Source organism: Coenobita brevimanus, chromosome 80 (assembly GCF_032717465.1).
Source record: "Coenobita brevimanus isolate Jiangsu-jjx chromosome 80, ASM3271746v2, whole genome shotgun sequence".
NCBI classification, from domain to species: Eukaryota; Metazoa; Arthropoda; class Malacostraca; order Decapoda; family Coenobitidae; genus Coenobita; species Coenobita brevimanus.
The window spans coordinates 42,464,925-42,537,013 of record NC_137033.1 but is presented as its reverse complement, the minus strand read 5'-3'; positions in this window follow the sequence as shown (position 1 = coordinate 42,537,013).

Genomic DNA, 72,089 nt, shown 5'->3' with positions numbered 1-72,089 from the left:
AATACGCAGAAACACGCACAGGCAAATAAATGCATACACATAAACAAACATACCCGCAAAGAAACACACAAGGACACAGACAAACGTACACATGTACATACACAAACACAACAACACATACAAACACACAACCACACACTAACATACATACGAACACTAGCAAACACACAAAAAACACATATGATCACGACAAACACAAACAGAACACAAACATTTAAGGAAAAGCACAGACACACACACATAAAAACACACAACCATACACACATACATTCACGTAGGCATGCACACATTGCAAACACACATGCACACGCACACACACACACACACAGACACACACACACTCATACACACACACACACAAACGTACACACGCGGGTGTGCAAACTAACACAACCACAAAAACACGTACACGCACACACACACACACACACACACACACACACACACACACACACACACACACACACACACACACACACTCGTATACAAACGCATTCACGCATGCAAGCACAGACACGCACGCACGCACTTTTACTCACACACACACACACACACACACACACACACAGACGCACACACACAACACACAATCATAAACTGGAGACAAAAACGCACGCACATGCCCATGTATGCACACACAAAAAGTAAAGTGCACGCATACACGCACACACAAATACTAATGCGCACACAAAACATGAACTCAAAACACATATGCACACAAACAAACGCACACACACACACACACACACACACACACACACACACACACACACACACACACACACACACACACATGCATCCACGCACAAACACATAGACACACACGCACGCACACACGCAAACACACACACACACACACACACACACACACACACACACACACACACACACACACAAACACACACACACACACGCACACACACACAGACGCTACTACTACTATTTGTCTATCTACTGCCAGACGCCTTAATCCCGTAAGGGGTGGCCATAAAGAAATCACCTCCATGTCGCCCTGTCCCCCGCCATTTCACTGCCCTGCTCCCAGCTGACACCTCCTCTCTCATATACCTCTCTACTCCATCCCTCCATCTCATACTTGGTCTCCCCTTCCCTCTCCCCCCCTCCAACTCACTCACATACACACTCCTCATTAGTCTCTCACTGTCCATCATCTCCACATGGCCAAACCACCTAAGTGCGTTTTTCCTAACGCTTCCTATCACATCCACATCCACACAACGATCCTTCACTTCCTCATTTGTCAATCTGTCTCTACACGTGACTCCAAATGCTCCTCTCAAATAAGTCATTTCCACAGCTCTCACTCTTGACTTCTGCCCCTCCAACAAGGTCCAAGTTTCACTTCCATACGTTACAGTTGGTATCACAATACTGTCATGTAGTAGCTTTTTCACTTCCATGTTTCTTATCACTGCTTTCAAGGAACCTGCAATCTTTCTTCCTTGTTGTACCCTTCCAAGCACTTCACCCTCTAAACTTCCATCCTTATTCATCACACTACCCAGGTACTGAAACGCACTCACATTTTCCATTTCCTCCTCATCTAACCTCACCGTAAATTCACTGACTTCACCTCTCTCGAAGACCTTACCTTTACTCTTCCTTACATTCACTGTTTCTTACATACTCTCCCAGACTGATCCACCAAGCGTTGCAGCTCCCCTTCGTCTTCACTTAACAACACAGTATCATCTGCAAATAACAGTGCAGGAAATTTCCACACACACACACACACACACACACACACACACAAACAAGCACAAATATAACAACACAGTAACACAATAACACACCCAAACATACACAAAATGCACAAAAGCACACACACACACACACACACACTGCTCGCTGGCGCAGTGGTAACGTTCTCGCTTGCCATCTGGTAGACGGGAGTTCGCGCCTCGCTCAGGTTGCGAAAAGTTTCACTGACGAAGTGGGTGGTTACTGTCCCCCTTGAGCAAGGGGACGGGTGTGTGGGTGTGTGAAGGTCACAGCCTTGCCCTTAGATCGGACTATATGAGCTCTCAGCTCCCTTCCGGGAGGGTAAAATGCTGACGATCACGACCATCAAGTCATCCTGACCGACCCGGTGAATTACACACACACACACACACACACACAGAAACACACCCTAACACCGAAAGAAAGATACAAACATGCACTCACACAAACACAGATATAAACAAACACGCACACACAGACAAACAAACATATTCAGATAGGAACAAACACACCTAAACACAAAAACATGGACACAAACACATAAACACGCAAATAAACCCTACCACAAGTACAAACAAAAACATACACAAACATACAGAAGAAACACACACAACAAACAAGCACTCATATAAGTGTGCAAACACTCAGACACGCACGCACGCAAACACACACACACACACACACACACACACACACACACATAAATAAAAACATGCATATAGACACACAAACTCAAATACATACATATAGACGCAGAAATCCAAACATACACACATTCAGTGCCACAGACTCAGACTCAAAGAAACACACATATATAAACACTAACATATACAGTTATACACAATCACAAAAAGACACGAGCACTCACAAACTAACAAACAGAAAAACACACAAATACACGAACACACAAACAAAACACATTAAAGAATTACAGAGTCAAACATTCGCAAACTCAAATACACACACAAACAAATACACAAACATGCATACACAAACACACTCACACACGAACATACAAACACGAACACACGCACACACAAACACAAACACACACACACACACACATGCACACAAAAACACGCACACAGAAACACACAGACACACAGGCAGAAACATGCAAACAAAAATACAAACACAATAACATACAAACACACAAATACACACAGAAACGCACAGTCAAACACCTCAGAAAAAAACACAAACCACATCACTTAAAAATACAACACACCCAGAAACACATGCCCACACAAACACAACAAACGAAAACACAACAAACGAAAACACAACAAACGAAAACACAACACTCTGAAATACACACACTAACTCATACAAAAACATAACACAGGGAAACACACACATATGCAAACACAGAAACACACACAAACACAAACATATACACACAAACACAGGCACGCAAATACACACAGAAACACACGCAAGCACAAATACACACAGAAACACACGCAAGCACAAATACACAACACACACACACACACACACACACACACACACACTCACATATAAATACACACAAACACAAACATATACACACAAAACACACATACACACAAAACTCACAAACACACATACAGACAGAACACACATATATAAACACATACACACAAATGCACAAACAAAAACAAACAATTACACACACACACAGACACACACACACACACACACAAGGCACCAAGGAGAGCAGACGCGGGCCGACAGCGCTCCACACCGAGCCAGCACGGCCAGTGGCATTACCTAAATTAGTATCTTCTTATGAGTCAAGCTCTGTACCAGGTTAGACTAAATGGTTTTTTTATTATTAAAAAAAAAATAAGAAGTTTAAACAAGACTTGTTCAAACAGAAAAGAGAACAAAGTAGCGAAAGAATGCGCTCAATCAGCTGATTGTTTGTTTAGACTACAACTGCCCCAGGGAATGTAAGTACTCTGTGCTTTTAGTATTGCAAAATGGCCACATACTTTAGTAAAGCAAATTTGAAAGGGAAAAGGGATAGAGGCAGAAAGCAGGATGATGATTTCTACCAAGAACTGGTTGAAATGGAGACTCACAATAAACTGGTAGAGCGTGTACACAGACTGGAGATGGCTTTCCAGAATGAGACTGATGAAATAAAGAAGCAGATGCACTTGCAAAAGGAAGAAATAGAAAAACTAGGAAGGGAGGTCAACAAGAAAGACATATGTGAACTAACAGTGGAAGTGAGTACACTTAGGAGGAAAATGAGTGAAATGGCAAGTACAGTAGTCAACCACGAGAGTATTATGGAAGAGTTCAAAAATGATACAGAGACAATTAGGCAAGTAAACAGTCTGATAGACCAGAGCAGTGAATTGAGGAGAAGATAACACAGGTGAATGAAGCTGTGCAAAGCTACAAAAATGATGTGGAAACCACGTATGCTGAAATGGTGAAAGTAAAGAAAGACTTAGAAACAAGAGTGGAAGAAAAAAGCATTAAAAGGGAAGTGAAGAGAATAATCCAAAACAATCCAAAGTTAGTCAGAGATTCAGTAAATATCAACAAACCTATAGTAATCACTGGTATAGAAGAGGAAGAAGTAAAAAACAAGATCTCAAGAGACAAAAAGGAGATGGCAAATGTAATGAGCTTATTGAAAGAAGTACCGTATCAGAGGAAATCTGTAGTAAAGACATAGAGGAACACAAAAGGTTAGGGAAATATGAGAAAAGCAAGTCAAGACCTCTAAAGGTAACTTTCCAGAGTGTAAACACCGTGGAGGAGATACTAAAAAATGCAAAGAATCTTATGGAAAAAGAGGAGTTCAAATGTAATGACAAGAATTTTATCCCACTGGCTGACACCAGTGTAATGCTATGAATTTTAATCCCACCGGTATTCACCAGTGTAATGATAGTGATATTTATATTCTTACCTGTTGTGGGTACTGATCAACTCATCCATGGATATACAAGTGGTACTCGACTTAGTATAACAGTTTATAGTAAATATTTATGGAATATTATGGTAGCGTTTGTAGTTTTTGGCCGAGCTTAGATTTAGTCGGTACCACAGGTGGTTGTCGTCCCCTCAGCGAAGGAATCTTGAATTGGAAGGGGAGTGAATTTGACTTGAGGACATAATTTCCTTGATTAGGTATACTAATAAAGAAAAGAAAATTATATATACTTTACTTTACTTTAATAATTCTGTTAATTTCCACAAAAAACATTTTTTTTTTTTCCTAATTACATGACCCATTTTAGTATGAGAGAAGATTGTAAATGTTACCAAGGTTTTTGGGTGATCATTCCTCTAACACTATTACCAGACTAAACAATTTGATACACACGAGGTATGGAGTTGTTGTACTTTACTTTCTTTTAGGCCTACTCTTGGGCTCAACAATGGCCTCAAGACAGGGACAATTTTACGGGTATGAATCGTCTGTTCGGGCTGGCATAGCCTCGAACCAATAAGAATGATTATTTGTGTTCATCTTTCACCCATACAATATTCTCCTCATGTAATTTTCTCGATTCCCACCCCAAGTCAGTATTATTTACAGTTCATCATCAACCATGTTATATAGTCACTAGAAATACATAATCTCTCGGGCTTGCCTAGCCTCGAGGAATAATTAAAAAAAAAAGAAATATAATCACCAGGAACACCCAATCACTCGGGCTTGTTTAGCCTCGAGGTACAACTCAAATATCACATTATTGCTCACAATCAGTAAGTTCCCTTCCACGCTCCTGATTATTTTTTTTCTAATAAATTAATTTTAAAGTAAGAGAACAGTTAATGAATTTGAATTTTTCCTTTCCGTTACAGATCATATCACTTTTATATTTCTATTCCTTATCTACAAAAAAAGTTCACTTGATAGGATCAATAATAACATATCAACTTCTTTCGGTTTGTAAATTAATTCGTGGGCAGTGTACGTGTGTATGTAAAAGTCTACGGGCAATACTATGGGAATAACGCCGTGCTCACACGGACGTCGCCGGTGTCTGGGGAACTAAACAAACGTCCATTAGATACGATGACTGGAGCTCGAGTGACTACGTTAAACTCTCAACAATATTACTTCATATAGTCCATAATAAGTAAGGATTAAACAAAGAAAAAGAGGGGGAGGAAGAAGAAATGTGGACGACTCACCTAAACGAACGTCCATTAGATACGATGACTGGAGCTCGAGTGACTCCGTTGGGCAGCTAGCGACGCCACTGCTCAAGTCAAATGAGGTGGTATTTTTGAAATATGGTGGGTTTCAATTCTCTTTACAATTTATTTAGCAGTGTACCCATGACGCCAGGACTTTTGATTGAATTGGGGAAAATTTGGGATTTATTCCTTACTTAATTTAGATACTGATTCTATCACTATCTCAATTTGAATCTGAGAGCAACTCATGCCATCTAGTGACGGCCAAAATAAACGGGACTTTAAATCCTCACAAATGACATTATTTAGGCCTTTTGGACTGCTAATCTTACATACTTGTGTTCTAGCAGCTTCATTAGCAAACATTTCACAACTAGGTAACGGAACGAATTGTATATTTCATCATTATTCTGTTTAAGGTTTAAACTCGGCGCCCAACAACGACAAGAAAAGTTGCGTGGATCTGTTATTCATTACTCGGCCAGATGGGGAATTCCCATAGCTCAACATCCACAATTACATCACCCACTGCATAGATACAGAGATACATACATGTAAAAATAGAGTTAGCCCTACGTTAATCATTAATATATGAATTACTACTTAGAGTAGGAACTTATAAACTAATATTCAGGTTACACCCTATCTAACTTAAAAATACAATACTACTAAACACATACATTCATTCATTCATCATTCATTGCCAGACGCCATGTATCCCAAACGGGGTGGCCAAGGGCTTAGAGTTAATTGTTTTAAAGGGAGGGGCACTAATCCTCCACCAACCCCACTTGACACGTAGGGAGAACGTTATGCCAACAGCATCTGGTGTTCCCTGGCGGTCATCCATCCAAGTACTAACCAGACCCATATATATATATAATTTGCTTCTTTCACAGAAGCGCCAGCTCTACCAAAAAGTAATATGCTAGCGCTCGTCACACGTTCAACACTTGCGACTGGAAAAAAAAAATGATATCATTCATTTACAAGCTTTTATTTATACAAGGGTTACTCCCTGCAATGTACGAATCTCAGCAGTAACGTGGTTTTCCTGGAGGTATACTGTTCATATGTTACATGACTAAGGTGTAATTAAGTAACGAATGTAGATGTGTCAGATAAAAAGTTGACGATCTAAGTTAAAAGGTATTATGACGTTTTTGCCCACTATATTCCTCAACTTCGAAGATACTTATGTCAAAGGATGGAATAATAAACAGCGTACATTAAAAAAAAAAAAAATAATGTTGCTGGTAACGGCACGAGGGTAATAACGTGGTGATGGGATAATGGTGGAGATAACAGCGGAATACTCGTAACAATAGACCTCAGAGCCTCCAGTACAGCTTATGACCCCAAATATATAGATATTGACACCCTCATCATTGTAATGCACGACTGTGTTATTATTACTACCTCTTGACAAATATACTTATTTTGTGAGACATTTTTCAAGCTGGAGGGATTTGATACAATCTACACATAATCCCCTCATTACGAGATCCATTCTAGTTTTAATTAAAGCCTTAAGAAGAAAGAAGAAACTACACTAATATTCCTTACGATGAACTCTATATTCTTTTATTATTCTTACCTCCAGTTGTAGGGGTATGATACAGCCTTCCAAAAGTATGAAAGGGTTATCCTAAGCAAAGCATGCAGTAACAGTTTCATGGTGGCCAAGGTATTGAAGAGAAGGTGACCTGGTATTAAGGAGTTGAACATCTATATAGGGCCAATGAACGATGGCTAACGATTAATACAAAATAATTTCTGACGATATCCTACAGATTTTAGCACTTTTTTCAATGGATATGCTAGAGTCCTTAATGACAATTGAGAATTCACTTGGTATTCTGATGATAGTTCTCCTGCCTCTGGGTTTGACTTTCCTAATTTTGAGTCCTACACACCCTGCATGTGAGTGGGAAGCAGGATTATATGGATGATTATGCTGAGAATGGTTGTAATGTGGTGGTGTGGTGGTAACTGTCGTGGTTATAGTGGCAGCATAATATTCGTAATTTTGGTACTGTGGTAGCCGTAATTGTAATGGCTGTGGTAATAAAGTGTTGGTGGTAACTAGTGGCTATAGTGGCAGAGTTGTGGTGGTAATTATCGGCCGCCTTTAGAAGGTGGAGCCATAATGTTTTTGCCTGCCTCTCTCTGTCTCTCTCTCTCTCTCTCTCTCTCTTTCTGTGTGTGTGTGTGTGTGTGTGTGTGTGTGTGTGTGTGTGTGTTCCCATTATATCTCTTGAACAGCTTGAGCTATCAACATGAAACCTTCAGTGTATCAAGATATGGCCAAAATCTTGGCCGGGTTCGAAAAAGGACACCCAGGGTCAACATCAAAGTCACCAAAATGACTGCCAAACGTCAATTAGTTTTTATCGCCTGCCATTATCACCATTATATCTCATGAACGGCTTGAGCTATCAACAGGAAACCTTCAGGATATCAAGATATCGCCAGAATCTTGGACGAGGTCGAAAATGGGCACTCGGGGTCTATCATTTCTCCTTTCTCTGAAATCTCCATTTTAGGAGATATCAATGTTCACCACCATATTTGGCTCTCTTCTCCTTTCACTGATCCACCTGGTGAACAAGCCTACATTTTTTCTATCCTTATTGACCTAGAGCAGTAGCACTCCTGTAATCTGACCTCTGGAGAGAGCCCAACATACGTGACCTCTTTCTTACAACTAATTTCTTGCTTATCGTTAATCTTTCCTCTCGTTGGCTCTCCTGATCACAACCTTATTACCTTGACCTGTCTTATTGTCTTCAGGTACCTGGGACCTCCAAAGAAACGTCGACTGCGGCACTTTGGAGCTCCTAAGTGCCGCAGTCAACGTTTCTTTGGAGGGTCCACAGGCCGTACTGGAGCAATAAGACAGGTCAAGGTAATAAGGTTGTGATCGGAGGAGCCCAACGGAGAGGAAAGATTAACAGTGTAAGCAGAAGGATTAGTTGTAAGAAAGAGGTCACGTATGTTGGAGCTCTCTCCAAGGAGGTCAGGGATACGAGTAGGGTGCTGTACAAGCTGCTCTAGGTCAATAAGGATAGAAAAAATGTAGGCTTGTTCACCAGGTGGATCAGTGAAAGCACATACATGAATATCAAATGTGTGGCACTACACAAAAATGTATGGATAAAAAGATGCCTAACACAAGAGGAACTGGACTTACTGAAAGAGAAGAAGGAGGAAGCAAAAACAAAAAATGAGGGAAGATCAGAAGAGGAGAAGAACACATTTTGTTACAAAGTAATAGGATTGCAGTTACGAAAGTGGTACATAAACAGGAGGGAATAAAATGGAGGAAGGTAGTAGAACCATGTCATGACAAGTATATAAACAAGATGGTTAAGTTGATGTACTCAAATGTGGATGGAATGGTATCTAAATTATTAGAGATGAATGATTATGTCAGAGAAAATGAACCACATATAATATGCCTAACTGAAATAAAGTTAACACCAAGGATATCAAATGACCTACTAAACTTAAAGGAATATAACATATGGAGAAGAGATAGAAACTTAAAAAAAGGAGGAGGAATTATAATATTAACTGAGAAAAATCTAAAAGTCAATGAAATAAAACTAGATATACCCTCACAATTAGAACTGATTGCAGTAGAGATCAACACATCTGAAGGGAAAGTAATTGTAGCCAATTTGTACATGCCACCCAGATCAAACACATGGGAAAGAGACGAATATGAGGACCTGGCAGAGAGTTCAATTCAGAGTTTGAGAGCATTACTACATAAAATGGAAGAGAAATCAGAAAGAATTATACTAACTGGAGATTTTAATACAAATATAAATTGTAATACTCTAGATATAATAAGCCAAGAAAGCTCTTGGGACCAAAAGCTCTTGGATCTCGTGCAAGAGTTTTTCCTAATGCAACATGTGAGGGAAACCACCAGAAAAAGAGGACTCGATGTACCTTCATTGCTAGATCTCATATTTACTAGGCAAGAAAATGATATTGACAGTTTAATATATCACCCTCCACTCGGCAAAAGCGACCATGCAGTACTAACTTGCAACTTCAGGATAGCATATGACACAGTTAACAGAAATGAAAGTTACAAAAAGAGCCTAAACTATAAAAAGGGAAATTATCATGACCTAAAGAATTATTTCTTAGAAGTTGATTGGGAAAATGAGCTTAGGGGACAAGATTTAAATGCTGTATATAAAAAATTCTGTGAATTTTATGAAATAGGAGTCCAGAAGAACATCCCACAGCACAAAGAAGCAGAAAAGAAAATAAAGAAATGGTTCAATACAGAATGTAAAAAATCAAAACAAAGAAGAGATTTGTTGTGGAATAGATACAGAACACACAATAGTGAAAGGGCATATAATTATTACAAACAGGCAAGAAACGATTATACAAGAATAATGAGGGAAGCCCAAAAACAGTTTGAGTTGGATATCATAAATAAAAGTAGTGATCAACCGAAGCTATTTTACAGCTATATCAGAAGCAAAACCAAAGTAAAAGATAATATACAATCCATTACGTACGAGGGAATCACCTATACACAAGAGAAAGATATTTGTGAAGCACTAAACAAGAATTTCCAATCAGTTTTTACAGAATAAAAAAAAAAAAAATGAGAGGGACTATGTGGAACATGCATGCCCACACATACTACCAGATATACAAATATCAGAAAACATAATACAGGAGGAGTTAAGTAAATTAGACAGAGGAAAAGCAAATGGTCCTGATGAAATTTCATGTTGGGTGATACGAGAATGTGCAAAGGAGCTAAGTAAACCATTATTTTTAATTTTCAAGAAATCCTTGAGTCAAGGCAAACTACCTGATATTTGGAAGAAAGCAAATATTGTCCCCTTATTCAAGAAAGGGAATAGACAAAATCCACTCAGCTAGCGACCAGTATCACTGACCAGTGTTGTAAGCAAGGTATTAGAAAAGCTTATAAGAAAAGCTTGGGTAACTCATCAAGAACACAATATGATAACAGAAAGACAGTTTGGTTTCAGAAAAGGAAAATCATGTGTTACTAATCTGTTGAGCTACTATGACAGAGTAACAGACACAATACAGGAAAGAGAAGAATGGGTGGACAGTATCTATTTATATTTCAAGAAAGCATTTGACACAGTACCACACCAAAGACTTTTATGGAAACTGTTCCATCAAGTAGGAATTCGAGGCAAGCTGTTTTGTTGGATGAAAGATTTTCTCATAAAAAGAGAAATGAGAACAGTACTAAGGGGAAACTACTCATCATGGAAAGAAGTGACTAGTGGAGTACCACAGGGCTCTGTGCTGGCACCAATCATGTTTTTAGTGTATGTAAATGATATAGACAGTAACACTGGAAATGAAAGCAATCTAAATATGTTTGCTGATGATGCAAAAATACAAAGGAGAATTACTACCACAGACTTTTGTAAAGAGCTACAAGAAGAATTAAATAAGTTTCATGGATGGAGTAATACATGGCAAATGGAATTCAGTGTGGACAAATGTCATGCAATCAAGTTTGGTAAAAGTGGGAAAAGACCTGATTGGGATTATACGTTAGGAAATAAAGCCCTACACACATCAGAAAGAGAGAAGGACCTAGGTGTGATTATCAATAACAGACTATCTACGGCTGACCACATCAGTGAGAAGGTACGGAACATGAATACACTGCTTGCAGATATAAGCATAGCATTCACATACATAAATGAAGACATGCTAAGAAGGATAATAACATCAGTCATCAGACCAACCCTGGAGTATGCATCAGTAGTCTGGAGTCCTCATCTCAAAAAACACATAGACAAGATTGAAAAAGTTCAAAGGGCCGCCACAAGATGGATACCAAGCTTAAGGGATCTAAGCTACGAAGAAAGACTAAATAAACTGAATCTACCAACACTACAGGAGAGAAGGAAAAGAGGTGACATGATAATGATATATAAATGCATATCAGGGAAAGAGAAAATAGACATAAATGATTACTTAACATATGCGGAAGCATCAGCAAGAGGACACTGCAAAAAGTCCTCTGCAAAAAACTGCATAAGAAGAGAGGTGATAAAGACGTGAGGAAATTCAGTTTCCCAAACAGAGCAATTGATCAGTGGAATGCACTACCGAATGAAATAGTGTGTGCCAAAACAATTCACAAATTTAAGGATATGTACGATAAATATGGTTTAAGACACGGGACAGTACGAGAATGACTCATTCCTGTAAAGATACAATTAGGTAAGTGCAATTAGGTAAGTACACACACACACACTCACATATAAATACACACAAACACAAACACATATACACACAAAACACACATACACATAAAACTCACAAACACCAATACAGACAGAACACACATACATAAACACATACACACAAACGCACAAACAATTACACACACACACACACACACACACACACACACACACACACACACACACACACACACACAACTATCACGGTTCGAATAATACCGCATCATACATTCTTGTCACAAAACACACATACACATAAACTCACAAACACCAATACAGACAGAACACACATACATAAACACATACACACAAACGCACAAACAATTACACACACACACACACACAACTATCACGGTTCGAATAATACCGCATCATACATTCTTGTCACGGAGCGAATTACATTTTATTTTTTGCCTTAAAATTATAGTTCAGTATTGTTTCCAGAGTTAAAATACTTCTGAGAACCTTCAGAAACAGCAAAAAATAAAAACAATAATGATATACTACTTGGTACACAGTCCTTCACAATTACAAGAAATGGTAGGCTTGCCCAAATCTCTCTCTCTCTCTCTCTCTCTCTCTCTCTTGAAGCGTGCGCGCGCGCGTTCGTGTGTGTGTGTGTGTGTGTGTGTGTGTGTGTGTGTGTGTGTGTGTGTGTGTGTGTGAAAGGATAACTGTGTAAAACAGATGTGAGAGAGGGTGCAAGTCATGGTGGAGTTAACGGCAATAAATATTAAATGTTTCATATTTATTCAAAAATACGTTTTTCCGTCAGATCTTCTCCTTGACAATGAGTTAATATGCAATCGAACTGGCATTGGCGTTTTCGTAGCACTTCTTCCTTACCAATTTATTTTGCATATTAACACCGTTTACAGTCTATTGCATGTTAATAATCGCGTTTGAAAATCGACAAAGTTTGCATCACGAACCCAAAAGATAAATTTAGGTGTTTAGGGAAAATATCTCGCTGAGAAAGAGGCGTTACTATTCCTTAAAAAAAAAAAAAAAAAAAAAAAGGCCAAAAATAATACTCACAAATGAATAGATGGCCACTGCGAAGCTACCCCTCCTGACGGACCTCCAGCAGCAGCAGGAGTTGAGTATAGCCATGTTGCCTTGTATCCGAGTCCACCGGCAGGAACACTCACCAAAATGGATTAAAGTTACCCATGACAACTACCAAAGCGTCAATACCGTACTCACGATGGCGGGTTGATGGTAGTTTGACAAGGAATTTGGTAGTTTCACTTATGAAAATATGTTCAAGTTACCAATGATGATCACAGGTTTCGATCACTTACGGTGTTTCTTGATGGGAGTTCTGTCACGTCTCAATAATGTACTCAAGTTACCCACGTTGACTATCAAGGGACGAATAGTGATGGTGGGATCAGGAGGGATTGGCTGACATGATTATGTTAGGGGAGAGCATGGTGAATTGCCCTGTACCCTTTCTGATTAAGTATGTAATTCTAATAGTCAGTCTTTTTTTTTTTTCTCTATTTATTTTCCTCGAATGACAGAAACGACTGTACAAAAATGTTTTTCATTTATTATTAGGGTTAAAAAAGCACTTATTTTACTCTTACGACACAAGTACTTTCCCATGTTCAACAGAAATTCTATATCAAATTCTTGCCACATAACACACGCAGTTTTACACAGATTAGTTTTTCGCTCAGAGAGCTGTATTTGTCACTCTTTTAATGTTCCTCTTGTAACAGAGGTATTTTCAGTGCAACAAAGTTTTCCGTTGATCATTAGAATTTTTACCTTCTTGCTTAAGTCTCTGATAGCAGGATTTCTCAGTCCCACAATTTGACCAGATCAAACACTTATGTTCACTGCCAAATAGTTTTCAGTATTTTGATCTAATAACACAATCCTTATAAATGGTTAAATTTTACCCAGATTAATCAAGTTTTCTATTAATATTCCAGCCAAATGATGCAAGTACTTTAACGCAGTGGTTTCTTTTTAGTCCGATTTTTCAGTTTTGATTTTACTCAATTAGCACTTTGAAGCCGCTGAGCTTTTCCTGTATTTAGTAGAACTTTTTCCCTACTTTGCTTTCCTAATAACACTGGTACTTTTATACAATTTAGTTTCCATCGATCAGCAATGTTTCTACCTCTGTCTTAGCGTGATAATACTAATAGTTTGACAACATGTCCGCTGTTTTTTTTTTTTTTTACTTTTCTTTTGCACAGACTATATCTCTATATCAGATGCTTGTAGCTGAACGAGAAGAAACTGACCAAAACATTATCCTCCATGGCTTTGTTCGTCTTAATACTGTACTGACGTTTTGTTATCTTTGTTGTGGTTTATTACTATATCTCCTAAACGTACAAAATATCCCCTTCAGATGCTTTTAGAGACTTCGTGTCTATAAAGCTCTTAGACAATGTCCAGTACCACAAAACACATCACCAAGATAAATTTAACATTTACTTGTAAAATGATACGGCTGCAGATGTTTATCTTCAGTGTTTACTAACTCACAATGATTTACTCACCATGATTATTTTTCTGAACAAACTGATGCAACACTTTTGAATATTGCCTCAAATTTAATATTTTCTGTGTACATAAGGAGCCTGAGAAAATTCGTTTTCACTGTTTACTCCGGTCACTTCATTCGCAGGTTCTGTGCTCCTGCATCTGTACCTGCAATGAAAAAATATATATGAATAATTGCAATCTTGACTACAGTACATTTGAATATGTTTTGTTCATTATAAATAGGCATAAAATTTGCACCTCTGCATCTAAATGCTGAGTTATAGCAAGAGATTAAAACTAGAATATACCGCTACTTAGAAGAGGTGTTACGAAAGTAGCCTACTGAGGCATTTGTAATAATTCTTGTTCTGCCACTTACCGAGAAATATGCTACAAGAGGACAAAAATCTCCACCTAGTTAAATTTGATTATTTAAAGCAGCTAGTAATCCCAAACCTCCATTTACTAAATATTGATCAAGGAACAGGAAATGGAAGGCTGTAGGGGAACTGCGTAGTCATGTGCCATAGCTTCTGCTCAGCCTCCACTCCCGTTCCTGAGTGAAGAAAAATCGTAACCAGGGATTCATATAGATTAACCTGCTGTTGGTAGCTCGAGGCATCTCTGGACTGCACGAGCACTAGTGTCATTGCAAAATATTCCTCGTGCAGTCTAACAAAACCTGAAACTATCCCTTTAACACAGGACAATGGGTCTTCATTTGATGTGAAGCCCAAATATATCAGTCAATGGATGATAGAGGATGTAAGTGCCTAATGCATACAAGCACACAATAAGAATAATGCTCTTTCATAAGTAAACTAGAATCGCCTGCTGGTGAGAAGAATATCCTACAGAATATAGAAAACCCTGTGGTTGAAGGTGTTAGTGAAATCACGAGTAACGAGTTCGAGAATATAGGCAGACATCCTTCCAGCAATACCCATTACTCCCAACAGGTTTTAGTTCAACATCCATGATAATCTAGTGCAATTATATACAGAGATCATTTCTGTTATGTGCATCTCATTGCTGTCAGCAAACTACACCCAGTCCCTATCGACCCTTCCCATGTTTACACACAAGATCATTATCCAGGAAAATAATACATCATAGAATTTCCCGACCCAATTGTTGGCCGTGGAAGCTAAATATTGGTAATTCTGAACTAGGCCTTTGTGTTTAAATAATCATATTGCAACTTTGTGTATGTCTGTGGGAAGTCAATATTGTTGGAATAATATATATGTCAACTCTTACCGTATTTAAATAATCATCTTGCAACTTTGTGTATGTCTTTGGGAAGTCAATACTGTTGGAATAATATATGTGTCAACTCTTACCATATACTTTTTGCATACATACAATAATAATTATAAATATAATAACTAGTTACCTATTCATATTATGTAGCCACAGTACGGAAGCTTTGCCATATAGTTTGTTTGTTTGTTTGTTGGGGTTTAATAACCATCACCCACTAGGAGGGATATTGGGCGAAACAAAACAGTGAACAAAAATAAAGGAAAAAGAAAAACCGGACAGGAGGAAAGACTGCAGATCTATGGAGCCAAACGAGTCGGGAGCATAAAGTAAAAAGCACGGTCAGCAAGGCTGATTGTCACACCCGACAACCAGCTTAGATGGAATGCCCACACCCAGGTTGTCTACCCAGAGAAGATTGTTCAGGGTCTTATAGCACGACTCATCGAACTGATAAGACCGGGTGAGGGTGCCAAGAGCCAGAAGGTGGTGGTATATAGATACCTCCATCTGACAGTCACTGGCCTTGAGCAGAGGGCGAGATGGGTTGCCCTTTGCAGCTGAAGGAGGGGAGGACTCAGCGAATTCCACCCCAACCAAGGAGCCAGTCGATGCATCCTCAGCCATAGAAACAGAGTCAGTAGGATAGTCCTACCCCTCGTCATGTGCCAGTGATTGGTGATGGTCGCCAGGAGGTTATACAGCTGTGTCCATGGTCTAGTCCGGAGCAGGGTGAGTGATCAATGACGGGCAGTTTTGCCGATCGAAAGGGGCATCAAGCCACAGCAACTTCCGAAGTGTCTTGCAGGAAGAAATAGGCTGTAGCTGACAAACTTTCTGTTCTTGATGACAAGAGGAGGCAGGATGCACGTCATGGGTGAAGCATTGGGGATGATGAGGTGAGGAAACCCATTTTCACCAAAGATCTTGGGGAGAAGAATGTGCAGTGCCCCTTTGTTATCCCCACAAAAAGCTTTTGCTGTTGCAACACACATTTAGATGAAGGTGCTAACATCTTCATGACTCACAGGGACCTATTCTGATGTTCCCAGTCTAAGCGGCGCTGGTGTGCAGGAGTGGAACCCTCCATGACTGCACCCCCCTGGCCCAGTAACATCCATGGCCTCAGGACCCTTAGTAGTCCCAAAGATAGCGAACTCCACCACTTCGCCATCCCTGAGAGATCAGTGCCATGGAATTGGTACAACTACAGCCTGGCTGTGCACAAATACACCAGCGTCAGTGTCCTGGTGCTTGATGAGCCCGTAACCCCCCTTTCAGTTGAACAAAACCACAGTCCCTTGGATCAGCGATGTAGGTATGGTTGGTTTATGAATAGCCCCCTTCACAAGTTGTAAGCTAGAGCAGGAGAGCACTGGGAATGATGCATACTTCAGGACTGCTGAGCTCGAACTCCTCTCTCTCCTCTCTCTACCTCTCTGGAACAGGTTAATGCAGAGAGAACTTCACACCAAATAGTACATTATGACATGTGTAATACAGAGAAGATCTGAAGACCCTAAGGTAACCTCTTGTATAACATCAACAAGGGATCTGAAGACAAAGATGGTGACGAACGCATGTGTAAAATTTACGTTTGTCTCAATAAGTGGCTAACTGTATGTTTAACTGTAACCTTATTCCTTCAGATCGTAAAAGGGACCATGGCTATACTGTATACCGTACAGAAAAGTTACAGCTTTAAAGCTTTTGTGGTTTTTCTCTTAAACATGTTGCAAGGAAAAAAAAAACATGTTTGACCTTGGTGCTTTCCACTAAGCTAAATTGCAAACTATTAAGCAAAAATTTTTTAGCAAACATTTTTCCATATGACCTTCAACCAAATAGCTGTATCTCATTTAGTTTCTGAGATATTCAAATTCAGTTACGCAATTTTTAAAATAATAATGAGTACATCATCTTGAAAAATAGGTCAGGGTCACTTAAATTTGGGACAAGGACTTGGGTTACCCTAGAATACCTTCATGCTTAATATCATGAAGATCGAAAAAAAAAGTGGAAACAAAAAAATAATACTGACAAAAACAATATGCTTCGCCATTTATATGATGAAGCTTAACCCATGGAATGCACAATTACCTTTTATTATCCCACCCCATGATGTGCACAAAATGAAGAATGTTTTTTTAGTTTTATATATAAACTTGAAGATAAATATCCAGGGCATCATCTGGTGAAAAAAAAAAAAAAAAATCTCCATCTTTGCATAGGGCCATGAGTATATTCACGTAAGGGAGTAGTGAAAAAATGAATAAAAAAAAAAAGGTTTTTATTTATTATAAACTTCAATATAAAGATCCAGGGCATCATCTGGTGAAAAGAAGAAATCTCTCTCTCTCCGTCTTTGCGTAGCGCCATGCGTAAGTTTGCTTAGGGGTAGACTAGTTAGCGGTGATGACGGCCACCACAGCCTGAGCTGTGGCTCGCAATCCATGAGTTAATAATAATTTGGTCTTCTGTTTCTTAAGCCCTACACCGCGGGCTTGTTTACCAATGACTTGCGTGTGCCGCGGGGTTATTTGGGCTCCGACAGACTCTCAAAAAATATTTGCCAAAAATCAGTTATTAGTCCTAGAATAATAAAATTACATATGCTTATGGCACATACCTTCAGCTTTCTCCTGGAATGATTGTTGAGCCTTCATCGGTTACCGTAGGACTTGTGGAGACCTCTGAAGTAGGGTAACGAAGTCTCCACTTTACACTTCCCGACAACCCGATACAAACACTATAAACACTATTCTACAATTTTCAAGTAGTTTGGGATCCATACTCAAAAAAAAAAAACACTGTGAAAGCAATGGAAATTACGAGCGCGTCTGATCGTCGCACTGTCACTAGTTCGCTCTTGGTACTCTGTCATTTATTATTCATAAAACCCCTCACACTTTATATTTCTATTACTATATAACACTTATATATATCTACAGTCTTTATCCATAAGTTTCCTTCAGTAGTATTAGTTTATTATCACTGTAGGGATTCAATTTCTTTCAATAAAATACGTAGCATTCACTTTCTCGTCTTGTATACTGGCATTGAGAGTGAATGTCACTTTCATCTTCACTCTCATAACTCATAGCATTCAGACATGCTAGAGTGAAACTTTCACTTTCATTACTCCTAGGGTATATACTCGTATTCTTATAATACTACTCATTTACATTTCTATTTACGTTCTCTATTTTATTTACGTTATTTACATTTCTATTTTATTTACACTGTGTTGTGCACTGTCACTTGAAATAACTTATAAAACTATTTTCCATTGTTCACGTATATTTACATTCATTACTTTGACTTGCTGTTTACACATTATTTACACATTATTTACAATTCCACTTGCACTGTTTTACTCAATAGAAAGATCGTAGTCACTCTTTTATCAATTGTCAGCCCTTTACCTCTTTCCACACGAGGTTTAGTAGGGGGTAAAGGTCACAGGGCCACTTGCATGGGGGTGAAAAAAGGCCTTGAAGTCAGCAAGAAGAAACATACGTACCCTCGCTTCGGAAGATGAGAGTAAACTGATAACGGAGGGCCAGCGTGGAGGCCTGCTTAGGGGTTATTCAGAGTTACCAATATTAATTCTTGAAACAGCTAAGTCTAGCACTGATATGATTGGCAGGAAATCTAGACAATACATTATAAATTTGGTAGTTCCAGGTGAATGTAAATATCACTTAGGCTTCTCCCTTCCCTCCTTACATGTATATTTATTACGAAAATAGATTAGAGGCCTACTTAGGAGATATATATTCAGAGCTACCAATGTTAGATCTTGAAACAGCTTTGTCTAGCACTGATATGACTGGTAGGAAATCTAGACAATACATTATAAATTAGGTAGTTCCAGGTGAATGTAAATATCACTTAGGCTTCTCCCTTCCCTCCTTACATGTATATTTATTACGAAAATAGATTATACGGCATATTTCAAGGGGAAAAAAACAGCGAAAATTAGCGAACGAGTGCACGTGAGGTGTTGTCAGGTGATAATTAGCCAAATCCAGGTGTATGGCACTCTCACTTACCTTATTTCTTTCTTGTATATATTATTTGGTATAAGAATAGGACATAGGGCTTATTTCAATGGATGAAATCAGTGAAAAATTCCAGGGAAGATTTACTTAGCGTAGCACGGCCGGGCAGGCGAGAGGATAGGGTAATGGAGGTGGGGTAGGGAGGGGAGTCAAGAACGGGGAGAAATGGCTAAATTGTCAACAATGGATGGGAGTACAGATGAGATTAGGAGTGCTGACTAGTGTTGGACATTGGCAGTACTGATAGATGATACACTTGGAAGCCCGGGTGAATTCAAAATAACACAGAATCACAAAAGCGACGCCCCGCGGTATGATTCCTTGCTCCGAAGCATCACGAAAGTGACGCCCCGTGGTTAAGGGGTTAAAAGAGCCAGTTTTTCCAACCTTGCATTCTCTAGAACTCACCACACGTTCAACACTTTTACAGCTACAAGTAATATAACTATTATAACATTCTTATACAAGATTGGTCAACATGTAGGGAATTTCGGAAAGTTACAACAAACTCTTTCACTTGCAGTTTCTTTGTGTCTACGTTTCTTGCTTCACATTTGTCAAAAATTATTGTAAACTCTATTGTGTTTTGAAACGGTATGATTTAGCTCCTCTCATGGTCTGCACAATTTTATTATTTTTAATGCACTTCCTTTTCATAATTATCACCTTCGTGAAGCAAGAACGGATATTATGTTTTTTATAGGTGTGTGTGTGTGTGTGTGTGTGTGTGTGTGTGTGTGTGTGTGTGTCGGCCTATTGGTGTCTGCTTGACTGTCTCCCTCTGTTAACAGGGTAATTCAAACGATTTTCATATTATTTTCACCAGTCATGAGGGAAGGCTTCAAGGTTAACCAATGAAGTCACTGGGTTAGGTGAAAGTCTGACCTAGCAAAATCAACTAAAGAAGTTTTTATCCAGTTCACACCAAATTTACTGGAAGAGTTAAGGCTATGGCAAGAATGAGGTGATTCACTTTTGAAAACAATCGATCAGAGGTTAAGCTCTCAGGACAGAGGTCTAAATTTGACCCGGGTGCGAGAGTGTTAAATGATCATCTAGGTGGAAGAGTAAATGAAGGTTGAATCAGACTTTACCTGAATTTAAGTACTGTAGTTCAGAGATAGCGATAATAAGACATAAAAGATTCCCTCATTAGTGAACAATTAAAAACAAAATATAAAAAGAAACAAGAAGCACTCAGAGACTGCAACATCCATACCCAACGACTGTTCTAAGGGCAGAATATTTGACTTTCTCTATGACCTTGGCCTTCCATAGATTATTCTTGAAAGCCAATCGCTTCATTCTTGCCTAACCCTTAACCAATTTACCACTCTTTGCTCAGATTACACTATGTAATAAAATTAAACCAGTTTTTTGTTTATGTTGATTTTTATGCTATTTCTGATCAATGTCAATGCGTAGATTCCGAATATACTATTTGTTTTTGTCTAAAGTTACAGAAACTGTGCAGCAACATATGTATCGTACAAGGACAGGAACTGCAACTTGTTACCACTTCGAGAATGTTGAGAATGTTAAAGAATTTATATATTTCCGGGTGTATATTATGAACATAACTACTAGAGTAACATCACAAGGAATGCAGGCCAGCTAGTGTCTAGAAATGCACTTTTGATCATGACTTTCTTATGTACGGTATCTGTGATAACAATTGCGCAACAATCCCCAAATATAATCGCCCATCATCGCCTCACTCTGCCTACCCTGATATCGTTCCTGGTGGAACGGCTCGCTATGCTCCTTGCTAACTGCACCCAGGCTGCTTTTGAAGAAATCAAGGTGGGAATGCAGATAGTGCAGATTGATTGACATTCTGCATCCAAGCCGGTGAAATGTGCTGATCAGGTCATCAACGAGCTGTGCAGAATCTGGTCTCCTCTGGTTGCCAAGAAAGCCTTCCACAACCACTCAGAGAGCATTCCAAGTGCACTCTTCATCATTGGTCACTTTACCCTGCAGTACACGACTTGCAAGCATTCTTTGAACTTGCGGCCTGGTGAATATGCCAGCAGTCACCTCTGCCACACTCAGCCTGGGAAATATTGCTCTGATATGCAGAAATGCTTCGCCATCCTTGTCGATGGCTTTCACATATTGTTTCACAAGACCAAGTTTTATGTGTGGGGGCGGTAGCAATACCTTCTCTCTGGAGAACAGTGGAGCCTTGAGAATGTTGCAAGAGCCTGGTGTGAGACTCTCTCTGAGAGGCCAGTCTTTCCTCATTGAAAATGTTCTGCATCACTCCGGCTGTCCCACAAGCATAAAAAAACAAGAGTACTTCGTATAACCGCCTTGCATTCCAAGTAGGAACGAAACCATTTTGAAATCCTCACAAACCTCCCTGATGCAATCTGAGTACTTGATCTTTGTCAGACAAGTCTCGACATTCTCATAGCCTTCTTTCATTTCCACAGAATGTGCAAGTGAAATTGATGGGAGTTCACTGCTGTTATGCAAAAGTACAGCTTTTAGGCTTTTCACAGAACTGTCTATGAAGAGTAGTCATTCTGAGGCCATGTAATCCACTCCCATGGCTTGGAACAAACCCTTAACATCAAAACGATAACACAACGAGGTATCATTAAAAAATCTGAAGAAGGATGGAAACTTGCCGAAGCATTTCCTATAACTCAACTTGCAACTGTGATCCATTCACTTAGGCATGATGCCAGCAACTGAGCATGTGACTTCATGAGTCCTAAATCTCGGACCAAGTCATCCAGTTCTTGTTGACCGGGAAAGTGTGAAGTGTTTCCAGAACATTCTCCAACATACGATTCATAATCACTTTCCCGTTCATCATAGACATGGTCAGAGACAACTTCCGTGTCCACAGGAGGGACAGGAATCACCAGCTCATTGTTGTGAGTCACCAGGGAGATCAAAGAACTCAAATTTGGATATACAGTGTTCTTTCTGCCCTTAATGCTCTTCGCACCACTTATATCAACCATGCAAAAATAACAATTGTCATCGTGATTCGAAGGCTCTTGCCATACTCTTGGAATTGCGAAAAGCATCTTCTTTCTCGCTTCTCGTAGCCAAGCTTCAAGTGCAGAGCAACAGCTACCACAAGTGTAGTGTGGAGCCCAATCCTTATCTTGATCGCCCATTGCCATGCCAAAATATGCTTTGTATGCACGAGCAAATTTGGTAACAAGGTGAAGTTTGTGTTTGATCATCTTCGGTCCAATGTATTCTTGACATACATAACAAAATGTATCGGTTGATAGCTTACAAGAACGTCTACTGGTCATTCTCATCACTAGAAACACCCTTAGGAACAGTCAAAAACATGCTGACCAGCCAAACTAGCAACATGAGACTAGCTCATCAAATGAACTAATTTGATCCACACTGCATGACGCAATAATGGTCATATCAGCCATCTACATGGACACAGATGGTGTGTGTGTGTGTGTGTGTGTGTGTGTGTGTGTGTGTGTGTCGGTGTAAGCGATACGTCAGCCATTACATTGGCGCGCAGTAACAAAACTGGAAATAATCAATTGTCAATTGTTGACAAAAACCTGTATATAGACAAACAAAACATACACCATTGGAATCAGCGTGGAAAACTGAGCTTAACAAGACCAAAATTAATTCTTTGTTACAAAGTGTTGTATAAGAACTATTTGAGTAAATGTTGCCCAGTGACCTGCCCAGTGACTTTGACCTTTGACCTTTCCCAGTGACCTTGAATTTTGACTGATTGTTTTCATCCTGAACTTATCAAGAAAGATTTGTTTACGTGAGATAACAGCATTAAGTTGACAGTGTCATGTGATTTTGACCTTGAATCTATTGGTCTATAAAACTGCAGGTTACCCTCTAGGAGTCTAGAGAGATTCTTAACTCATCTATCAAGGTTTATCGAAACATGATCAAAATTGTTAATTACATTGTTTACACACATGCACACCAGTCGTACTATGACCTTTCCCTATGACCTTGACCTTTGGCTGATTGTTCTCGCAAATGGGTCTTAACCCATTTACAAAATTTAGTTCAAAAAATTGAAAACGTTTAGTTGGCATAGCCCTGTGACCTTGGCCTTTGACCTTTCTCTTTGATCCTGACCTTTGACTGATTGTTTTCAAAAACAGAGTCAGTTTAATCTTGCAATATCATCAACACTTCCACAAAACTTGGTTTCAGTAAGATGAAAACTGTTAAAAGTTACCTTGTTCCATGACTTTGACCTTTGATCCATCATTCTCAAAAACAATAGATTTACTCCTTGGCTGACACCCAACCCTTCCACCAAGTTTGTTGAAAACTGGACCAAAACTGTTTATTTTGATAATTGTATTCCTCTTACCAAGTTCTGATGGTACAGCAACTCATTAGAGTGTCTCATTAGACCTTCCCTGTTACTTCCATTAAACGTCTAACACAAACAACCTCTCGCAGTGAATAAAAATAGTCTCTGCCAAAGTTTAATATATAAAATAAGGTTCTGTGAAGACTAAATAACATGATTTTATGATTGGCTGATTAACCCTCTTAACGTCCTGCCAAGCAAACTCTCAAGTGAGCAAAATAGTTTGGTTTAACTTCAATATAATTCCTTGGTATACCAACAGAGACAAAGGGGATATTTGACTTAGTTTGTAAGTTTTGTTTGCCAGGAATGATCTTAGAGGAAGACATTCATTTTATAATAGTTTGATGAAAACTGTAGTTGCAACCCTAGAATCATCTGATCGTGAACTTCAGCAGTCCACAATCCTCCTGTCAGGGGACAGGGAGGAGACTAAGAGGCGTATAACTGTATAACCGGTCAGCTCAACCACCTGGTCATACTGTTCCCGTCAGCTGAAGGCGTTCGTCTTCAGTATCATGATACTGAAATGCACTGCTCACCATGATACTGAAATCAGCTAGGCGCAAAGAGATACAGTAGTTAAAGTAAAAAAAATGTTATCTTCACCATATTCCTCTTCATCAAACTTAACCTGGTCGAAAATTGCCATTTCAGTATGTTGATAGATGAGCTGTAACAAGATAACACTAGAACTCCATGCTAAACATCAAGAAATGCTATGGAAAGGATGCCAGAGAGGGGCACTGTCTTCTGCCAGTGACTAACGTGAGAAAACCTATAAGTGGACAAGCATCTGGGCCAAGCTAGAGGGGAAAAAAACTAAATCAGGTACTCTCCTAAGCCGAGCAAAATGTCTTGTATCGGCAAGAATATGAGAGAGAGAGAGAGAGAGAGAGAGAGAGAGAGAGAGAGAGAGAGAAGAGTAAAATAAAAAAAAATCACAGGAAAGCAGTTAATCACTCAATACAATAAAAAAGCAGCGAAAGCCTCCAGTGTTCTTTAGGAAAAGCAATCACAAGCACTTCCTTCCACAATCAAACACTTTTAACCCTCCGTGTGCTGGCTATTTTTAGCCCTATGGATCACCCCAGTGCCGGCCATTTTTTAACCTTTTTATTTGACTAAAATGATAGATTTTGATGTGGAAACAACGAGTTTCGCCATTAAAATGCTCACCGAGGCTCAGAAACGGGTTTTATTGAGTCCTGCATGCTCGTGTATGGGTATAGCCGCTCTTCCAAGCTCACCACGTACGTGAGAGAAAGCCGTTTTGTGTATGGTATACTCAGGTATTTATGCTAGGAAGGTATAGCAATGTTCAGTACACTTTTCTGATAACTTATTGCTTCAGCATCTATCACAATTTGCATGTCTTTCTCACTGTGAATGCATTATCTTACACTTACTTGAAGATAGGTACAACCCAGCTCCATTATGTACAGTCCTGGCACTTACAAGAAGGTATTTACAACTTGACTTCACTATATAGTCCTTACATTTACAAGAAAAAATTTACAACTTACACCTACATGAAAATATTTACAAAATGCCTTCACTATGTATAGCACTGGCTGAGGCACACAGGCAGAGTGAGGCAGAGTGAGTGTGAGGGGGGAAGCGAGTGAGTGTATGGCCTTGACAGCCTGGGGGATGGTAGAGGAACAGTTACCTTACATCCCTGCCAATTTTTATCAGCGAATCTTGAAAAATGTGGTCATAGTGAAGTTTTATATTTTAAACCATTTTAAAACGGCACTGACACTGGCTGCGGAAATATGTCAGACCGTTTGAAACGGCACTGGCACGCGGCAGGTTAAAAACTGGAATGTGCACTGAAAGAGTTATGAATGCTGTACAGTGCAATATCGGGTTTGTGTCCAGGTCATTTGAACTAGGCGTGACATGTCCACACTTCAGTCTCTCGGGAGTAGTGAGAGAGAGAGAGAGAGAGAGAGAGCACAAACAAAACAAAACAACACACACACACACACACACACACTGTTGCACCAGCCCAATAGGGCAGTGCTCCCAAAGTGGATGAATCTGTTGATGGGGAGAGCTGAAGCCCCTGTTTCATCAGCCCTCAGGACTAGACTTCTGACCTTCCCGCTCTGCAGAACGTTTCCAGTGTTAAAGCAATACAGAGTATACAAGCATACACTGCTATACAATTTCCCTCAACTGTCAAAATCAAACTACATGCACATTACACGCCACATTTCATTTTTTTTTTTTTTTAAGAATAAATATAATTCAGGACACCGAGGCTAGAAAGTCCCCATGAAGGGGAATCATAAAGGCTCTCATCATCCTCTCCTCTCCCGGTGACGGACAAGAGAGGTGTTTAGAACCACTCTCTGACTCACTTCATTTTTGCATCATTTGCGGCCTTTCCTCTACTTCCCTGTCTGTTGAACACCACTCTTCTTCCTCTATACCTCACCTTCTGTTGGTTACTGAGATTCACAGTCGTATGCTTAAAGGTAATGTATTGCCTTTCCAAAGGACTTTATATCAAAACGGTATACTAATTGATTAAGTAGGGAAAGACTTCCCTCAACTGTTTTAAATTTTTTTAAAGGATAATCACGCTCTGGCTTTTGCAAAGCCTATAGTTAATAATTATTCGTAACAAAGTAACTCTGTACCCCCAGAAAACATACACTAATATATATATATATATATATATATATATATATATATATATATATATATATATATTGTTCCGTCCCAGTCCCCACACTGCCACAGGCTCCAACAACAGTAGTACAGTACAGGAAGGACGTTGCCCAGCGAGTTGTTCTTCCTATGGTCAGCCTTTAGGTGTGCAGTACACAAAATCAGCTGAAGCAAAATAAACACTGGCTCCTTAATGTTCGCTGTCTTTTTTTCCAAGTAATTTCACTTAATGCTTTTCAGTTTCACTGTTCTCACAAGCACTGGAGATATACACACTTTACTGATTGCAGTTACACTTAATGTTTGTAAAGCAGCTCTCCACAAACTTCACTAACAGCACTGCACTGCACTGTCACTGCACCAAACTCAAACTGAACCAAAACTGACTACTTCACTCAGACTGACTTGACACCCCACTAAACTTGTAATAGTCTCTACACCATCTTATATAAACTTGCATTACTCTCGAAACTTCTACATTTTACGAGAACAACAGTTGCCAACTCAGATATCAAAATATGTAAAGAGTTTTCTTATATTACATAACACTCTAAATCATTTACCATACGAACTTAAATTACATAATTTAACAAGCAATCACTTAAATAAAACATTATTGAGAAAAAGCACATTAAATTAATGCATAACTTACGAAATAACTACGCTCACAAACAGCAGGCTAACTGGCAACTCTGACTCGTACAGGAACTTACGGTACCAGATACGTCTCGAAGGTATGAGACTACCTAACTGGCAAATCCCCCTTCATAACACTACCCCCTCCCTAGTTCTTTGTTGTCTTGACAAAACAGCACAATATTATACAGACACAAACCTTAATCCTACTGAAACCTCTGACTATACACAAAATAATCCTTCAACATGTCATGTCTTCTATGCCGCTTCTGACGATGTCCTTGCTCCTCCACACAGTCCACTTCTCCTGGAAGATCTTGGTCCTCTTCTTGACACAGCACACATCACAGGTCCGACACCTCTCTTCATCATCCTGACGCATTCCAATCCAGTAGAACTTGTGTCGCAGCCGGCTTAGAATTGTCTTCACTCTCAGGTGCCCACTAGTGATCTGATTATGGGACTCATCCAAGATCTCAGATCTCATCTTCTTCAGAACCACCAGTTGTCAATACTTGCTGGGGCCATTGGGCATCTCCCATTGATGATCCAGTAGTCCGTTCCATCAAAGGTCCCACTGACTCCAGCAGCTCCTGGTCACAGAGCCCAACCTGGAAACTCCTCCCCATGATGGTCACACCGCACTCCGCTGCAGCCACTCAAGCACCGGTTGCAAATCTGCACCCTCCATCTGCATTCTCCCCAGGTCTTCTCCATCCGACACCGGCTCCTTCACTACAGTACAGCAACGTTTCTTCTTGCGGTTCCCATTCCTACTATGCTGCATGTCGTCTGTCCTTCTGTCTTCTCACACACTATTCATCAAGGTTCTCTTGCATTTCTTCAGTGGTGGGTCTTCTGCAGCCTTCTTCTTATCATCCTAACCATTCTGATCCGCAAATAACTCAAACTGTGCAATGTAAGCTTCCCAAGATACTCTACCATCACTTTGTTGAGGTTTCTCATTAATTGGGTTCCCATTATAGCCATGCACTTCACTGGTTTGGGGCCTAAAAACTAGGGCATCATAATTACGATCAGGACTTAAATCTCCTACATTCTGATTATTCAACTCTGCAATGCCACCTTTAGATGCTTGGGATCTGTCAAGATTCACCATACACTGTCCATTCCTTTCATATGTTCCATGTACACTAACCTTTGGCTCAGCAGTGCAATATTTCTCTACAGCCTCAATTTCCTCACTGATTATCTTCACTGGTCAACTACATGCTTCAACTGGTTATCTACATGCTGTCTGCACTCCGTCACTGTTCCCTCACCAATCTTCAGCTGGTTGTCCACATGCTGTGTGCACTCTGTCACTATTCCCTCGCTAATCTTCAGCTGGTTTTTCACATGCTGTTTGCACTCTGTCACTATTTCCTCACTAACTGTCTTCAGCTGTTCGTCTACATGCTGTTTACACTCTGTCACATTATTTCTTACCTCATACTTCTGCTGCCGTAGCTCAGCATATACCTCCTCCTTCAATTGTTCCTGCTCTTCCTTCATTTCCCCCATGAAAGCATCTAGCTGTTCTTGCACCCTCAATTGCAATTCCCTCTGTTGCTCCTGTAATGCCTCCTGAAGCTGTTCATATCGTTATTGCTGTTCTTCGTCTGTGCCTGCAATTGTTCTTTGATTTCTTGTTTTTGTGCCTGCAATTGTTCTTTTTGTTCTTCACGTTGGGCCTGTAACTGTGTTTGGAGTTGCTTCTGTCCTTCACTCTGTGCCTCTAGTTTTTCACCATGTGCCTCTAGTTTTTCACTCTGTGCCTTTATATGTGCTTGTAGTGCTTGTAATAGTTTCATAATTCCACCCAGTGATGCTTCTTCCTGCCTAGCTTGGCGTCTTGTCTAGACACCTTCTTGCTCCATGTTTAAGATTAGACTCACTGCAGCCCTGAAATTATAATCCCACTCCTGACACCAGTGTTACGTCCCAGTCCCCACACTGCCACAGGCTCCAACAGCAGTACTACAGTACAGGAAGGACGTTGCCCAGTGAGTTGTTCTTCCTATGGTCAGCCTTTAGATGTGCAGTACACAAGATCAGCTGAGGCGAAATAAACACTGGCTCCTTAACCCACCTCGTCCCGACCACTTTTCCACCAATGACACCCCCCAATCCCGATCATTTTTGGACCAAAATTTTTTTGGCTCAAACTTCCGCTTTTGGTGAGAAACAATGGCCAATCACAAAGAAAGTGTTCACCGGGGTCCATAAGTGGTCTGAATGGGTATACCTTCGTTTCACTTGGTATCGTGTTCTATGGAAGTGGTCTGTGGCTCTCACGTTTTCTATGGTATTATAAGTCTGGGAAACCAATAAAAGTAGATTTCAACTCGCATTCTCTTTTTTCAGCCTACATAATACTTTTCCAATAACATTATACCCTTTTCCACTTTAGAGAACTGTTTTGAGATAGTTTCAGGCCTTATGATAATATTTAGCGTAATAATAGCGCATAATAACACAGCGGGTGAAGTCGCTATGACTATTGTTTCAATTTACAACCTATTTTTCTACTTATATAATACTTCTCCACTAACATTACACATGTTTCCACTTTATATCATTGCTATCACATATTTGGAGACCTTACTATTCTACTGAGCATCATATTATCGCATATTTACACAGTGAGTGTAATCGTGATGTCATTTGTTTCAGCTTACACTATTTTTCAACTTATAAATTACTTTCCCACTAACATTACACCCGTTTCCACTTTATATCATTGCTATCATATATTTACAGACTCGACTGTTCTACTGAGCGTCATTTTATCGCAGAGTTACACAGTGGGTGTACTCGTGATATCACTTGTTTCAACTTACACTATTTTTCAACTTATACATTACTTTCCTACTAACATTACACCCGTTTCCACTTTATATCATTGCTATCACATATTTACAGACCCGACTGTTATACTGAGCGTCATATTTTCACAGATTTACACAGTGGGTGTACTTGTGATATCACTTCTTTCTACTTACACTATTTCCCAACTTATATAATATTTTACCACTAACATTACCCACGTTTCAACTTTATATAATTCTTATCACATACTTACTGGCCTTACCATTATACTGAGCATCATATCGCCATCCCACACAGTATCAGTAGTGTAGGTAGTTATGATATTCTTAGAAACAGGGCTGAAGGCACAACGCAACATTGCACTCTGCACACTCGTACCTTGTGTCTTTTCTCTGAGTGGCTGGTCTTACTGTCGAGTGCTTGCATACATGGCAGCGGCACTGGGGTTTACGACGGTTTGGTTGGGAAGGGATAGTGCTCGGGTAGTGGCGTCCTGCAAGGCGTAGGGGAGTCTGGGCAGCCATGGGGGTGCGGGTGCGGTGTGTGGGTCTGTCCTGTGCGTACCTGGCGATAATTTCACGAGACAGCTCCCTCACAAACCCCTCAAAGGTCTCAGAGATTCCCATTGTCATGGCATGGAGGTAGTGTGCGTTAAGGACCGTGATGTCGAGCAAGTGGAAAAAGAGCATTTTGTACCACTTCATCGTGGTTCTGGCACAGTCCACACTGGAAATCATGAAGTCTGACTGATCCACGTGCCTCATGTTGAGATTATAGTCCAGTACCGACTCAGGTTTCCAGACGTGGCGCCTCCTCTCGCTGCGGTGATCAACGGAGTCTGTGCGGTGCATCAGGGGGCTGTGTACAGTCGACAGGAGGCAAACTTCCCTGTTGTGGTTCCACAGGGTGGCAAGGATGTTATTTGCCTGGAAGAAAACCATTATCAATATCCAGGTACATTAGTATATGTTGACGACTACATACAGGAACATTTGCAAAGCAATCGATTCTGTAGTTTTTGCTGAGCAGGAGCAAAGAAAATGGAAAAAAAAAAATTACACGGCGCTAGTGCTAGGAAAAATTAAATGTGCCCAAAGAAGCCGGCAATCAAGAGATATCACTCCTGAAACTTTCAAGTCTCTATCACCTATGGTCTTGGAATGCCAGCCTTCTAAAGGTTTATAAAAAAAAATAATATCAAGAATATAAATAGGAACTTCACAGAATGAGGATTTCATAACTAGAAGACTAACTGTCAGAGACAGTTATTGATCCCCACCTATGAGAAAAATCTTTTGGTAATAACTGAAAAACCTTTGGTCAAACCGCCAGCAAAAAATATATAGACCTGATCCAGGACCAGGCAAAGCTTCGAGGGCCATGAAGTGGCTCATTTATGTTTTACTTTTTCCTGTATGGCAAAGTAATTGAAAACTAGGGCGTCCGAAGTATCATAATGTCACGCATGAATGACCTTCAAATTTTTTCCATACAAACATTTGGGAAGTAATTTTATTTCGGGAATTCCTTCCATGTTCATGTATCTATATTAATTTTGGAGTGGGCTGATGTTGAAAATTTGTGAATTTTGGACATTTTTGGACAAATGGCCATGCAAACGTAGGTCAAGGTCACTGAAACTAGATCAGTATAATACAATAAGTATGATGAAAATCAGAAACCAAAAGGTCATGGAATAATAATAATAATAGTACCGGTAATAATAATAATAATAATAATAATAATAATAATAATAATAATAAAACTAATGGCAGAAAAAAGATCGCCACTTACGGTAATAGGTAGAGAGCAATAATGGTATTAAGTCTACGAAAACAAAACTAAAGCAGGAAAAGAAGTGCTGCAACTCCAGCGAGGTGAGAATATTCCCCACCCGTCCACCCAAATACAGGCTTTACTACAGTGGGAGCAATTGAAATTAATGCACGCTATAAATATATGATCATAAAACAAATACAACTAGAATATAGGATTCCAGTATTCTGTACAAATATTTTTCAAAATTCACAACACGATACAGGCAGCGAAATATTATATGCGTGAGGGAGAGAAAATGGCAATGAGTTTTCATTTGTCATGTGTAATTTTCGATCGCGTGCATGAAAAAACTCCACTCCGATGGTATGTTTTTCATAGTTCATCAGTCAAACTACCAACGAGCAATATTATTCAATCATTTCATTTACCGTAACTGCAGTAATAATGGGATTTAGTTTGTTCAACGACTTTGTTCACCTGTAATTGTGATGGAAGTAAAGCTATATTAAAAAGTCTCTCCTAAGCCGAATAAATGCGTCTGAAGGTAGCATGTGGAAACTAAATAAATAATCATCGGACAGTAGGGGCTAAATGATAACAGGGAAAACAAGCACTTATTTTTACTACTGATATCCGTGGAACGACTTCGGTTATTAAATGTGGTCATCATGCATCCCATATTTGTCAGTTCAGTCAGCAGTGACGTGCAGAGGCCAGATCATTCCGTTCTCATCACGTTCATCATTAAATTTATTATAATTTTTCTTTTATCTTTTTCGCTTTCCATTCCTACTCCTTCACTGATTACATTTTAGACTCTTCATATCAATGACGTACTTATTTCATTCATGCTGTTTACAGAAACATTTTTTTTTCTAATGAAAGGGTCAGATATACACATTATATTCTTATTACTTACAAACCATTTAATTCAGCCTCAGAGATTTTTCGAACTGGATAGGTTAGGGACAAATTCCAGTAACTTCTTTATTATCAGATCACGTTTTTAGGTTGAGTAAAATCAAGTGAGGCTGGCACGATCTTTAAAAAAAATATGCGGTCAGAGTGAGGAGGTTAAGCTATCGTCATTTAACCCTTGAATTTACCGACAATCATATTTTTACAATCAGTTTTGCCACCGCCCGGGGATTTTATTCAACATAACAGAGGTTCAGAATAGTGCAGGGGTTAATAAAGGCTATGTCTAACCTTTTTGGTTCGAAGTCCCTCCAAAGCTGACCGACATCTTTGGTCATTAAGAACATACTACCTAGTGATATCCCTGGGCTGACCGGGTTATTGTCCAAAAGCAGCAGCCTTCACAAGCCAAAAAAACACGTCTGCTGATAACAGTACTCTGATGGATTACTAGGCAGGTCATTATCTGCACCCAGATTCAATGCTAAAGTGGCGATTCACTGCGTCAATGATGCCGTTGCTGCAGATACATGACCCACGTACTGTAGTACAATGACCGGACTTGGATAACATACTGCAAAAAATTTATGACTGTTTCTTGCAAATCCAGGTGAGCCTTGGACAATAATAACTAACAGTTCTTGATATTATTAATAGTAGAGTGAAAACCCAGATAGTCAAAACAAGGACTTGAAAAGTTTGTACACCGACGCTCGCAAAGAGAAAGTGGGTGTTATATTTTGGTGTGTGTGTGTGTGTGTGTGTGTGTGTCACATCTCTACCTCCATCCTCTTCTTGTTCTCCCTTTCCTTTCCCCACCATAAGTATCAATCTAGCATACTTTCCTGGTCAGTTTCTCACTCTCCATTTGCCCAACAAGGCCAACCACCCCAGTTTTTCTTTTTACTTCATCTATAACAACCTATACACCACGTTGTTCACGAACGCTTTCATTTGTTCATCTATCCATCCATGTTGCTCCACAGCTACTTCTGATGTGACTTGTTTTAGCCTCACCTACTCGTCATTCCTGGTCCTCAAGCATAATCTTAGTTTTACTACAGCATGTTGGTCGTGCAACTAATATGCCTTCATTGCACTGCTTTCTTTTCTCACAACCATAGTCCAGGTTTCACTACTAAGCTTTGGTGTTCGAACAATTATTTTGACACTGCAGTGCCTTCTTTATTCCCTCTCAAAAACTCCAGGTCCTCGTCATTATTTTTGGCGTGCTCGCCAACTTCCTTCCATATTGAATCGTGTCCTTATCGTTCAAATTACCGTCTTTCTCAGAACACTGCCGAAATCCCTTAACACCCACAATTTTTTACTGTGTACCATTAACAAAGGTTAGGGGAGTGGACTGTCTCACCAACAGTTGGTGGTGGTGAGAATCCTGGTCCAAATGAAATGGAGAAATAGAAGAGGGGAAGGACAGGAGGAAGTAGCTCATACAAGGAGGGTGGAAAGGTTACAAGAGGATGGAAAAAAGGCAGCATATAAGAGAGAAGTGGAGGAGTGATTGGGTAAATATGCACTGGCGCAGATGGGGGACGTGGAAGGTGTGTGCAAGATATTCACAGAAGAAATCTGTGCAGCATGTGAGGTGGCGTGTGGGGTGAAGAGAAGACGAAAGTGGGTGCAAGGAACAGCACGGTGGAATGAAGAGGTGAGACAGGCTGTGGCACAAAAGAAGAAAGTACATAGTGAGTGGATGAGAAACAAGGGTGAAGAAGAAGTTGCGAGATGGAAGAGAGAGTTATATGTAGAGGGGAAGAGAGGGAAAAGATTAGTAAGAGAGAGCAAGAAGAGAGTGGATGAGAAATTTCTAAAGAATTTGAGGATAAGGTGGAGGGAACGTAAGAAAATGTTCTGGAAAGAGGTTAAGAGCGTTAGGGTGTCAAAGAAGTTAGTCGGCGAGTGAAAGATAAAAATGGTAGATTACAAGTGGAGAAGGGAGAAAAAGTGAGCAGATGGAGAGAACACTTTAAGGAATTGTTGAACATAGAGAATGAAAATAATGTGAAGATAAGTGATTGGGGAATGGCTGGGAGATGGAGGGATCTGAAAAGAGAGGAAGAAATCAGTAGGATGGAAGTTGCGGAAGCAATGAAGAAAGTCAAAATGGGGAAAGCCCCAGGAATTGATGGAGTGTGTGGCAAAATGCTGAAGCCTGGGGGAGAGATAGTAGTAGAATGGATATGGAAGGCGTGCAGATTGGCCTGGTAGGAACGTAGAGTCCCAGAGGATTAGAAGTCAGGTATAAGTGTTCCCCTGTATAAAGGAAAAGGGGAAAAAGAAGTGTGTGGTAATCACAGCGACATTTGTCTTCTTAGTGTAATAGGAAAAGTAAAAGGTAGGATACTTATTGACAGAGTTAGGGAAATAACAGAGGAGAAGAACAGGGCGGATTTAGGAAGGGAAGAGGTTGTGCAGATCAGATATTCATTCTTAGATATTTAGAGGAAAAGTGTCTACGGAAGGGAAAGAATTGTGTGCGGCCTTCATGGATTTGGAGAAAGCATGACAGGGTGGATAGACAAGCACTGTGGAAAGTATTAAGAATATATGGAGTAGATGGGAAGTTGCTGAATGCCGTGAAGAGTATGTAGTGCTAAGGCTGTAGTGTGTATGGATAGTGAACTGAGTTAATTTTTCTATTTGAAGGCTGGATTGAAACAGGGATGTGTCATGTCTCCATAGTTGTTCAATCTGTATATGGATAGGGTTATAACAGAGATACAAGGTAGGGCAGTGGATGTTGGAGCAGCCCTAATGAGAGAGGGAAGTGTTTCGAAACTCCTTGTACTGTTGTGTGCAGATGATAGTGTGTAGTTAAGTTAAGACGAAGGGGGGCTGCAAGGCATGGCGGGTGAGTTTGAGAGAGTGTGTAAGAAATGGAATCTAAAAGTGAAGGTAGCGAAGAGTATAGTTATTGTCTTCGAGAGAAATTGAGTCAGTAAATGTACAGTGAGGTTGGATGAGGAAGAATAGAGAAAGTAAGTGCATTTAAGTACTTGGGTAGTGTGATGAGTAAGGATGGAAGTTTAGAGGGTCAAGTGCTTGAAAGGTTACATCAAGGAAGAAACGTTGCTACCTCCTTGAAAACAGTGATAAGAAACAAGGAGTGGGCATAGAAGTGCAAAAGTTACTGCATGACAGTATTATTATACCAACTCTAACGTATGGAAGTGAAGTTTGGACCTTGTTGGAGGGACAGAAGTCAAGAGTGAGGGCAGTGGAAATGAGTTTTTTGAGAGGACCATGTGAAGTCACATGGAGAGACAGACTGACAAATGAGGAAGTGAATGAGCGATGTTGTGTGGATGTGAATGTGATGGGAAGCGTTAGGATAAACACACTGAAGTGGTTTGGCCGTGTTGAGAGGATGGAGAGTGAGAGACTGACGAGGAGAGTGTATATGAGTGAGGTGGAGGAGGGGAGAAGGAAGGGGAGGCCAAGGATGAGATGAAAGGATGGAATGGAGAAGTATATGACAGAGGGGAGTGTAAGCTAGGGGAAGTGCAGTGGAATGGCAAGGGACAAGGTGACATGGAGGTGATTTGTCGTGGCCACTCCTTACGGGATTACGGCGTCTGGCAATAGATAGGCAGATAGACAGACCATTAATTTTCAGCGCAGATTATTTTCTTCTCGGTACCTCATTCAGATTCAGTCACTGGTTCTCTCTACGTTTACTAGCAAGTTACGTCACTGCACGCACTATCTCGGCTGTCTATCAGACTTTATCATCCGATTTTTACCTGCTAATAGCTCAACATCACCTACAAGATAAAGTACAGGTAGTTCCCACTCATTACTTCCTATCCTCAGAAGCATTCCGCTGTTGCGTATTCCTGCTTTCATGTCTCATTTCTCATCTATAGCTGCACACATTAAATAGCAATGGCGACATAACACATCCCTCCTTCAATCCAAAACTCAGGCTGAAACTCTTAAGGCATTCTTCTTCTTACATACTCTGGGTAGCTCTGAGTTATCTAGCCTCTATCCCAAATACTGATAATACTTCCCACAATTCCTGCCTATCAACTGCATCATATGCCCTCTCCAAATATAAATTTTTATAAAGTCGTCTAGACCAACATCTTTCCTATGACTAACCCTAGACATTTGCCCACAACAGCCTGTGACCCGAAAACCCCTCCAAAACACGTAATCAAGATAAACAACTAAATCCAAATCCAGTTACCTGTGGCCTGGCCTACCGAGGGGCTGGGAAATTACAAAAGTCTACTCTTTAAAAATCTTGTTTGGGTTTTTGATGGGCGTGTGTTCAGTCTGCCGGCGAAACAAGAGGCATAACTACCAAGACGACTGGTTCGATCGGTTCTTGGCATCGTTTTTTTATTAGCACTCTAGCTCTCCCAGTCCTCTTTTGGTCATATTCTGACATATCTCTGTCATGGTCAGGACGACTCTAGCATTCTATTCTAGGTAACAAATGATTTTATTCAGTTTGAGGAAAGTCGAACAAGCCTGAGTATCAACACAGGCTCATCAACTCTTGTATTTTATTTTCACAATTTCCAGACGATTTTATTCAGCTGGGAATGAGTCAGAAGAGACAGACTCAAGAGATATAAGTATAATGCGACTGATTCGGGCTGTTCATACCATCATTTTCATACACTATCAAAAATTTCTCTGGCTACCATTTTTATTCGGCTAAGAGTTGACTTGTGGCTAAAGCTCATAACTTTTACAATATACAGCAAACAGAACAACACTGACCCAGATGATTCCATTAGATTAGGGAATGTTAGGGAATGATAGCTTATAATAGGCTCAGGTGTCTCTGCTATTGATGCATTGCCCTCTAGCCACAGCGTTGTCCACTTGGAAAGAAATACGGTGTCACAGCATAGTCTCTGACAGAGAGTAATATGCTGCAAGATTGGTCATTCAGTATATTATACAATACTGCAAAGCAATCAGCATTAGCACGCACGTACACGTTACTGTAAATAATAAGCAAAATCATGAAAAAATGTATTTTTTTCGAATTCAATTTCCAGATTTAGAGCAAATATCGGAATCGATTGGGTATGGAGAAAAATGCCGAAATCTGCCATTTATTGGTTCATCAAACTGGTTCGGATAAAGAAATAATATAGTCAGCAATCGTACTACGCTGGACACGGCTAAAGCCCGTGAAATATTTAGCTATTTTTTTTCTAATCCTGTATAACACCTCGCCTATCAGCAATGTGTTTTGAAGCAAATCTAGCACACTATGATCAGAATGAGTGCATCAGTCAGGTTTAATCCTGCCCATGGCGGAACAGAACGTGATGTATGCAGCTGCCCTACACTCAGCAGCCAAGGCTATAAGGTAAGGTGAAGTCGAACAGGTCTGAGTTGGTTTGAACCAAACTCAGTGGAAGCGTTAAGTGTCAGGCAAAAACGAAAGGCGTTACTGTTAAGTCAGTCACAGATCAAAATCTGACCCACATGTATGTGTGTTAATTAGTAATTAATACAGTCTTGATACGATTTGTATCAAACTTGTGGAAGAGTTGAGAATCATCCAACATTTTTTTTTTTTTTTTTTAAGCAATACGTCATAAGTCATGATCACATGACGATCAACATAATGTTTTTATCCGTCGTACACGAAACTTTGTGTAAGGTTTCAGGTTAAAGCAAGAATAAAAACAACCGATTTTCAGAGCAATCACCCAAAGGTCTGCGTAACAGTGAAAGACCAAATGTTTTGGGTTCTGGGCAAAGTTAACTCTAACAGTTTGGATCTGATATGAACCAATGTCAATGGAAGGGTCAGGCAAGTATTATGCAATTCGATTTTGACTGCAATCGATCGAAAGCCAAAGTCACAGGGAAAAGCCAGATATTCTCTTTTTTTTTTTTTTTTTTTTTTTTTTAATAGCCGTAAGACTTTATTCAACATGGAGAAAATGGAGGAATAAGTGATGACTCTCCGGTACTGCACAATATGTGCTATTCGATCTACAGATATTTCTGACCTTAACTTGGACGTTTTCCTCCTTCAGTAGCTTAGGCTATTTTCCGCAGTTCAGTGGCCGAGTAAACTATAATTAGAGCCCTATATCCTTTCCAAGTGCCTTTTTTTTTTTTTTTTTTTTTTTTTAATATAAAGAAAACCGTACTGTCGGGCTAAACTCTTGTTACAACTCATTGGCAGAACGAAACAGTTCTGTTGCTTATAAACCTTTCACAACACTTTTTCGTGGCAAGCACTATTTTCTAATGTTAATCTTGTAATAGCTCAGCATTTAAGATAGGGAGACTGTGCTTTTAAACCATGATAAAGTGAACAGAGTGGAGTGTTTCTTTATGACCCCAGCCAGAACCATATATATGTCAGTTGTAAATAAGTAAGTGTAGTATCTCTCGTCCTTAGGAAAAATCAGACACTGATATTTTTTCAGACACTCTGGAGACTACATGATAAATCTTTTCAAAGATTATTCGCGCAAATTGTAAGGCCGCGGAAACAAACAGAAATAGAAAATGAAAACTTGATAACTCTTCTTCTTCTCCTTTCGGCTCTTCCCTTAGGGGTCGCCACAGCGGATCACCCGTCTCCATCTTACTCTGTCTTCTGCATCTTCTTCTCTTACACCTACCACCCGCATGTCCTCCTTCATTACATCCATAAACCTTCTCTTTGGCCTTCCTCTCTTTCTCCTGCCTGGTAACTCCATTTCCAGTATCATCCTCCCGACATACTCCTCATCCCTCCTCAGCACATGTCCAAACCATCTTAGTCTCGCCTCCCTAGCTTTGTCCCCAAACTGACTTACGTGTGCTGTGTCTCTAATATGTTCATTTCTAATTTTGTCCAACCTCGTCACTCCTAGTGAAAAACGCAACATCTTCAATTCTGCTACCTCCAACTGTGCCTCCTGTCTTTTTGTCAGTGGTACTGTCTCCATTCCGTACAACATGGCTGGCCTTACTACAGTCTTATAAACTTTCCCTTTCATTTCAGCAGAGACCCTTCTGTCACAGATCACTCCTGTCACCTTTCTCCACCCTCTCCATCCCGCCTGCACTCTCTTTTTTTACCTCTCTACCACATTCTCCGTTACTTTGTACAGTTGATCCCAAGAATTTGAATTCATCTACCTTTGCCACCTCTACACCTTGCAGCCTCATGGTTCCCCTGTCATCTCTCTCATTTACACACATGTACTGAGTCTTGCTTCTGCTTACTTTCATTCCCCTTCTCACTAGTGCATATCTCCATCTCTCAAGCTCTGCCTCAGCTTCTCCCGGCTCTCACTACATATCACAATGTCGTCCGCAAACATCATTGTCCACGGAGGCTCCTGTCTAATCTCATCTGTCAATCTGTCTATCACCATTGCAAACAAGAAGGGGCTCAAGGTCGATCCTTGATGCAATCCCACCTCCACCTTGAAACCCTCAGTCATTCCTACTGCACATCTCACTGCTGTTACACTATCGCCGTACATGTCCTTCACCACCCTCACGTACTTCTCTGCCACTCCTGACTTTCTCATACAGTACCACAGTTCCTCTCTCGGTACCCTATCATAAGCCTTTTCCAAGTCTGTAAATCCACAGTGCAACTCCTTCTGGCCTTCTCTGTACTTCTCCATCACCATTCTCAAAGCAAATGAAAACTTGATAAGACTGCGCTCATTACTGGGGACGTCCTTGTTCTTTATGCCAACTATAGCCAAAGACAAAATATACTCGTGAGTCATAAGGGCCTAAACATGTTATTCCTCTCACTATTAACTCCCATGGTTGGGGACACGATAGTATTTTATTCCAGTTAATAATAAAAAATATATATTTATTAAGTTGGCTGCATCTCATAGGACCCTGAGAATCTGTTGACACATAAAAAAAAAAAGTATGGCGCCAATATTCTTCAGACATTGCAGAATAATATACTAGACTACTCGAAGAAGGTTCAGTGACCCAAGGAAGAGAACAGAGATAATATATGAAACTTTTCCTAACACAGTCCATAAACGCCCATGTATACTGTGCAGTTATTAAATAAATTCCTCGAGTCTCGCTTGCCACGGGTATACTGTTAACCAGTCAAGCACTGGCAACATATACATCATAAAAGTTCCATTACCTGATAGCACACGGGATTTTGGGGAATGACTTGAAAAAATCGATCCTCATCTTTGTTTTTGTTTTTGTTGTTGACTATTCTTTATTCGAGTTTTATTATTTTACCAAGAGATGTTGACTATTAGTGAGTACGCTGCGGTGGTGGTGGTAGTAGTTGCAGTAGTAGTAGTAGTAGTAGTAGTAGTTGTTGTTGTTGTTGTTGTTGTGGTAGTAGTAGTAGTAGTAGTAGTAGTAGTAGTAGTAGTAGTAGTAACAGTAGTAGTAATAAAGATAAAAAATACTAATACTAATTTATCTGTCTAACTATGTATTGCCAGACTCTTTAGTCCCGTGAGGAGTGGCCACAAACATATCGCCTCCATGTCGCCCTGTTCCCTGCTATTTCACTGCCCTCCTTCCAGGCCACATCCCTTCTCTTATATACCTCTCCACTCCATCCCTCCATCTCATTCTCGGCCTTCTCCTCTCTTTCCTCCCATATACCTCACTCACATACACTCTCTTCGGTAGCTTCTCACTCTCCATCCTCTCCACATGGCAAACCACCTCAGTGTATTTCTCCTAACGCTTTCTATCACATCCACACCTACACCACAACTCTCCTTCACTTCCTCATGTGTCAATCAGTCTGTCCACATAACTCCACCTGTTCCTTTCAGATAACTCATTTCCACTGCTATCATTCTTGACTTGTGTCCTTCTAACAAGGTCCAAACTTCGCTTCCATACGTTAGAGTTGGTTTCACAATTCTGTCATGCAGTGACATACTTCCATGCCCACTTCTCAATTTCCTATCACTACACTCAATGAGCCAGCAACCTTCCTTCTCTGTTAAACCATTTCAAGCACTTCATCCTCCAAGTTTCCATCCTTACGCGTCACACTGCCTAAGTACATCAATGCACTCACATTTCCATTTCCTCATTATCTAACCTTACTGTACCTTCAGTGACATTTCTCACGAAGACCATAACTTTACTCTTCCCCACAATCACCGTACACACTCTCCCAAACTCATTCACTAAGCCTAACAGTTCCTCTTCTTTAATTAACAGTACAGGGTCATCTGCAAACAACAGTAAAGGAAGTTTCCAAATGCTGCCCTCTCTCTCATTAGGGCCGCTCAAACATCCACTGTCCTACCTTGTATCTCTTTTATAACCCCATCCATATACTGACTTAACAACCATACAGACAAGACACATACCTGTTTCAAACCAATGTTCTGACAGAATTAATCATTCAGGCCACCATCCAGAAGCACTGCAAGCATTTGCATACATACAGCTCACGGCAGTCAGCAACTTCCCATTTACTCCATATATTCTTACGATTTTCCACATTCCTTGTCTATCCACCCTGTCATATGCTTTCTCTAAACCCATGAAGGCCACATACAACTTCTTTCCCTTCTCTAGAAACAATTCAACTAAAGACGTAAGGATGAATATTTAATTTACACAGCCTCTTCCTTTCCTAAAATTCCCCCGTTCTTCTCCAACTAATTCCTCTATTATTTCTCTAATTCTGTCAATAAGTGTCCTACAATATACTTTTATTATTATACTAAGAAGACAAATGTCGCTATGATTACCACACACGTCCTTTTCCATTTTTCCTTTGTAAAAGAGAACAATTATACCTGACTTCCTATCCTCTGGAACTCTACCTTCCTCCCAGGTCAATCTGCACATCTTCTGTAACCATTCTACTACTGTCTCTCTTCCATGCTTCAACATTTCACCACTCATTCCATCAATTCCTGGGGCTTTTCCTATTTTGATTTTTTTCATTACTTTCATTACTTCCATCCAACTGATCTCTCCCATCCTTCTCACTTCCCTCCTTCTCTCAGCCATGCCCCAGCCACTTACACTCGCATTACTTTCATTCTCTATGGTTAACACTTCTTCAAAGTGCTCTCTCCATCTGTTCACTTTGTCTCCCTTCCCCACTATCAATCTACCATTTCTAACTTTCACTCTCCTACTATCTTCTGCATTACCCTGTCTAACTCTTTTTACCTCCTTCCAGAATATCATCTTACATTCCCTCCTATTTACACTTAAATTCCTTCCAAATTCCTCGTCTTCTTATTTCTTACTCTCTCTTACCAATCCTTACACCTCTTTCTTCCTCTCTACACATAACTCTCTCTTCCGTCTCTCAACTTCCTCCATGCCTCTGCTTCCCATCCACTCACTATATGCTTCCATCTTTTGCTCTACAGTTTGTCTCATCTCTTCATTCCACCATGCTGTTCCTTGCACCCCATTTCGTCTTAGCTTCACCCCACACAACACCTCACATGCTGTACAGCTTTTTTCTGTGAATATCTTTCACACACCTACCACGTCCTCCATCTGTCCCAGTCATATTTACCCAATCGCTCCTCCACTTCTCTCTTATATTCTACCTTTTTTCCATCCCCTTCCAAGCTTTCTATTCTCCTTGTATGTACTACTTCCTCTTGTCTTTCCCTCCTGTGCATCCAGAGAATTATACCTTGACTTTCACCACCACCAAGAGGTGGTCAGAAAGTCAACTCCCCCATCCTAAAACGAAGAATAAACTAATGCTTAACGATGCTTTGTTCACGTAATTCAGTGCATAATTTATACTCTCTCTCTCTCTCTCTCTCTCTCTCTCTCTCTCTATTTCTCTCGCATATTTTCTGTTAATCTTTTTATTTTTAGAAAAATCAACCCAGCTGTAAACTTTTATCTCTTTTTCTGTCATGTTTTTGCATTCGCAGTTTCCTTCGTTAAAAAATAGTGATTTACTTCCTACATTTTTTCAGAAGCCCCGCTTTCATGAATATTTTCTTTTCCTTCTTTCCTCTTCTTTGTTTGTTTCCATAAATTCTCGAAGACGAAGTTGAGGGTTTGAGTGGCATGCGCTAGGCGACACTCATTCTGTTCGTCGTCAGTCCGTCCGAGTTGTAGCGGCCGAAATTAAGGACCAATTTTGGCGACTATGTGTTATATGAAACCTCTCCACTTGACGATGTGCCCTCATCGGAGTGGTCAACAAGCTCAGGGTGATGTAAAGGTTATAAAAATTTAAAAGGCCTCTGTTTTTAAGCTTCAAGCACTGGTATCACTGTTAAAGGCGTCCAAAATGCAGTAATGTACATTCTCATCACAGTCTTGATGCAGCTCAGTAGAAAACAACAAATTGCCAAATAAATAAAAAAATATATGAATATATAAAAAAAATAATTTGCACCTGTGTAGCTAACACATCAGACAGTTAGGTAGGTAAGGATTTAGGTATTTAGGTAGGCAAGGAGACAGGTAGGTAACCAGACAGACAGAAAGGGAGATGAATCAAGAGGTAGGTAGGCAGGGATAGAGGCTGGCAGAGATGGAGGTACTGTAGGAAGATCGGCAAGAAGGTAGGTAGAGATGTTGGTAGGCAGGGAGATCGGGTGGCAGGTAGAGAGTTGGGTGGGTAGACAGGTGGGCAGACAGGCAAGAAGGAAGGTTGGCAGAGAGAGCAGAGCAGCACGTAGTGACGTAGCCTGGGAGGTAAGTAGGCAGGTAGGTAGACAGAGACAGACAAGTAGGCATGGAGGGAGGTAGGCCGGGATTTAGTCAGGGAGGTGGGAAGAGGGGTAGATCGAACAGTAGGTAAAAGACGTAGGGAGGAAGGTAAGGGGTCCTTTGGATAGGCAGAAGTGAAGGTAGGACGGGAAGCAGGTAGGAAAGGAAAGGAGAAGGAAACACAACAGGTAAGTAGGCAGGTATGCAGTAACGCAGATAAGGTAGCTATGTAAACTGCATGTGGGCAGGGAGGTAGGAAGATAAGTAGGAATGTAGGTATGGGGGTACAGTAGGTCGGAAGGTAAGTAGGCAGGGAGAAAGGTAAGTATGGAAGAGCGCCAAGAAGAGCAATTTATTTTTTATACGTTGGCGAAGGGAATAATCTGAAGCTTAATGCCTCCCTTAATAAACACATTGTCAAACTGAGCGGCTATTTATCCTGAAATATTTGCATAACAAAAAATCCGCTGTTCACGGCAAGAATAAAAAGAGCTCGTCCTCGGGATCTTGGCGTGGCAACGAGCAGCTAGTATAAGAGCTGAGCCAAGAGTGAAAGCTGTGCAAAGTACGAGTACTTTGTGGATTACCCATTTTGAATTCATATACTGACTAACGAAATGTTACTTTACTCTGCTCCAGAGGCGCTGACGAGGAGCCTACACGTGGTGGTGGTGTGTACGCTGGGTGGAGCGAGGCAGTCTCGGCGTCCACCCAAGAGCCAAATCTCCTCATATTCCCTGTAACTCGCCGTGGAGAAGGACCATGATCCAACTCTGATGAGGTGCTGTCAAGCACAAGGGAAGGATAGTTTCCTGCACGGTATATGTACTGTACTCCACTTGTAAGACTGTCCCACTCAAGTGGTTGTTTACTTTGATCGACGAATCTGCACTGTCAGACAGATCGTTATGAAATAACAGCAACTCAGCTAGAAAGAAACCCAGGGCGCAGAAACAAAAAATGTTAAATAATAACCAACTTTTCGGGCGGGCAATAAGTAAAGAACGTCGTATTTTATTCCAGATTATGACGAAAAATTTTATTTATCCTCCCAAAACACAGAAGTCAAAGGATAATATTTAAAGACATACACAAAGGCATATACCAGTAGTATAATGAATGGAGCGAATGTAAGCAAGAGTGTGATTGATTATGCGCTTGCAGAAAGAATTTTACTTGTATTGTTGACACGAGTTATGAGAGTAGGGAGCAAAGGAATGTTTGATCACAAGCTCGTATCAGTCTAACTGCCTGAATATCCGTCTATCTGCCTGTCTATCTATCTCTCTGTATCTGTTTTATATCTATCAATCTATCTATCTATATGTATGCTTGTATGTATATCTATCTCTCTGTCTGCCTGTTTGTGTCAGTCACCGACGCCACAACCTGTAAGGGATGGCCTTGGCAGAAAAGCTTCCATTTGCATCTGTACCTACTCAGTAACGACACATTCGAAAACACCACCCTCCCTTACATACCTTCGCAATTTGTCTCTACATCTCAACATGTGTGTCCTTCTCCAATTCCTGCCCGCTTTAGTATACCCTCACAGTCTGCTCTTCATGCATCATTCGCTTCAAATGACCAAACCACATTTTTTTTGGGGGGGGGTGATTTTCCAGTGCAGCACACTGTTCACAGATCCATTAATTTGTTCGCCTACTCCGTCATGTCACTTAAAACTAAGCCACTTTGAGTGAAAATGACGGAAGCATTTATAACGTAAAGTGGAAGAATTATGGTGGAAAGCTACCAAAAAAAAAAAAAAAAAAAAAAGGCACATGAATACGAGCAAAGACCCTCAAGGCTTTAGGGTCAATGGCTCTGGAATGGATGAATTTAGAAAATGTGTGAAGAACATAAAAAACAGCATTGGCTGGATATGCTGAAAGCCTTTGTGGTGCTATAACGGGATCAGTAACAGGAAGGTAGGACAGCGTGTGTTAGAAAGAGCACTGGACGGGAAAAAAAAAAAGAAAAAAAAAAAGAGCAAGTGGATGAAGTGGTGGAACTTTGGGGGATGAAGTGCATGAAAGGGTACAGCAGGGAAGGAAGGTTGTTGGTTCACTGAAAGCAGTGATGAGAAATAGGGAGGTGAGTATGGAAGTTAAGAAGTCACTGATTGATAGTATTGTGATCCATACCCTATCGTATGGAAGCGAGGCGTGGACCTTGCAAGAAGGGAACAAGTCAAGAGTGAGAGCAGTGGAAATGAGTTACTTGAGAGGAGCATGTGGAGTGACATGGAGGGACAGGTTGACGAATGAAGAAGTGAAGGAACGTTGTGGGGTGGATGTGGATGTGGTTGAGGAGATTAGGAGAATACACTGAGGTGGTTTGGGCATGTGGAGAGAATGGAGAATGAACGACTGACTAAGAGGGTGTATGTAGGTGAGGTGGAGGGAGGGAGAGGGAGGGGTAGACCGAGGATGAGGTGGAGGGATGGAGTTGAGAGGTATATAAGGGAGGGGGGAGTGAGTTGGGGGGAGGGTAGTCAAATGGTGGGTGACAGAGCGACTTGGAGGCGTTTTGTCTGCGGCCACCCTTTGCGGGATTAGGGCGTCGGGCTATAGATAGATAGATAGATAGATAGATAGCAAACAAGAATAAAGACTGATCAGTGGTAAACGTGACTGGACTGCTTAATGTACAAAGAGACAAATGACAAATGGGAAGGCAGCAGGTACTGATGCATATATATATATATATATATATATATATATATATATATATATATATATATATATATATATATATATATATATATCATCATCATCAGCCGTTTGAGTATCCACTGTAGGACCGACCTATCCCGACCGAAGTCGGGACGATACAGCCAATGTATCTCTTCCAAGTGGCTTAGGCTGTCTAGTAGAGACTGTTTGTAGGATGAGAAGTGCTTGTAAGTGTAATTGTGGTATATATATATATATATATATATATATATATATATATATATATATATATATATATACAAAAATCATTAAAGACCAAGGCATAGCCATTGTTCACTATTTTTCTGTTGATCTTTTCGAGTTTTCTTTCACATTGTTTTACACTATGATTCAGGTTGTAGATAATATGTCCAAAATCCATGTCGTAACTATATTTTATTATTTATTTTCATTTTCCTAGGACGTTTCGTGTATCCTTACACATCATCAGCGACTGTAACATAGATACAATACACTATAAAACATGACATATACAACATAAACCTATACAATATATATATTGAAATGTACAACAACGACTAATAAAAGTGTAGAGTCACAAGAGTATGGATAAAAGAGACAAACCCTTTAGGTGAAGTCAAGTATGAGCTACAGTTAAAAGTGTATGGATAAAAGAGACAAACCTTATAGGTGTAGTCAGCTATGAGCTACGTGGTTGACTGCGAAGGTTGTATGGGTGAGTGGGTGCTTGTGGCTGTGTAGTGTTGCCAGTTGTGTTATTGTGTGTGTAATGTTCATTTGTAATTGTCGCTGCTTGTGGTCGGGCCTTTGTGTATTTAAACAGTTTGAGGGTACGATCTAGTCCGGTAGTTTGGTTGTTTATGGCTGGCGTGTTTTCACGTATGAGAAGTGCTTCTGCCAGTTGTAGTCTAATGAGGTCATGACATTTTTTTATTATATTAGTATTTTCTATTAGAACTTGTCTGTTTATTGATGTGTGATGTTGAGTCATATGATCTTTTATAGAACCGGATTGTAGGTGCATGGTTAAACGTCTGCTTAGTGTGGTTGTGGTCATACCAATATATTTCATGTGACGAAGTTTACAACCTTCGTGTGGGCAAGTGCATTCATAAACTACATTGGTATGTTGAAATTTGTTGGTTTGTTGAGCTGTGTTGTTTTTCATAATCATGTTGCTAACTTTCCTGTTTTTATAGTAAATAATTAAACTGAGCTTGTCTGAGGGGATAACACATGATGTGTTACGTGTCACAATCTCTCTAAGTACACGTTCATCCATTTTATAAGCAGGGGACATCTGATTACCATAATACACATTGTGGGTAACAGTATGGGGAAGCGGTTGGACATTTGTGGTTGAGACTTGTTTTGAAATAAATTGACATATTTCTCTGTCAACTATTTGATTGGAATAACCATTGTTAATTAAGATCTGCTTTAATTTAGTTACTTCTGAGTGGAAGAGTTCCCACGATGAGCAGTTCTTATGAGCACGACGTAAGTATGACCTGATAACTGACAATTGGTACTGCTGCGGACACTCACTCACCGCATTAAGGCATCTACCCAAGTCCGTAGCTTTACGATATACGGAGGTTTTATAGTTACCATTCTCCTCTTCTATTAATACATCAAGAAAAGGGATTTTGTTGTTTGCACTTATCTCATAAGTAAATTTTAATATTGAGTTATGTTCCATGGCAGTTCTTAGTTGTTTAAGGTGGTTTTCGTCTCTAACGACCACATAGATATCATCAACATAGCGACAATACGTGGTTGGACGCAGGTTGGTATCTTCTAACACTTTGTTTTCTAAGTGACACATGTAAAAGGCAGCAAATGTTGGGCCCAGGGGTGAACCCATGCTGACTCCGTTAACCTGCTGATACAGCTTACCGTCTGGGCTGCGAAAGGGAGCTTCGGTGGTGCATGCTCTCAGTAATGTTTCCAAGTTGTGGGTTGAGATCTTAGGTGGGCACAGGATTGGGTGGTGATACACATTTTCTTAAATTATCTGTATAGTTTGGTCTACTGGTACGTTAGTGAAGAGGCTTTCAACATCTAACGAAGCCAAGAGTCCGTTGGGTCGAGTAGAGCGGATAATGTCTATGAACTGGTCTGTGGACTTCAGGGAAAACTTCGCTGGAATGTATGGTGTAATGATTTGATTTACTTGTCTCGCTGTTGTATACGTTGGTGTGGTTACCTGGGAGATGATGGGACGGAGTGGGTTGTTGGTTCTGTGGGTTTTTACATTACCCTAGATGTACCCTGGAGCATACTGTCCAACTATGGGGGTGAGGTGTGGTGAGTCTCGGCATGCGTTGTTTGCAGTAATAACTCGATTGATTTTCTTCTTGAGAGTTTCTGTTGGATCACGGGAAATCTGCTGGAATTTGGTATTGTCACTGGGAATAGCATCCAGTTTGTGTTGGTAGTCTTCTTTGTTGGGGAGAACATAAATGTTAGACTTATCAGCTCGCCTAATGACTATGTCTGTATTAGTTCGAAGATCCTTGGCTGCTTGCTGAAGTTCTGGTGTAAGGAGAGAGCTCTGTTTGTAGCTGCGTCGTCGTGTGCCCTCGGCCCTCAATTCGTCTTGCAGGTCAGGGTTAATGGTAATTTTGCCTTGTTGTTCCAATTTTTGCAGTGATGTATTAAGTAATTCTAATTCCATCATTTTGTTAATTTTGTCAAACCTCGGCTGTAGGTGGCAATTAAGGCCCAGGTTTAACACTTTCTTCTCTTGTTCAGTCAGTACATGATTCGAGAGGTTACGGAAAGAATCGGATTTTTCTGGTAAGGTGACTTGTCCTCCATATAGCTTGTTCAGTTTTTTAATGGTTCTAGTTTTGGTTATTTCTTCTGTTTGACGGCGAAGGTCGTCCAAGGCTTGATTGATGTTGTGGCGGACGTCATCGTTGATGTCAAAGATGTTATATTCGGCCAAGAGGGCGGTACGCTGATCGTTCAGCTGTTTTCTTTCTATCTCTTTTAGGTGTTTTTGGCGGAGCACTAGTTGTTTTCTATACTCTAGTGTAATGTTTTCTTGCCTTGCTGCCGGGTCATGGGTTCGAATATTAGTATATTTAGGCAGAATGTTTTCTTTTATACAAAAATCATTACAAAGACCAGCCATAGCCATTGTTCACTATTTTTCTGTTGATCTTTTCGAGTTTTCTTACATTGTTTTACACTATGATTCAGGTTGTAGATAATATGTCCAAAATCCATGTCGTAACTATATTTTATTATTTATTTTCATTTTCCTAGGACGTTTCGTGTATCACACATCATCAGCGACTGTAACATAGTTACAATACACTATAAAACATGACATATACAACATAAACCTATACAATATATATATTGAAATGTACAACAACGACTAATATATATATATATATATATATATATATATATATATATATATATATATATATATTGTATAGGTTTATGTTGTATATGTCATGTTTTATAGTGTATTGTATCTATGTTACAGTCGCTGATGATGTGTAAGGATACACGAAACGTCCTAGGAAAATGAAAATAAATAATAAAATATAGTTACGACATGGATTTTGGACATATTATCTACAACCTGAATCATAGTGTAAAACAATGTGTAAGAAAACTCGAAAAGATCAACAGAAAAATAGTGAACAATGGCTATGCCTTGGTCTTTAATGATTTTTGTATAAAAGAAAACATTCTGCCTAAATATACTAATATATATATATATATATATATATATATATATATATATATATATATCCCGTCACGTCCCGAGGTTTTCTGAACCTCCGACATCCCCCAGTCCCGAGGTATTTTCGAAAAAAAAAAATTTGGCTAAAACCTCCGCTTTTGGTGAGAAACATCGAAAATTCATAGAGAAATCGCTCACTTGAAGTTTAAAATACTCAATCCAGGTAGGAGTTCCTCCTTACCTGACTGGGTTTTCTAACATGCAGGCACCAAAGAAAACGAGTTCTATGGGAGGGTAACTATTTTATCCACTCATAAACAGTATTTATTTATTTACTTAGTATGAATTTATATGTAGTATGAGAGTATATTGGTTTTCAAGCAGTAATATAGGCATTATAAGCATTGTTTCACTCACTAACTAATCACCATTCATGACCTTTTTTTTCCCACATTACCTGATCATCTTTTCTGACTCTTTCTTCCTCTAATGCTATGTAAACCTTGTCCTCCACATTGTCATCGATTGGGGAATTACTCTGGCCCTGAATGTCTTTATTGGCCAGGTCACTAGTAACAGGTGAATTGCCGAGACAATGGCGTGAGGGGGGGAGGGGGGAGGTTATGTGGTGTAAGGCATTGTCCCTGCTTGGCATCTTGTAGAGGAATAGAGGAAGGTGTCCCGTGTATACATACAAAAAATCAAGCATGAAAATTGAAAATTGTGCAAATTAGGGACCTTGCAATTGCATGATGTACCAGTACGTCGCCGGGACTGGCAAATGCAAATCGTTGCAACGTACCCATACGTTGACGGGACGGGGCGGGATATACACACACACACACACATCCCCGCTGGGGTAGGGAACAGTTTAAGGATTTGAATTTCATAAACGCAGACTTTACTGATCTTCCAAAAACCAGCCGACATGTCGTAAAAATACCCTCACTAATACCAATACACCTGTCCTGTATGAGACAGCCCTAGCATGAATTCAATATGGACAGTGGATGTTAGCGCCGAAACGGTAATATGTAGAGGTGTACGATATGTAGAAGGACTTCTGGACCTTGGAAGCTGGCAGTGAAGCCTATGCCCAGAGTCGGACACATAAAAAAAAAAAAAAAAATCTGTAGGCCATGGCAGATGAATTCCTGGACAGCTTACAACAGCGGATCCTCTGTGTGGAACAATACGTCTTATATGAATCTACGTGAAAATCACAGATGTTTTCTGTATGGTGCATATTATGAAACGGACAATACGACCAATAAAGCCCCGACCAAACCATGGGATGCGATATTTATGACTTATGGGACTATATCTGATCAACGAAAGAAAATCAGATGACTGTACCTCTCACTCTGGAAAGTTCAAGAAGTTAACGGCGGTATTATCAGATTTCGAGAGTCGTCAGAAAGGAACTTTTGGAGTCAACGGATCCAGTGTTTGGCTCTTGGCCTTTAATTGATGCTGTTACTGTGAGCAGGGCAATCGGCAGGATGTAATTATAGAAGGCAGTGGGTGTGTTTGGGTGGACTGCTGAAATGTTGAGATCCACAGGAGATATAAGAGTGGGTTTAGCTAGTGATTTGATCCCTCAGATTACATATGAGAGTGTTGTTCCAGATGACTGACTGAAGATATTGGTTGTAAATGTAGACAAGGGGATGGCAGATGCCCTAGAAAGTGGAAATTATAAAGGCATAAACTGTTGGACCAGAAAAAGCTAATGGAGTGAGAGTTCTGCAAGGTATGATAATGGAACGACTGAATACTGATGGTATGCAGTTTAAATTTATACCAGACAAAGGGACCACTGATGTAATATTCATTGTCTAGCAGCTTCACGAAAAGTAAACAGAAACGAAGGGGAGCTTTATTTTTTATTTTTTTTTGATCTGGAGAAGCTCTTTGACAATGTCTGTAGGGAGGTGATGAAATGAGTTAGGAGAAATCTTGGGTTTGTGGAGATTGATTTTATTGTGGTAAAGGTTGTACGAGGGTGGTAGCAACATCGTACACTGTCATGATAAGAGGGTAAATTAGAGAGGAAGTGTTGCTACAGGTAGGCTGCAAAATAATTCCGATTTCTTGTGTGCGGTCGGGGAGAGCATGTGGAGATTGCCAGACGAAAAAGGACTGACCTTGCTGGAGGGTCTCGTGAGTGAGTGGAGCAATTTTGTTGTTTGGGGAACATGTTATGTTTTGGAGCTAGGACTCTGTAGTTAGGGTAAGGAGTGGATGGATGAAGTTCAGGGAGCTGTTGCCTCTTCCGACACTGAGTGGGATATCGCTCCGTGCTCCTTGAATGTAGTATGTGTTCGGAGTATAATGGTATGTTATGTTGAGACATGGGAGTAAAGGAAGACGATATTCGTAGGCTCAAACGTAGAGATATCAAAATGATTAGATGGATGTGTAGTGCGTCCTTGAATGAAAGGACTGGGAGATAGGGGTTATGACTGCGATTAAAGAAATGAGAGGAAGGATGGGACTTGAATGTATAAGAGTTGTGATGAGGAGGGATAGATTTAGGTGGTTCTGGCATGCAGAGTGGACAGAAGATGGCATATGGGTGCGGAAGATGAGTGGTGTGAACGTTGAAAGTAGAGTTGCGAAAGGCAGTCTAAAAATGACCTGGGACGAGACCATAAAGTGTGATTACAAGGATAGAGGACTGAACACAGGCTGCCAGAGATCGAGTAGAGTGGAAAGACTCCAATAGATGACCAAGGCCAACTCATGTAAGCATGGTGAAGTCTTAATGAACCCTTCGTTAGTCAGGTGGGGTGTTTTGGCACCCCATTTTTTTTTTTTTTAAGCTCATTATTCCTAGCCGGTAATTCGAATATTTCTCTCCGTTCCAGTACTCTCCTGAATCAGTGAGGGGAGGGAGCATGTGGATTGGTTTAGTCCTGCCTCTGCAGTAGTGAGAGAGAGGGGCACTTCCCCCTCCCCCCCTGGGGTGTCCAGTCACCCCATCAAACTAACCATTTACATCATATTGTGATACAGATTGTTTTTTTAAATCAAATTTTTGCATGTTGTTTACCATTATATTGATTTTAAACATCACAAAATGTATTTGCCTGTGCGTGTTTACCTGACAAATGAGATATGAGTCCATCTGTTATTTTTTTACTGATATTATAATTTACTGTATTTTATTATTATAAATTAATAAACACCACCTACAAGGCATTCAATCTTTTCATTAGTAATTGCAGTGATATGCTGAAGCGGCAGTATGAATATATTTTACATGTTAGTAACACTACATGTATTTTTGCATTGGGGTGTAACACCCCATCGGACTAACCACGTTTGAATACCCCACAGGACTAACGAAGGGTTAACGAAACGAAGAAGGAAATTAATCATAATAGAACATACAGCTTAATGTCACTAAGAAATTAGGTCACACAAATAAATATAAATTTTGGCATCAAGTGAGAACAGTGACGGTATAATTGCTATTTCAAGTAATATGGCTGAGATCTGATATAATGAATGAATGAAAAGTTATCATGAACGTCAGCTAAATAATAAATGACTGGGCACAATTGTGTGTGTGTGTGTGTGTGTGTGTGTGTGTGTGTGTGTGTGCTATAGTCAGTTTCATTAAGTCTGACACACTGATTTTGCCAGCTGAGGACAGGTGGAATTGGTAACACTGAACGATGTCCTCGGTCGGTGATTGGTCAATTCCTGTGCGCATGAACGAGCACCAAATTGACTGTATTCCAACCAAAACTCAATTATTTGTAAGATACCGGATTATACAGATGCAGATCAAAGCAATGATATCTTTAATGATAAATATGTGTCTTTAGAATCTGAGCTAAACCTGAATGACACTGATAACAAAACTTAGTAAAGTCACAACTGGACGCATACGGACAACAGTCAGCGACTGATTTGTTTAAATTGACATTTCATTATGTTTGATTTCGTTCACATTGCACGCAGTTTTATTATAGCAGCATAGTTCAACTATTTTTTTTCTCATGGGGTTTGCTTTTATCTTACTTTCCTTTTTTCCACCATTAACAAAAACTCGGTTCATTCTATACTCATGTATTCCAGTACTTTCCCGGCTCCTCTCGGTCGAGGGGACAAAGATATCATGCTTGAGGATAGGGTGCATGGTGGCCAGGGATAGGGTGTCTGTCTGTGTGTCTGTCTCTTAGGATACTTATGAAAATATTCAAAAAAAATCAAACACCTAACTTATTAATGTAAGAAATAATTTTGCTGAATCTTACTAAGAATACAATCAAAAATGCAGAATTTTAAAGCTACTGTTACCTATGACGGTAATGAAAATGTCTATGTACAGTATATTGAGAAGAACATGTATTGGCCCCAGTGAGGTGTGTGTGTGTGTGTGTGTGTGTGTGTGTGTGTGTGTGTGTGTGTGTGTGTGTGTGTGTGTGTGTGCTTACACAAATCGTATTTATTAGCAGATATGCTAAGCATATCCAAGGTAAGGTTGTATATTAGAAGATGAGGTAGGCTAATGAAGGACATTGTGTAGACTGTAGACTGACACTGTGTAGTAGTGGTGGGAAAAACATTCCAGCCTTCACAAGACCTCGCAACCACCTTGCTATGAACATCTGAATTCCTGCCACAGTAGCTGTATCCGCATGCAACTTTACTTAGTTTTGTTATCAATGTCGTTCAGGTTTATCTCTGATAATTCCAAAGGCACATTTTATCATTAAAGATATCATTGCTTTAACCCCTATCTGCCGGCTGACGTGTATGCATGACTGGACTCAGGGAGCAGAGGGCTGTTGGCTGATTTGATATACCGCACTCACCTTCCTGCCAATGTTTGAGCGCAGGACCATTTTCTTTGATACCTACAGGGTAGCAGTGGTAACATGAGGAGCCATGTCATCTTCCTCGACATCATCTGATTCACTTCCACCACATGACGGGCCGAATGCCTCATCGACCCCAGCAATAGTTCAGCCCTTAGTCCCAGGGAAAGGGCTAAGTGATAGTGCCACAGGACGTGCCCTTGACGACACTGTATCCTCTCATACACTCAGCGAGAGTACGTCCGCTGAGGAGAAAAGAAGCTACCATGTGGAGAGCGAGCTCTCTTGCCCTCCAACCCCTACTTGCTCTCTGATGCTAGAGAGGGCTCTCCAACTTCTCCAGGAGGAAGGGACAGCCTACAAGAGTGACAATTTCAGCAACGAGGAGGTGCAAGATGACCCAGGACATCAAGAAAGTGGCCATGGACCTTGCGGTCATCTGCGGAAAAAACACCACAAAGCCATTTCCCCCACACTTTTGCTGCCTGCTCACCAACGTATCTTCCTCCAGCACTCCCTCACACCTCAGCCTACCACTTCAAGGGCAGAATCTCCACAACTAGGCCCTTCAGGAATGGTATTTCCAAGACGGGCACCACATGGTGATATGCAGCGCCAAACGTCTTCCATGGAAAGTTCCCCGTTAGGTGAGTCATCACCCACTTACTCCCCCGCCTCCCACACCTTTCCCTCTCCTTCCCTACCCCTCCTGCTCGTGGCCATGTACGTGGTCGGGCACAAGTGATGCAAAAACGTAGTGCAACTGCAAGAAGGCCTGCTCTACCACGTGTGAGTAGTGTAGATACATTTGTGTGGGAGGATGGTGCCAGCTTTGTGCTGTCTGTGCCGGCATTTGATGTGAAGGGTGCAGGTGTGCAGGAGGATGAGCTTCCCCCCAAGACCTGGTCTATTAGCAGTCTGTTCAAAGCCATTTTCACGACTGCAATAAAGCAGTACCTGGTGGATGAAATCAATTTCCACCAGACCATGTGCATGCATTGGCTGGACGTGGCTGCCAGCAAGAGCATGCACATGCGTGATTAGATACCTGTTGAGGTGGGGGAGAGTTTGTATGGCTCGCCCTGACCATGCTGATAGTGCAAGTAAGAAAACATGTGCTCCACGACTATTGATCGGTGGATGAACTCTTTAACACACCTGTCTTCAGCAAGTACATGGCCCGTGATAGGTACCTGGCCATCCTGAGGTTCCTACACATCAATTGAAATTACGGGCCTGCACAGAACGACAGGTTATGGAAAGTAAGACCAATCCTTACAGTGCTCAAGGAGTCATTCTCCAGGGTTTTACGTCCATTCCAAAAAGTGGGTATTGACAAGTCGCTTGTGTTATTCAGGGGCAGGCTGGCATTTATTCAGTGCCACCAAAGCATCACAGATTTGGCCTCAATTTCTTTGTGTTTTGTGACTGTAAAACTGGATATGTGCTGGATGTAATAGTTTACTCGGGAACCGATGTTGATATACCAAGCGATGATCCTCATGGGTTCTCTGCATATGCCTAGCAATGATCCTCATGGGTTCTCTGCATCAGTAGTGAAAGTGCTGGTGGAAAGGTATTTCAACAGGCACCACATCCTGTATACCAACAATTATTACACAGCCCCGGCGTTGACATAGTATTTGCTTGACCATGGTACTGGGTCCTGTGGAACTGTTAGGGCCAACAGAAAGAATTTCCCAGTATTTCTGGCAAATACTGAGAAAGGAGCCCTTCTGACAAAGAAATGTGGGAAAATGTTAGTCCTTCTCTGGCATGACAAGAGACGGGTTAACATGTTGTCAACAGTTCATAAGGGTGTGTTGGAGGAAACTGGGAAAAAAGACTACAGGACCAGGGAACCCGTGATAAAGCCAGATGCAGTCAACGATTACAATATCAACATGTGGCTGGCTGATAAACTGGACATGCAAAATGGTGAGGTCGATTGCCTATGTAAGTCCTGCAGGTGGTACAAGAAGGCGTTCTTACACCTTCTTGATATCACCATCCTGAACAATTTCATACTGCTCAAGGAGCTTGTCAGGAAACCTCTCTCTCTATGAGAGTTTGAGAAAAAGCTGGCATGCGAACTCCTTGAGCAATATTCAACTTCTCAGGTGACATGTGCTAGGCGGGGGACAGCGGCTCCAGCAGACAGGCTCAGCTGTGCTGAGTATTCCTGGTAGCACAAGCTGGTGGAGATCAGGAGAACCACAGCAGGTCGTCTGGCAGACAGGCGGTGCCACTTCTGCCAAACAACCAAACACCGTCCCCCAACACGAAAAGAGATCTCGTACCAAAGTGCAGAATGCAAGGTCCCCCTATGCCCCAAATGCTTCTCAGAGTATCACTCCGAGCTTGAGTACTGAGTAGGTGTGTGGGGAAGTGTAGTGTACAAGAATGCACAAGTTCTGAACTTTTCTGGCACATGTTATGTTTTTATTGCATAATATCATGCAGAATTTCACCAGCTTTCTAAGGAGTTACAAATGGTTTCGATACGCCTCATAGTTTTCGAGTAAATCGCCAAAAACGACTGGGAACTCACGTCCGTACATCACTTTCGTGATGTGCGCATAACATACGCAATATTCCCGCCCACATAACAACGAATTCTTATCATAGATATTACACTATTATGTCTTGTACATACGTAGAATTTCCTGCTCTTTATCATGGTTCTTACAGGAAATCAATATGTCCAATACTTTTCGAGTAACTGGCCAACAAAGTGAGATACTCCTCCGAGCGCTTCTGACTTTACCACTAGCGAGGAAAAAAACAAAGTCTGTTCCCCCAACTTTTCCAACAGAAAATGCTCCCAAAGGCTTATATTCTACAAATGAACATACGTAGAATTTACTGCTCTTTATCATGGTTCATACAGGAAATCGATACATCCAATAGTTTTTGAGTAATTGGCCGACAAAGTGAGATTACTCTTCCGAGGGCTTCCGACTTTACTGCTACTGAGGAAAAAAACAAAGTCTGTTCCCCCAGCTTCTCCAACAGAAAATGCTCCCAAAGGCTTATATTCTGCAAATGAACATACACAGAATTTACTGCTCTTTATTAAGGTTCTTACAGGAAGTCGATACACCCAATAGTTTTCGAGTAATAGGATGACAAAGGTAGATTACTCTTCCGGTCAGTACCTACTTTTACCGTAAGCAAAAAAAAAATGTTTTCTCCCCCTTTCCCTAAAGACTATGCTCCCAAAGCTTTTTTTTTGTTTGTTTGTTTTTTATGTTCAGACTAAAATCTTTCAAGGTTGTTTTTTTATGATTGTAATAAGCAACGTTGGGTCTGGTTAGTACTTGGATGGGTGACCGCCTGGGAACACCAGATGCTGTTGGCATAACGTTCTCCCTACGTGTCGAGTGGGGTTGGTGGAGGATTAGTGCCCCTCCCTGTAAAACAATTAACTCTAAGCCCTTGGCCACCCCCTTTGGGATACATGGCGTCTGGCAATGAATGAATGAATGAAAATGAACCTATTACACATGAACACTACTTTTTCCAAGTTACTGCTAATGAAGCTTTACTTTCAGTCATATGTGTAATATGTAGGAGAAGACGGTTATTTGCCTGAAAATTATAGGGATAATTATAATAGGTCAATATACATATCAACAAAATTAGGAGAATCTTCTGGGATTGGAAGATGAGGAGGTATGTAGTGTGTGTGAGTGTGTGTGTGTGTGTGTGTGTGTGTGTGTGTGTGTGTGTGTAAGTGTGGTAGTGTGTGTGTGAGTGTGTGTGTGAGTGTCTGTGTTAGTGTGTGTGTTAGTGTGTGTGTTAGTGTGTGTGTGAGTGTGTGTGTGTCTGTGTTAGTGTGTGAGTGTCTGTGTTAGTGTGTGAGTGTCTGTGTTAGTGTGTGTGTGTGTGTGTGTGTGTGTGTGTGTGTGTGTACACTGCACTAGGAAATACTTCGCTCGGCACGGAAACGTTCGAAGCAATCACCCACGCACAGTGCCACATCACAAACAGGACGCATGTGACTTGTGTCCCTCCTCAACTTCGCCAAGGAAATCATGGTGCACCGCAGCCTCCTCTGGTTGGGGATCCTCTCCTGTCGGTGGCCCAGTGTGTTATCCAACCACACTCTGTCACTGATGAAGCGACAACGCTTGGCTGGATGTCCACGAACACTCGTGGCACATATCACAAACATTTTAGAACAGAATTTAAATTTCAGCAATTGTTTTATTAAGGTACAGTACCTGTCCACTGACGTCCGTGGTTGCCCAGCGTTGCAAGGTACAGTACCTGTCCACTGACATCCCTCGTTCCTTGGCATCATTACCTTTCACAGCACACCTGCTGCTAAAGTATCGGACACCTACCCTATGCACCTAAACGAACACTCGCGGCACAGTTCACGTATGTTTTACATAAAGTATAATTTATCACTAAAGGTCAGACCATGGTACAGTACCTGTTCAGTGACGTCCCTCGTTCCTTGGCATCGTTACCTTTCACAGCACGCCTGCTGCTAAAGTACAGCTCACCTACACTACGCACCTAGACGAACACTTGCGGCACAGTTCACTTATATTATACATAAAGTATAGTTTATCACTAAATGTCAGACCATGGTACAGTACCTGTTCAGTGACGCCCCTCGTTCCTTGGCATCGTTAACTTTCACAGCACACCTGCTGCTAAAGTATCACTCGCCTATGCTACGCACCTAAATGAACACTCGCGGAACAGTTCACGTATATTTTACATAAAGTATAATTTATCACTAAATGTCAGACCATGGTACAGTACCTGTTCAATGACGTCCCTCGTTCCTTGGCCTCGTTACCTTTCACAGCACACCTGCCGCTAAAGTACTGCTCACCTACGCTACAGACCTAAACAAACACTCGTGGCACAATTCACATATATTTTACATAAAGTATAATTTATCACTGTCAGACCATGGTACAGTACCTGTTCAATGACGTCCTTTGTTCCTTGGCATTGTCACCTTTCACAGCACACCTGCCGCTAAAGAATCGCTCACCTATGCTACCACCTAAACGAACACTTGCGGCACAGTTCATGTATATTTTACATAAAGTATAATCTATCACTAAATGTCAGACGAAGGTACAGTACCTGTTCAGTGACGTCCATCGTTCCTAGGCGTACCTATTACTAAGGACCCCTGCCGCTAAGGTATTGCTAACCTGCACTATGCACCATAATTTATGCCGTCATGAGGATACGTGGCACATTTCACTTACACTTCACACAATATCATACACAAATACATGACTACCACAATGATTCCACCCTACCCTCCGCAATTATTCCCTTCCTTACTACGGTTCAACATGACTGTGATGCAGCATCCTTCGCTGGGAGAGTGTGATGCAACTCTGTTGTATTGGCACATACCACACTCCTTCACGAACACCCACAGCATGTTTGACGTATATTTCACACGATTCCATATGCATTTTCACTATCAGAATCACAATAATTCCATCCCTAAACACCTCTAATTCTCCCTTCCCGACAATAAAACTGTACATGATGCCTGCCCCATTCCACACTATGGTTTATGGCATCCATAACGCTAACTAGTTCCATAATTTCACCGAGCCAGCCACAATATCTTACACACAAAAATACAGTTTAGGCATTGGCTTCATTATATACATATTTGTAATCATGCAATAGGGCCTTGGGGAGGCCGAGAGGCGAAACCCCTCAACAGTTAACACATATATCGCCTCTAAGCCTGATGAATAACGGCCACAATTCCTTTTCGTGACATATATCAATGTTCCATCAACAATATCACATACAAATATGGTCACAAATATTGGATTATCACAGTGTTCATAGGGGCTTCGGCTCGGGCAGGAGGGGGAGAATTAGTAGTTTAAAGGGACAGGACACGCGATGCAACCTCACCGCCTGGCTGCTTGAAGAGACTGAGGTTTAACGCTACGTGCTGAGCCCCGTGAGGCAGCTCAGTGTTGCCAATGCCTTACCATGGGAAAGCACTACGCTCACTACGACGCTTCAAAATTTGACTCAAATCGGACAGAAACTTAATTTTTGGCGAATTTTTTTGTGCTAAGGAACGTGATTCGCGTGACTGATCATCTTTAGATCAATCCACATGGAATGCGAATCATGTGACTGTGCCTGAGAGGGTTAATATAAGTGATTTATAGTTAGTGCAATACAGAAATTGATACTTGTTTATTGGATATTGGTTAGAAAATTACTGGAAATACTGTACCTTGAGTTTGCCTACATGTTATCTGAAAGAAAAACACTTGTGAGTGGGCCACAAAGAACAATAACTGCTTGGCTATACCTAAATTATTTCACTCAATACTCATGGAGATTGTGCCAATAATGAGCATCAGTGTATCTGTGATGTGAAGTACCAATAATGTTAGTTGTGTAAAACATTTATATGATTTTCACTATAACCCTGACTAGTACAAAGCAGTCTCAATTACAGTACAAATAATTACCTCATACTCTATGATAATGCATGATAGAGCAACAGCATTTACTTGTCAAAGTGCAGTTACCCGTAATTGTGATGTAAACTGCAGTTCTAAGTGTCTTAGTAAAGGAGAAATATGATTATTTATGGAAGAAGTGAGTACAGAAAAACGAAGTAAAGGAGAAATACGATTACTTACAGAAGTTAGTACAGAAAAATGAGATATTTCCTTTCCCACACACCTATAGGGCATAGTGGCATGGTAGAGTAGGCGGTAAATCCTTGGGTGAGTCACATGAACCAAGTGATGACTCATTCTTATGATATTGAGTAAGAAGTAGAAAAACGAGTGGAATATTCCACATTCCATCCAAGGATGCACAGGCAGTGTTACAATCATCACTCCAGTCAGTGCTGCCAATGCTAGCCAGCCGGGCAAAGACCACGGCCATTGGCTCGCGCTTGGAGCCTCGCGCCAAAATGTGAAAAACCACTCATCTTCAACTCATCCTTACTCACCGAAGAGACCACCTAGAGATCTCGGGACACTTTCATTGAAAGAGAAAGAGTTGCCGAGTCTTATGAATGTTCATTTGATTATCAAGCTATTATAGTTTGGCAGATATAAGGGTTTAAAGTAAGGGTATCTTTTCCAAAATCTCAGAAAGCGCCAGTAGGGAGGAGTGTGTGGCGGCCGGGAAACCCCCGGTGGCTAAGGATTAATCTGTATCTGTATAATCTGGTGTCTTACAAATTAATGAATTTTGGTTGGAATACAGAGTCAATTTGGTGCACATTCAAACACAACAGGAATTGACCAATCACCGCCCGAGAGCATCGGGCAGTGTTACCAATTCCACCTATCCTCAGCTGGCAATATCAGTGTGTCAGACTCGCTGAAACAGACCATAGGAGTTAAACCAGGAAGCAAAAAGATCTGCGATAAAACATGCAAAGCTATCAACTGCGGTAAATCTAAACTGCTGCAGTGCAGTAGTAGAACTTAGAGTTTTAACCAGTGAACCAATCTATTCAGTCAATACAGTCCTTAACAGTTCCATCTCCAGTGTATGTATGTATGACACTCGATATTCTTATCATATTACAAGGTGTCACAAACAAACGTTATCCCCATCGATTCGACGATATTAATTCTTTCAACAGCCAGCCAGATGTGCACTGTTGGATAAGTGTTTCCAACTGGAAGGGTTAAATCCAGATTTTGCAAATCCCTTCACTGGTTGGGGGCTTTCCTACCCAATAATATCTTCTGGCAGTAATAAGAACTGACTTCAAAGAACATCTTTGTGGAAAGAAAGTGCAAAGTAACAATACGATGCTGTTCTCTTCTAGCCTCTGTATCGTGTGGTACGCATGCGTACCAGTTTTCTGTGCTAGTTCACCAAAGTTAACCTTTCTGATTTTATTCTTGCTGCTACCAGGTAATACTGAAAATTAGGAAATACTTCTAATATTAGAAAAATTTTATATGAGTATATCTAACCCCTTAAAATAACAAATCTGAAAAAAATCATGTGGATATGGCAAATATACTAATACAATAAATAATTTGATCAAAGGGATAAAATTGACACTTTCTTCCCTCCAGTTACTAAAACAACCCACTGAGTCACTTGTCTCAAAAACCATCGCATTACTGTTCCTTATAATTATATACTTTCGGAATGCACTACCGGTGTGCATTTTCGCAAAACTATGAACCGTACTGCAAAGTTTCCATTCACTTGTCTTACATTCATTCCCATTTTATTCAATATTCTATGCAGTAACATATCTATATTTCATTATATTCTTTTCACCACTTAACGATTTTATGCAGCTTAAGAGAGATACCATGTAGTGAAGCAGCTGGCCATTCTTTTAGCCACTGAAGTAAGTCATTAATATTCCACATCATTTAGAGCTTTCACAGTGTTCAAGGTGATTAATCTCCCATTTAATCCTCGCATAACATTGATATTATTTGTAAATCATTTACTGTTAAGTGATTTTATTAAGTCTCGGACAGCTTACAGGGGTGATGGGGTTAATTGAAGGTATATCTAATCTCTTCACGTACAACGGTCTTCCCTTACTCGTTTGGCAGTAACTTTCCTAATTTGTATTTTAATTCGTCAGCGTCTGATGCTCTGCTATGCCTGAAAGATAGGCAGGGCATAATGCATGTATAAAACAACAACAACAACAGAAAATTGATGCACCGATCGACAATAAAGTACTTGTTATTCCAGCTGATGACAGGTGCTGAAATAATTATATAAAAACCCACTGTACCCAGGGCGTTAAGCTTAATGAAACAGTCTGGTGAATATATCTATCTATCTATGTACCTAGGCTGCTTCCCCCAAGGAAAGGGAGGTAGCCGAGACAGGACGACACACTCCCAACTTACTCATCCATTCAAACACATTCATTCTCATCTTAGCCCCAAAGGGGAGAAGGGACAGATCCTCACCGCACCACACTACAAAAGGGTCAACTGCGCAGTGCAATCAGTGACATTCGCAGCAGGGCCCGACAGCAGAGCTGGTTTACCCCTGCCACATCATAATACACCCATCCCCTTACCCGCACCTGACCTGATCAGCTGCCCAAAGCAAATACGGGAGAATATCCCCTCAGGGCTGGATCATCATTTATTCATTCACAATTTCTCTCCATTTATATCTGTCATGCACAGCCACTCTTCCTTGCACAACAGACATCCCTCTCGCATCCAATGCTCTCTTCACGCTGTCCATCCATCCTATGCGTGGTCTCCCTCTCAGCCTTACACCTCTCATATCAGATCTAGTTATCTTTTTCACCAATCACTCATTATCCATTCTCTCCATATGCCCAAACCATCACAACACCCTCTGCTCAACTCAATCAACCATTCCCGAACAACTCCAGTTCTCCTTCGCACTTCATCATTTCTCACTCGATCCATATGTCATTCCAAGCATACTCCTCAGACACCTCATCTCCATTACATTCAAACTTTTCCTCTTTGTTACACCCATATTCCATGTTTCAGCCTCATATAATGCAGTCGGTACCACAACACCCTCATACAGTCTTCTCTTTACATCCATTCTAAGCGAACGACATCTAAATACTTTTTTCATTCCTCCCAGCACCTTTCCTACTTCATTCATTCTAAACTTCACGTCTGCGTCTATTCTTCCATCCACAGCAACATGTAACCCTAAATACTCAAAACTCTCTACCTCCTCAAGCAACTCACCATTCAAAACTCGATTCATCCTCCTACCATCTACCGACCTCGTACACTTCATCACTTTACTCTTATTCTCATTTACTTTCAATTTCCTCCTTTCACACACCCTTCGAAACTCCTCTACCAACTGTCTCAGTCTCTCCTCTGAATCAGCCACCAATGCAGTATCATCGGCAAACAGTAGCTGCTTCAGATTCCACTCTCTACCATCAATATTTACCAGACTCAGACCTCTACCTAAAACTCTTGCAGTCACCTCCCTTATAACACCATCCATATAAATATGAAACAACCAAGGCGACATCACACATCCCTGCCACAGCCCCACTCCCATGGGAAACCAATCACTCACTGTATTTCCCAGTCTTACACACGCTCTACTATTTACATAAAAACTTTTCACCCCATTTAGTAACCTACCATCAAGTCCATACAATCTTAAAACAGTCCACAAAGCCTCCCTATTATTTCTATCAGATGCTTTCTCTAAATCCATGAATGCCCAAAATACAACCAAGGCGACATCACACATCCCTGCCGCAGCCCCACTTTCATGGGAAACCAATCACTCACTGTATTTCCCAGTCTTACACACGCTCTACTATTTACATAAAAACGTTTCACCCCATTTAGTAACCTACCATCAAGTCCATACAATCTTAAAACAGTCCACAAAGCCTCCCTATTATTTCTATCAGATGCCTTCTCTATATCCATGAATGCCCAAAATACATCCTTGCCTTTCGCTAAATACTTTTCACACACCCGTCTCACAGCAAACACCTCATCCATGCATCCCATCCCTGTCCTAAAGCCACACTGCTCATCACCAATCACTCCCTCTGTACCCTCCCTAACTCTCTTAATTAACACTCTACCATACACCTTACCAATAACACTCAACAGACTTATATCCCTAAAGCTAGTACATTCATACTTATCACCCTTTATCTTTATACAACGGGACCACACAAGCACTTGCCCAGTTAACTGGCACCATACCTTTCACAAAGCTCATATTCAACAATCTTACTAACCAGTCAACAATAGTCATTCCACCACCCTTCAGGCATTCCACACCCATCCATACCTGCAGGTTTCCCTTTTTTCGTCTCCTTTACTGCCTCCTGCACTTCCTCCTTCGTGATCAAAGAATCATTCAACTCTCGCAACACATTCCTTGCACCCTTCCATCTCCCACAATCTCAGCCACCCTTTCCTCCTCTACATTTAAAAATCTTTCAAAATACTCTGCCCATCTCTTCCTTACTACATCCATCTCAATTAACATCCATCCATCCTCTGCTTTTACTCGCTCTTCCTTCCCAGACTCTCCCTTTCGCACCCTTTTCACCTCCTTCCAAAACATTTTCTTATTCTGTTGAAAATTCTCAGTCAACTACATACCTCACCTCTCATCTGCTGCTACTTTAGCATCACACACAGCCCTTCTCGCCCTATTCCTCTTTTCCTTACACCTCTCATATGACACCTCATCCTTCCTCTGCAGCCACACTTCATATGCACGTCTCTTCCAAGCCACAGCCATACTTACTTCCTCGCACCACCATTCTTACACCACCCCCCACACGTCTCACACCACACACCTCTTCCACATGCCCCACCACAGCACTCTTAAACAACTGCCATTCCTCCTCCACACTGCCATTTTCCTGATCTTTCACTGCATTCCACTCATCTTTCAATTTCTCCTGATACTCTATCATTTTCTCTCTTTTATCCAACTCACTCACTTTCATAACCTCCCTGCCACACCTAACTTTCCTAGCTCTCACCTATCCCTTACCTACTCTTAACTTTCGCTCAACCAGGTAGTGGTCAGACATACCTCCACCCTCCCCTCTCGGAACTCTCCTATCCAACAGTCTTTCTATTACATTCGTGGACACAACCACATAATCCATCAATACTCTATCAACAACCCTTCCACCCTCCTGTGTCACCCATGTATACTTGTAAATAGCTTTCTTCTCAAACACGGTATTTCCAATCACAATCTCTTGCTCAACGCACATCCCTATCATTCGTTCCCCATTTTCATTTCTTCCAGGCACACCATGCATACCAACTACACCTTCAGCTGCTACATTTCCCACTCTAGCATTCAGATCTCCCATCATTACCACATTCACATTCGCTCCAAAACTCTGCAGACACTCATCAACATCATTCCAGAAAGACTCCCTCTCTTCTTCATCCCTTTCACTACCAGGAACCATATGCACTCACAAACACTCACAACTCACATTCAAATTTCGCTTTCACCCACATCAGTCTCGATGACACCTCCTTCCATTCAATCACACACTGCTGTGAAAGCAAGAAAAAATACGTCATCGCACTGAAGCAGCAAACTACGTAAGTTTTAACAGAAGCAAATTGCCTTAATCTCCTTTGCAATGGACGGCATTACCAGCCCCATTTTTAATGGCTTGACACTAATCACCTCACGTTCGTTAATCCGTCTTAATCACACATAATCCATCATTATGAAGCATGCTGGAAGCCTGGATACCCCAGACCCTTTGATTTCAGAGTATTCCTAATTAGAGATAACCAATCGAGTAACACAAAAGCTTAATCGCTACCTTTTGGATTAGGTTAGACTAATTAGGTTAAAATCCCCCCTTCCTCTCTCTCTCTCTCTCTCTCTCTCTCTCTCTCGTGTTTCTACAGGCTTAAACACTAAAACTTTAGTACTGATGACGTACTTTTGAATGGAGAGAAACTTAAGTTGTGGAATGAACAAAAATACCTCGGTGTCGTAATTAATAATACAGGTAGCCTAAATGTGCAAAGAAAATCCAGAGTATAATGGCCAAGTGAAGAAACGTGGACGGTGCTGTGAAGGCCTTTATATGAAAAATTGGAGTGCGGAGGTTGCAAGTAAGAGTTATCGCTGAGTGTAACAATATGTAGGTGTGAGACATAGGTACTGCATCCTGTGTGAGAAATCGATAATACGAGTAATAAAAATCGTACTGCTAATGAATCGTATGTGAAGAAACAGTGGCTTGTAGATGTGGAGCAGTGAAGTCTGTTGAAATAGAATTAAAGAATGTACTTAAATGTTATAATGATGTGGGGAGAATGGATATTAGTAGGGAGGTGAAACTGGTTTACGTGAGAAAGTTTGAAGGTCGTAGAAAGCGTGGAAGACTAAAAGGAAGGTTGATGAGCAAACTATATAAGTGTGTGGAAAATCTAAGTATAAAGTTGACAGTTAAGGAAGTGACAAGGGATTGAGTCAACTGGGTGGAGTATGCACAAAGAGAAGGAGGAGGAAGGCTCTCTCCAAAACACCGATTCTTTATGTCATTTGTGCTATCTCCAGAAATTTTCAAGGAGCTACGAGAAGACTTAGGGTCGTACTATAAAAACCAAGAGCCGAAGCGGTCCAACAGCGACGCTCAGTCGTCATATATTCCTAAGCACCAATCATTCTTACTGTAAAAAATCTGGACCGTCATGCTTGACGAAACGCAGTTCAGAAGTTTGATTGCCGCGACAGTCGCTAAACTGGGCGAAAATGCGCTGCATGAGCGCCAGGTGCACGCGAGTTTTGAATGTTTCTTCTGTTTAAAAGTCCAGACACTTGGCTATCCCATTCTAAACTGTTATTCCTATGTAGGAATTAGGTATATAAGCGTCATAATTGGCAAGAAATCAAGGCAGAACATATAAAAAGGATGCATGTACGAGCAAGATACAGTAAATTGTTTAGGCTAAGCATGAATTATAATGTATCCTCGTTTTGCCATTACTTGCATGATACAATTCATGAAGATAACAACCGAGAATATAGGCTATATGAGTAAAGTGAACTATTATTGCATACTGTGTAGACTTCCTTGGTATGGTTCCTGCCAATCCACTAGTCAGGAACTATACTGCAGTATATCCTGATCATGTGCACCTCTGCTCATGTTGCAATACATCCTATGTTCCTAAATTGTATTGTAAAATGTGAGAACATAGCTACTACAGAGTTATTTTTAACATGGGGTCTACTGTACTTTGCATCTTTCCAAAACTGGTTGAATGGTGACAATCATTGCAGCACCAACACATGACGGATACTCCTCCATTTTTATTTCAACAATTTCTTTCCTCGCTTATCATCTAGCCATAACCAGCGGACCAAGTTGGAAAGTAAAAGTTATCAGATGTGTGTAATGTCACAGTTGTTCATTCAGAACCTATATATCTGAATACATTTTTTTTTTTTCCTATACTACTGCCATCTTCCCTGTCTCATCTATTTCTAATATATTTCCAGTTTAGTTCAGCAATTTTACTTCTCTAGTATCCATTGATTTCTTAAGTTACTTGGTACAGTAAAGTATTTCTTTTTCTATTCCCATCTGCTAGGGAGGTCTTACCACTTATCCCAGAAATTACTCCACATATGGTACTTTCATCTAATTCTGCCTTATGCAGTATCAAACTGCTTCATTGTCTGTTTTCCTGTCTTTCACCTAAACTGTTCATATGCTTGATGTTGGTCGCATTCACTAAATATTTATCTCAGTATTTCCTGTTTGTCAGAGTCACTGTTTAGCTGCTCCTTTCATGCCTTTATCTAACCCTTCTACCCAAACCAATATTACCAGCCTTTCTAACACCCATGTGCTTCTTTACAATACCTTTCATTTCCATCTAATAAACTTTTTTTGTATCATATATACATGGTATTGGCCATTTCCGTAGGCCGACTGCTGTTTACAGGTAAGAAAAGTTCTTGGGATAAAAATATGCCTTAGGATGCTTTTTTTTTTTTTTTATGTGAATCTCATGGAATATTCTGCATTGTTTTACTAACAAATATTTTATTACAGCTAACACAACAATGCTCAAATCTGAGTGTTTGATTGAAATAGATATAAATATTTTAGTCAGCATCCTAACCAAACAATTCACTCTTATCTCTTTACTTAACGTTATCTTACCTAAATCAGCCAATTACTTTACTGCAAAAATGAATACATATTCTTATAATGAATTTAAGTGATTGCACTAGTTTGTTGGTACTGACGAACAATTTTACTCTATTCCTCTAACTTAACTGCATACGGGAACAGAGAAGCTAGTGAAAAATACAAACCTAACTAACCATTTACCAACACTGACCAAACTCTGATAAATGTAATTTCTGCCATGTTGTATAACATTGTATACAAGACCTTGAGCGGTGGTGTCTTCACTGTGGGTCTACACCCCCAGAGCCTGTCGATGCAGAAAAGGAGGACAGCATGGGGGCTAAACCACCGCAACCCCCCCGGCCCCTCACAGGGCCCGAGAACCTGGGAGTGACTTCGGTCGCCCCGACAAGTACCACATCTCTCAACACAACACACACAACACCGTTTTTATTTCTGCACCGAGAAATGACTCCCCAGTGGTCATTTCTCGACGACTTCTTCTTGCTGGGGACATTAAGAGCACCCCAGGACCCACCAACAGATACATATGTCTAACATGCTCAAAACCTATCACTTCGAGCTGACAGACAAAGAGTTCACTTCAGAGCAATTCCTGCAAGAACTGGACCCATTACACCTGCACTACACTTGCATCCAGAAAACATTACACAAACACCTGGACCTACTCCTTATGCTCCTTCCCCCCACCCACTAACCCCCACCAACCCTACTCCTACTTCCTCCACACCTCAGCCTAACCCACCGATCCTTCCCACACCATCCAATTATCCCCAAACCCCTCAACCCCATCCTAATCCATCCCAACTCTAACCTCCACCACAATCTTCTCCTACCCCTTCCCCTCCACCCACACCACCACCTCCCCCCTGTGCTGCAGCACCCAACACACATTGCACACACAACATAAACTTCCTTCAATTAAACATAGATGACATAAACACCAAAAAACAAGAACTCACACAATTCATCAAACATCAAAACATACACACTGCCATCTTACAAGAAACAAAACTACACAACACAAAAAACACCTATATTTCATAATTTCACCACCATTTGACAAGACTGGGCCAACGGCGGTGGCGATGGATTCATCACCCTGGTAAACATATCCATCAACCTTTCAGATACCAGTGAACACACAAAGTCACTGCTCCGCCGACATGGCACCACAACAGAAATACAAACAATTAAAATATGCACTGGTAACAAATCACATATATCAATTGCCAACACATACATTCCCCCCCCAACCATCCCCCACAGTACTCCACAAATACACCACATCACTAACACACCCAA